Genomic DNA, 67,993 nt, shown 5'->3' with positions numbered 1-67,993 from the left:
TACTTTTCCTGTTTCTGAACCAGTTCGACATGTAGCTACAATGTCTTTTAAACCCCTTAACCATGACTGTGATGAAATTACATTTCAAGAAAAAGATATCAAGAGATTCTAGACAAAGCCCTGCAAGACACCTGTGGCCCCATCCACACGTAGCCGGGTATCTGCTAAAACGAATATATTTTTCTACGTTTGGACCTGTCATCCACATGAAAACGCATAAAAACGCATCGTAAACGAATGTTTTTAAAAACTCCGGGCAAAGTGAAGATTTTTGAAAACTCCGTTTATGCAGCTGCGTGTAGACGGAGATAACCGGAGTTTTGCGTTTTTGAACGTCACAATATGCGCCAAAACAACAACAAATCTGCTTTAAAGTCTAAAGTGCGACCTTTGTTTACTGAAGAAGCATTGATGCCTTGAGAACTGTGGTGGTTATTATTGTGCAGGCGCTGTTTACTGCCTTGATTTTACACGCCCAAGTCGTACTCCTAGAGGAATGGCGTGACAATTTCCACGTCCCGGTCCTCACTCCTGTCGCTGTCGGAATTATTACGTCCTCATATCGAGGGGCAGTCCACTGTCATGCGATCACCTGTCAGTGTGCTCAAAAAAGCTGCGTGCACACTTTATTATTTAGCTGACGAGGGCAGATTGCGCAAAACAGCAAATGCATTTGGGTTGTCAAGACAGGTGAAAACGCAGATGTTCGGTTATGTGTGGAAGGTGTTTTTTTCAAAAACGAGGTAATGAACGTGGATACAAATTATTTTATAAACGGAGGGGGGGAAATATTCGGTTTTAAAAATACCCGGCTACGTGTGTACATAGCCTGTGTGTCAAAAAAAGGCAAAGTGCCAAGTGGCAAAACAACAGACTTGAACCTTGAGATCAGAAGAGTTCTTGTGTGTTTTTATGTGAGTAGATCACATAACACAATGAAAACAAGGCATTTTCCCTTTGGCTGCATGGTGTAACTCAAACTTTATTTCTAAGATATTTCACCAAATGTAGACATTTTTAAATCCAGGTTAAAAACATTTCTTTTCTCATGTGTCTATGCATGAAATCTGCACGATATCTTTTAATTTATCTGGACTGTTGCTTGTTTTTAAAATCATTTAAATTATTTTATTTGTTTCTCTTTATATTCGTTTATGTATTTGTAATGCTTCTTTCACTCCCTGCTGCAATGCTTTTATTTTATGTAAAGCACTTTGAATTATTTTGTACATGAAATGTGCTATACAAATAAATTTGATTTGATTTGATTTGATAAGATAAGTATTATTTACGTTGAGCTGCTTTCTTTTTTTGTTCTATTTCCTGGTTCAATTCTTCCAGTTGTTTTCTTCTTTTTGCATGTGTCTTCCTGCCATTGCCCAATGTGTGTGCAAATATTTTACCTTGTTTTTCTTAGTTGTGTTATATGTTTTGCATTTTTTACAGTGCAGTGCTTCAGAAAAGAAGCTTTACACATTGCCTGTATCTTTTTACACCGCAATATTCTACTAGAAAACATGCATCCTGGCATTCACATGGATGTTACATTACACTCGATACCTGTCGAAACATTTTTACTGATCAGTCACACCCCGTAACAGCACACTCTTACAGTAACAGCCCATCCTAGCATTGCGACATTAAGTCCCACAAACTTCTTAGGAAGAGCTCAAAAAAGTGCAGCACAGAGTCTGTGTTCACCTTTTTATTGGCAACTATCTGGAACAACTTGACTCTTGGTTTATAATAAAAAAACTTTAAGTCACTCCCACCTCTTATCATTGTCATTTGACTGAGGAGAAATAAACACCCGAACTTCATCCCTCTGGTCTCTTGTAACATTGACTGTGTAGTTCTTAGGAATGCACCAACTGATCGGCTACTTTTTTTTAGTCAGTAAACACATCATCCGTGCATTGACAGCTTTTTTGGGCAAACTTTTAAAGTGGATATTGCATGATCGTTTCCATTAATCCCATTAATCTCTAGATTAACTTTGCACACTTCATAACTCCAAATAGTTTGCTCGAATTCCTGGAGGTTTGCCAAAGGTGACAGGGAAGGGGATGACGATGACGCATGAACGGGCGCTGCTACAGTTGCCGGCTAGGAAGGTATAACAACACGTAAAGAAGAAAACGCTTTGAGAAACATGCAAGGTTTTCCAGCATGACAACACACGAGATCCAGTCGTACGTGTTTGAGCCAGAACCGGACCTCGATTATCAAAGTGTGCAGCATGAGGAACCATCACAACAAAGATTACAGAACTTCATCTCTGTAGGAAGAGAATGCTCAGTACATGCATTTGTGCATTTGCTTCTGTAAGTAACTGTGTTTCTTAGCAGTTGCAACAAAGTGATAAGTTCAGTCTTCTTGTGTATGCATCTATTAACACAAAGTAACGTTCGCCTCCTTAGCTGCCTTTTCACAGTGTTGGCATGATGGTTTTTACTGAAATCTGTTCATATTTCAACTCAACGCAGACATTTGAAATAGTTTCACTCCTCATTTGCGGTTCGGACTTGTGCCCATAAAGTGATGGAGCAGTCTCAACTCTTTGCTTCGTCATCTCTGCAAAGCCAAAGTTGTATTGGGTCTTGTTGGAATTGCAATTGGTGCATCTCTATAGTTCTTCCTGCTGCTCGAAAACTAGGGCGAAGTTATGTGATCATTGCTGTTTTTGTATCAGTAACATTATGGAGAAAAAAAAAGAGCAAATCATCATTGCGTCATAATCATTAGTCATATTTTTCCCTGTAAACAGCATTCAGACGTTGCCCCTCCTCACCAGTTACAGTGAAAGTGTGAGAATGCAGCTGGGTTCTAGTGAACTGAAAAGGCAGAGGTGGATATCAAAACAGTGACTCAAGAAGTTGATTAAAATCTGTTTCTCAATCAAACATTCCTTGTCTGGACTTGTAGGAGTGTGATAAGAGCAGTGAAAAGACAATAAAGGGGTGTCACGGTGTGTGGGTGAGTAGGATCCAAAGCCAACAGGAAACTCCTCGTTGTGGAAAAGGAATGCGTTTTATTAACAATAATCCAAGGAACGGGAGCAAACATACACAAAACTGAAGTACTGGGAGACATACAAGAATCCGACAGGGAACAAAGGACAGAACTGAACTTAAATACACATGAGGGTAATCAAGGGAACTCAAAATATCTGGGGCAAATTAACAAGGGAAAACCAAAAACACAGGAGAGAACAAGGTGACCAAAAACACGAATCCTGACAAGGGGAACTTAAATGGTATAAGTGTAATGTTCAATGGATTACTGTATTGCAGTTGTGATGTTTCATGTACATTACCCCATTTTGTGTGTAATTTCACCTTTGCCTTTGGTGCGTTCATTTAAGAATCATATCAATTAAATTTAGATGAGAAGTATATAATATACCAAATATGTGTTTTCTGAGGCACTTTATTAGGTACACTTCTTCAAGTACTTGTTAATGTTAATAGCTAATCAGCCAATAATATGGCAGCAACTCAATGCATTTAGGCATCTAGGTGTGGTGGAGATGACTTGCTGAAGTTTAAACCGAGCATCAGAATGGGAAAGAAAGGGGATTTAAAGAACTTTGAATGTGGCATAGTTGTTGGTGCCAGATGGACTGGTCTGAGTATTTAAGAAACAGCTGATCTACTGGAACGTTCACACACAGCCATCTCTAAGGTTTACAGAGAATGGCCCCGAAAGGAGAAAATATCGAAAGGAGAAAATATAAAACGGTGTTGTAATGGTGTGAGGGATGTTTTCTTGGCACACTTTAGGCCCCTTAGTACAAATTGAACATCTTTTAAATGCCACAACCTGCCTGAGTATTGTTGCTGACCATGTCCATCCCTTTATGACCACAGTGTACCCATCTTCTGATGGCTACTTCCAGCAGGATAATGCACCATGTCACAAAGCTCATATCATATCAAACTGGTTTCTTGAACATGACAATGAGTTCACTGTACTCCAATGGCCTCCACAGTCACTAGATCTAGAGCACCTTTGGGATGCAATGGAACGGGAGATTTGCTTTATGGATGTGCAGCCGACAAATGTGCCAGCGACTGCGTGATGCCATCAGGTCAATATGGACCAAAATCTCTGAGGAATGTTTCCAACACCATGTTGAATCTATGCCATGAAGAATTAAGGCAGTTCTGAAGACAACACGTGGTCCATCCCGGTGCTAGCATGGTGTACCTAATAAAGTGTCCGGTGAGTGTATTTTCTTTAATCTTCTATTTTCACACCGCTACCTCACCAGAGGTCCGTTTCACAAAGCAGGTTTAGTGAAAACTCTGAGTTTATTAACCCTGAAATGAGGGAAACTGAGTTGTCCGTTTCACAAAGGGAGGTAACTCAACCCCGAGAAAGAGGGGTAACTCTAGCCTGTTTCACAAAGAGAGGTAACTTAACCTCTCGGTCAGTTACCGTAGTAACAGACTCTCTGAACCTAACCTGGTCGGGACCAGGTTTTATTCAAGAAACCTCGAGTTTCTCTCTGTCTCCGCCCTCATTCAGCCACACACGCCATTTGATTTCCTCATTCATTCAGTCAGCAGAGCGAGTTCTTCTACTTCTAGAAGTCCATTAGGCACAGTAGGAGACGACTTTTTTCACGAACATGGCATGTCCTTTTGACAACGATCCCGTGGATGAAGGTGCAGCATTATTGCGCATAGAATTAAATATTCATCTGGGGATGGTTATCAGACCGCGCATAGATGTTTTAGCATTTCCAGACAATTATCTTTTTGAGCGGCACCATCAGAATTTTGTTGGGACAAAAGAAAAAAAGACATAAAAGACAATTAAATATTTGTATGAATAGGCTTAAAAAAGATATCTATAGGCCTATTATATTTTATAAAGGCACTTGTGTCTCGGGGATGGACTCCCTCCAGGGATTCCCTCAGCCACTGCCCTCCCGTTAGAGGTGGCGGTGCTGGGCACCACCCGTTTTATGGGCATCTGCCTTCTTTCTGTTGGCTGAGTAGAAGTCTGTGTTAGTTTAAATAGGCTTAATTATTTAACTGCACATGATATAGATGAGAATATGTGTGAAAACAGCATTATGTTGGGGATAAAACAACTGCACAGTGAAATGGCCACTTAATATTTATTTTACAGTTTAAAACATGTTAAAAATGAGGTACCCGTACCTCCATGCTGAGGTCTCACCTGTTTGAACAATGGGCCTCATGCAAGAACATTTTCGTATTTTTATTCTAAATTTCTCTTACTTTTTTCGTAAGAAGGTCTCGTACGAACACGCCACGTCAGATTCAACAAGCGCTCTTAACTTCGGAAAAAGTGTGTAAACGACCTGCGTAAATGATGAATCCCACTCGTATGTATCTAAGTTCACGTGCACGAGGATAGTAGATTTGCATACTCCACGCCCAAAATTATACTATAAGGCTGTGCTTCCTCTCTCCTGTGTCAGGCAGTGTTGAGTGTTGTTGAGTCATGAGAATGGCATCAAGGCACAAAAATAACTATTTTACAGGCTCTGAGATCGAAGTTCTGCTTTCAGAGATCCAAAAAGGAAAATCTGTCATTTTTAGCAGTGTCAGCAGTGGAATTACGGGACCTGCTAAAGCAAAGAAATGGGAATCAATTACGAGTGCTGTTAATACCATGTCACCGAAATAAAAAAGAAATGGTTTGATATGAAAAAGGCTTAAAAAAAACTTCTCGCCATGGGCAGGCGCTCGATGACTGCAACTAAAGCCGTGCAATCAGTTGTTGCCTCATCATGATGGCTCTTTGATGGGGTGGTCCATGAGGGGGGTCTTCTGGCACCACACCTTCTGGTCTGCCTGGGCTGGTTCAGGTGGAGACCCTCGTTCATGGCAATATTGCGCCATGAACGAGGTATCGAGACACACCCACCTGGCCTTCAGCTCAGTGCGCTCCACGACAGCACGAGTGCTTTGATGCGTATATGTGTCTCGTGCTCCAATTATGATTGGCAGTCCAGCCACGGGATGAAAGTCCCTCTTAATTTGTACTTGTTGGACAGCGGCGTATGGGAATTTGATGTACCATGGGTGATAAACTGATGAGAGTTTTGATGACCAAGGGGAGCGCACGACTCACAGAGGACTGGGACACCCCCGATCTGTCTCCAATCTCGCTCTGAAAGGTTCCCGTGGCCAAAAATCAAAGGGTCGTGAGGACCTGGACGTGTGATGGAATTGGGTTTGATCGGTGTGTTTTTCTCTGGAGTTGTGGCTCTAGCAAGCTGCATATGTGTAGCAGCACAGTCCTTGGGAATCTTAATCGCGATGTCAGCCATTCGTCTGTCTCCACACGGTCTCTTCCAAAAGCCTGACGCACTAAGGCATCCAAAAGTAGCAAGACAGCCGCTGGTTACGCTTCCCATTGACCTTGTTATATACAGATTCAAATGAACCTTCAATTAGTGCAGAATTTAAGTCAAACAGAATAATGTCAGCATAATTATGGGGTATAATGTATATATTTATTTATGTTTTCTTCAAAGTAATTAAATATACAATCCATTAGTCAAGCAAACTTGATTTGAATAACAGCGGACTATTTTACGAAACTCCTACGACAGGTCTGGATCACTCGTAAATTCTGTTCGTACCTGAAAGAAAACGTAAAATACGAAAAGATTGGTGAATGCGCAAATTCTCTTAAATCACTCGTACGGACGATTTAAAGGTGGGGTATGAGATGTTTTCTGGAGCATTTTTTATCATATTGTCTGAAAACCTCCTCACGACCCCATTGCACCCACTAAAATAGAATGTTTGGAAAAGAAAAATAATCTTTTAGTCCATTGTAGAGGGTGTAGCAAGAGGAAATGTCTGACCAATAGAAGTAATAATGAGTTACTTCTATTGGATTCTGACATGCCAATCAACTGTCAGCCCCCCTCACCCCTCCCCCCTGCACGTTCACAGACTCGTGACTCGTTCATGTGTTTTGAAGGCGTGGTTTCGAGGGGTGGGCTGAAGGGAGAGGCAAGGTTGTGTATTTTCAAAAATATAGCTTGCAGGAACCGTTTTTCCAAGATCTCATACCCCACCTTTAAGAACAAATCTGTGCGTACGAACGGTTCTTGCATGATATGAGGGGCCGTTTAGGACTTAACTAGTGAGACACTCTCACACATACTAATGAAACACTCTTACACTCACTATTGAAACACTCGCACATACATACATACTCTGTAAACCTTGCACGCTCATATATAAAACATTATACACACTCGTCTGAAACACTTACACATACATATGAGAAACACACACGCATACATAAATACTTCCGTGTCATATACACATACATATGAAATGCTTGCATGCATACAAGTGAAACATTTATACGTATCTATCTGAAACACTCATGCATTCACATATGAAAATGTTATATATACATATATTGTTGAACACTTATACCTTCATAAGTGAATCTCTTGCATATGATTACAAAGATATAAAAAGTTTAGATGTGCAAGTGTTTCACATATATTTGTATAAGTGTTTCAAATGTGTATGTATACGTTTTTCAATTATAAGTGCGTATGCTCTTACATGAGGATGTGCAAGCGTTTCAAATGTATTCATACAAGTAATTTCAGTTGTGACCGTGAGAGCGTTTCAATAGTGTTTGTAAGAGCGTTTCAGTAGTATGTATGAATGAAATCTCACTAGCATACGTAAGGTATCTCACTTTCACCGGAAGGCGGAAGTAAAGAGTGCAGAATTTGAACAGCGACAAACTTAGCGCCAGTTCGGTAAAGTTGGAAAGATATTGGCAGATTTGGACTTCCGGGATCAATAACTCAGAAATGAGACGTTGTTAAAACACAAAACACGCATATTTTCAACCGTAGTAAGACAGACAAGGAGCTACAACCTAACTTTCATTCTTCTGCCCTCAGCTAAGAGCTTTAGCCTATGCAGCAAGCTAAACGGCTTCAGTAACCACTCGTGGAGCATTTCTTAGTTTACTGATCCATTTTACTTGTAAAACTGTGACAAAAGAAACACAATAAACAACGTTCAGTTTCAGTGCAAAAACATACATTCACACTTATTTCTGTGTGTACAATAACCAACCTGAGGTCTTAACATTAGCAATACATCGCACTTTGAATAGCAAACACAATGGTAAATGCTAACATTAGCTTTACTGAGTGAAGAGCGTACCGCCTTCAGTAACACAAACGCAACATGAAAGAGCTAGTAAACATTCCTAATTAAGCATATTTGACTTAACTTACAGATTATGCCTTTGACAAGCGCAAAAGGTGAGGAAAACGGCAGACTCGACCGAGGAGCGACGTGTTTTGGGGACTGCTGCACTTTCTGGCTCCCACTTAGCGCACTTCTTGCTTCCAACATACGCCACCAGAGGGCAGTGTAGGATTAACAATAAACTCAAAATCACTAGATTCTCTTAAAGGCACAATAACCAGATTAACTGTAGACTGGAATAGCTTGAATCTGTCACAAAATAAACCTCAAATGCATAATAAACAAATAAAACAAAACTGAGAGACAGAATATTCATCAAAACGAGCTATCCTCGGAGCTACAGCAATAACATTAGTGTTTATGTGCAGCCGGCTGTGAGAGCAGCGATCAGGGACCGTCTACAAAGTGCAACCGAAGAGAGACATTACAAAAAATAATCAATAAATATTCAATAACTTCACTAGGATACAGTGTAGTGTCACCAAACTCACTACACACTTCACTGGTCTCCTACAGATTACACTACAACTCTTGGTTTGAAAGAAATCTTTTGTTTGATTATTTTTTGTAATGTCTCTCTTCGGTTGCACTTTGTAGACGGTCCCTGATCGCTGCTCTCACAGCCGGCTGCACATAAACACTAATGTTATTGCTGTAGCTCCGAGGATGGCTCGTTTTGATGAAAGTTAGGTTGTAGCTCCTTGTCTGTCTTACTACGGTTGAAAATATGCGTGTTTTGTGTTTTAACAACGTCTCACTTCTGAGTTATTGATCCCGGAAGTCCAAATCTGCCAATATCTTTCCAACTTTACCGAACTGGCGCTAAGTTTGTCGCTGTTCAAATTCTGCACTCTTTACTTCCGCCTTCCGGTGAAAGTGAGATACCTTACGTATGCTAGTGAGATTTCATTCATACATACTACTGAAATGCTCTTACAAACACTATTGAAACGCTCTCACGGTCACAACTGAAATTACTTGTATGAATACATTTGAAACGCTTGCATATCCTCATGTAAGAGCATACGCACTTATAATTGAAAAACGTATACATACACATTTGAAACATTTATACAAATATAAGTGAAACACTTGCACATGTATCTAAACTTTTTATATCTTTGTAATCGTATGCAAGAGATTCACTTATGAAGGCATAAGTGTTCAACAATATATGTATATATAACATTTTCATATGTGAATGCACGAGTGTTTCAGATAGATACGTATAAATGTTTCACTTGTATGCATGCAAGCATTTCATATGTATGTGTATATGACACGGAAGTATATGTATGTGTGAGTGTTTCAATAGTAAGTGTGAGAGTGTTTCAATTGTGAATGTAAGAGTGTTTCATTAGTATGTGTGAGAGTGTCTCAGTAGTTAAGTCCTAAACGGCCCCTCATAGCATGAGGCCCAATGTTTTTATATTTCATCTTAAAGCAATACAATGTAACTTCTCAAAAAGCCCATAATGGAGCTCCCCCTACAGGCTTGGAGGTAATGTACGGTTACACTGTCGTAAATACAACACCCTTTCGCTTTCATGTTTCACGTTTGTTGACGAACTGGCGAGGAGTCAGAAGGTGCAAGCTATGTCGACCGAGAAGGTAAGAGTAATCAAATGTACCTGGGAGCGTGAGAGGGGTCTATTTGTTTTTGCTGTCGGTGTGCCAGAAAGCAAGTCGAAGTACTTCCGCTCAGCTCCCGGGCCAGTCCAGCAAAGTTACATAGCGCAGTTTTTCCAACTCAGACCCTCGAAGGGGAATAGGAGACAGGCCAATCGTAATAGTAAAACTCATTCTAGCCGCACAATTTTTTTCAAGCTGTTATTTTAAGGTAGAAATGTTACATAGTATTGCTTTAAACTGGTGCCAAGTGTGCTTCTCCCCTGCAGGATTGCACCTAGATGAAATAAATTAATGGGTTACCATTCAAGCAGTTTTCCCCTGTAATATTATTGTGATTGCAAAGGACTACATTTAAACTTCCGCTTTTGCTGCTGCAGCGGTGTTGCACTTCTTTCTAAAAATGTGTTGAAACTCGCTGTATGAGCGCATTATGATTTCTAATTCGAGGTTGGTAAAAAACGTAGCCCCTCCTCTTCCCCGTTGCCATGGTGACTCGTCGAATCGGGGCTCCATTGATGCTGGCTTTTTAAAGTTGTGGCGCACGTGCTAAACTCAAGGTGAAACTACTCAGAGTTGACTAAACTCACTCAAATCAGCATTTCTGGAACTGAAAACTAAGCGTTTCCATCTCAGAGTAGATCATCTCAGAGTTCAGGAATAGACTGAGATGTTTGTTGAACCTGCTTTGTGAAACGGACCCCAGATCAACCACAGACAAACAAACCACACATGTTTTTTCAGAACTATTTATTCTGTAATAACCGATACGCAATTATTTTATCCAGTTAGATGAGCTCAGGCATTCAACAAAGACCCTTTACAAATAGTAGTCTAGCAGATTTAACTGGCAGAAAAGAAACATCACGAATGGTATGAAATATCCCAGTTCCCACATGAACTGTGCTTAAGTGTTAAAGTAACATTGGAGAATTGGGCTTTTTTTAAATTTTTTTTTTTACTTAATTTGTCGCCACAAAAACGGCATTAAAAGCCCACAAAATGTCAAGTGACAGGTGTGGCACTGTGCAGCAAACCGAAGATGCAAATTGTTTAATGTCAACCCATCGGCACTTGAGGGCAGTTTCAGGCATGGAAACGTGCATAACAGGTTGGTGTACTTTGAAATGAATCCGACATCTAGTTTTAAGGTTTACGAACTTCTCTAGTGTTGCTTTAATAACGTGCTGTAAGTTCCACCAAATACCCTTATTGTAGCCATGTAAAAAAAAACAACAACAACAACCCCAAAACAAATAAAGAAAAGCAAGCAAACTCATCCGGCCTCCATAAAAGCTTTTCAAAATCACTGGAGCATGTCAGAACAAAATGCAGCTGATTCTACATAATCCGCATTCCATGAATAGATGAAAGAAGTGTACAATACCTGGAATAGAACATGTGAGATGTTCATAATGTATGAGTACAAAATCTAGCTATTGTGGTGTAACATGTCTTCTAAAATCCAGTTGAATCAGTTCTTAAATGCAATCAGAAGCTAGAGAGGAAGAATCACTTTAGTTACATTCCAGCTATACCCTTTAAAACGGCATGTTTTTTGCTCTAATTGTCTGGTTGCAGACCCCCGCCAGGGTCTTGAACTTTGGCCCCAGATCATTCAGAAACTCCAAATCATCCCCCAGGTTGCTGACTGACAGCTTATCCAGTGAGAGGCATCTGCTGCTGATTTCCTCATTGGCATAGACGCAGGGTTGGTACACTGGGCCGTCTGCAATGTTTCTTTCAGTCATGGTATGTATCTGCGGGATGTACAAAACAAAAACATTGTCCCTTGTTAGAGATTCAGGAAACATGGTGATCCTGGTAATCAGCTGTGTGGGATGTGTGAGAAACATCTCTTACCATTTTCCACTGATTTGCAGCGCGTTGATCAGACCACGCGGAGCCTTTGTTAAATGATGAGTGGCCCTGCTGACGGAGAGGTATGTGAGCTCGTATCGCCTTAATGTCATATAAATGCGTGAGTCTCCTAATTCCAGCTGAACAAGCTGGCTCTTTGAGTTTTTCTGTTTAATCTTTTAGTTAAAAGTTAAGAAGAGCACTGCTTACGTGGTAGGTCTGCCTCTTGTTCGTAGCCCACGTCGAATGCTGAATGAAGAAAACAAAACCGGTGACGGTCACTGAATTTGTAGAATTTTCTCTTGCTTCAGTCACAGTGTGGCAGATATTTTACGATATGTAAATAGTTTCTGACTTAAATTTCATATCAACAACTAAATATCTCAAACACCATTCACTGTTCAAATGTTACACAAACTTCAGATTATGCCATATGTTTGTCATAATGTGTAGCATAAAAATAGAATAAAGAATGGGTTATTATACAAATATACATGTTTAAATTCCTGTAGATACTGTGTTTAATTTCCTAGGTGCAGTAACCCCTCGAGCTTGATCATTTGAACAGCAAAAGGAGTTTTTAGTGATTAGCTTTGAACTTGAGGTAATGATTCCAAAGGAAAGAGGGAAGAAAGTCAATTTAATGATGTCACAAAACGTTTCTCAAGTTTACTGCAAAAAAAAGAAAAGATCTCAGTCATATTTTTAGTTTTTCCTTAATTTATGTATTAATAGGTTTTCTTTGGCGTGTGGTGGCAGAAACCAGGAAACAGCCACTATGAGGAGTTCACACTAATGTTACAGCGTGCCCTCACAGTTTAGACATGAGAGGCTCATGCTTCTTTGACAGCAGCATACAAGAAGAAGGATAATGCTGTTAAGTCTGCGGTGTTGACGTGCACCAACTGGTTCCTGGAGCCAGTTGTCAACATTTCAAGAGTCTGAGAAAAAGAGCAAACATCAGTGTGTTTGCTGGTGTTGGGCGTTAGAGATCAAGTGAATTAGTTGCTCTGGAGTATGTGAGTATTACCACTTATAAAATGTAAATAAAAAAAGTTAAACGCCACGAGAGGGGACTGTTTTTGGGTGACGAGTTTATTCAGACTCTGCAATAAAGACAGTGGAAAACCATTCTGCTTGCAAAAGTAAAACTTTCCGGCACAGCACAAGTAAAACCTGTTTTGGCTGCCCCAGGTGTTTATTTTGCTCGAAACTGAGCAACAACCTGGTACTCCGTGTCCTACTGCGAATGCCTGAAACTAAAGGTGATCGTTCAGTTCTTATTTGTGTTTCCCCTGCCTGGAGGTGAGGCATGTTCAGTTCAGAAGTATCAAAACCGGACTAGTTCATATTCTAATTTCACCATTTTGAATTCTGCAAAAAATTAACTGTCCCCCTCAAGACTCTGCTAAGCCCCTGTTTCTTTTCTTTTTTTTTTAAAGTATTTTTTGGGGCTTTTGTGCCTTTTAATGGACAGGACAGTTAAGAGAGACAGGAAGCAGGGGGCAGAGAGAGGGGGAACAACATGCAGCAAAGGGCCGTCCAATGTGAGACTCGAACCGGGGCCAGCTGCAGTGAGCACTGTAGCCTCTGTACATGGGGCGCCTGCTCAACCCACTACGCCACAGACCACCTGAAGCACCCGTTTCTTTCAGTTTAAATAGAAGGGGTCGAGGAAAAGGCCCACTCCCCCCAGACCCTAGTTCCTGAAAGAACTCCTGCAGTTGAAATGCGGCTTCATAGTAGCAGAAAGGGAGAGAAAGAGCTCTCTGATTCCAAGTAACAACACGGTCATAAGTAAACCCCAAAAGAGGCAGAAACAACACAGTCATAATCACTCACCTGAGTGCCCGCTGAATGCCCCTCATAGTTCATGCGAAACTCTCTTTGACCGTGCAAACTCAGTGGGAGCGTGTTATAGTTTATCTGTAGGCAGTATAAACAAGTAAAGCCAAGTTAGAGTGTAAGCGCTCAGTGTTTACAGAAGGACCTCAGCCATATCTGCATTCACCTTTCTACACTGAAACCTTAAACTGTTTGTAAAATTATGACTTCAGAATATGCCCATGTAAAACTTTTATTTGATTATTTATCGATCTATTTTGATCCATTATCGCATTGCAGTGTACACCATATTAATATACATGATTCCTTTTTTTCCCCTCAGTTATACAAAATGGAATATTTGAAAACCTGTTATTTACCTCGTTGTGTCCTGTGTTCTGAATCACATTGTAGGTTGTTACTGGGGCGTGCTCATAAGTCTAATTGAGAAGAGAAAATCAACAACACATAGCGGCATTTTAACAAGTTTGATAAAAGGAATGAATACATGAGAATTACTTCTGGAGGTGTAGATTCTTGAATCGCACCCATTAATCATTTGCTTATAGATTTATTAAAGGTGTAGCCAAAGACAAATAATGCAGCTGGATCAAAGCTGTCATTTTGTACTCGATTAACATGCATTTTCTAAATGACAAAACATTTCTGTATTCAAAGTTTTCGCTGTGGAACTCTGGTGCTCTCATCAGACATGCTATGTTAATGTCCTCAGTTTTAGATGGGAAATACCTGTTATCAACACATCTTCTGCAGAAAGAGGAACAAAAGTCTAAGACTTGCAAGGAGTACCTGCGTAAAGTAGCCCTGCTTTAGACCATCTGTAACAGTTATGTCGCTTGTTGGTGTAAAGACAGAGGGCCCAGCCTGGCAATAAAACCAAGAGAAAGAAAAAGATTCTTGAGTCTGCTGGAATTGTAAAGCATACCGTAACTATGCCACTTTTCCAAATTGGCACAGGCACACCACAACCAACACACCTTGCATGAAGCGCCCCCTCCTTCTTGGTTGTATTTGATAAGGGTCTGGTGGCCCTCATCTTTCTCCATGTATTCAAACGGCTTCTCTCCACACTTGATTGCAAAAACGAGAAGCAGGACTACAAAAACATCAACATATTAGAGTGATCAGAGTTTACATGTTGTATATTTTCAGTGAGAGCATCTGCAATTGCGATATTGACCCAAATTATATCCCATAAATTTAAAGATGTATGAGGATTACTAGTGTTAATGGGTTTAAGATGCATGACAACGTTCAGAATCTTTCTGAGAAAAACAGATTTCCAGATGGGTGAATGGATGAGAGAATGGAAGGATGGATGGTTGAAAAAGAGGGAGTAAGGAGTGATTCAATGACTGTGGAGTCAATAACTGAGCCTAATGTTTTCAGAAGCTGGAAGGTCTGGACTGCAGACAGGCCTGCAGGGATTTCCACGACAGAAACATGCCTGTTTTTAATGCAGTACTGCCCGCCTGGAATACTCAGAGGAAAGGCTGTGAGAATAAGGTTCAGAAACTGTATGATTTTTCAGAAGATTATTCTGAAATGGCTTTAAAATCTGAAGGCGCAATGTTGAACCTCACTCACTGAATTGCTCAGACTCTCACTGTCAAAGGTGCGCTTTTTACATCCAGTCATGTTACTGACCTTTTGCCAATTAACTCCGGCTGTTTTTATCTTTTCTGTCCTGCTCCAACTTTTTGAGACGTGTTGCTGCCATCGTATTCAAGATGAGTTTTGTAAATCACTGCAGTCTCTTTTTTATTTACATTTTATAGAACAACAGTTTTGAAATAGGAATAGGAATTTACGCGACGTCTTAAATGAGCCACTCAGAGATCCATCTGTGCCCTCATCCACTTTTCCTAACACTCCCCATTAAACCGGTAAGCTCACACTGTTGTGATGTGGTCCATGGTAGTAAATGAAGTAGTTGTGGTATTACAGAAAGGACTTTTTTTTACTTTAATTATATAGTCTCAATCATCTGAGGGATAACACAGAAAAACACAGAAAAAATTAGTGTGCAAAATGTTCATTTGTTACCAGTAACTAACTTTATGTAATTTTAGAAATGAAATTAGAATGGAATTTTTTCATTAGACTAAGACTCACATTTTCTGAGAACCTTTAATCGTGCTGTTTGATTTACTTGTGTTTCAATGATGTAAAAATTCTTATACTCACTCAAAAATGAAAGCAATCCAGCAATAATCAGTCCAATGCCTGCAGTGCCGATTTCAGATGAAAGTGGCAATTTGTCACGACATTCATCTTTTTCTCCACAGTCACACACCACCACTTCCAGGGTCTCACGTCCCAGCGCATTCTGTTTGTCCTGCATCACCAGCGGCACCGAGTAGTTACCGTAGAGAAGCGACCTCAGGCTAACAAGGCTGACTTGCTCACCTGGTGTAAGGTGTAAAGAGAAGTTTGCAATGTTTTTATTTTTCTTTTGTTTTCTTTTAGTCGTGAAGACTTCTACATTCATGGTACTAACCATAAGCAGGGTCCAGTTTCCAGAGCTGCTTCAGTGTTTCATCATCCTCCAGAGAGAATGTGAAGGGCCCACTGTAAGGATCGGCATCAAGGTCCTCAACAGACACCGTAACTTTGTTAACCCTGTTTCCACACATAATGATGCTGTTGTTGACCAGCTTAGGGGTGTGGTCATTGATATCTTGGACGTGGATATTGATGATGCATGTACTTGTGGCAGGAGGTTCCCCTTGGAAACCACAACAAAGGAAAATTGATACGATTCAGTTATTTTTCTTAACCAGTTTGGTTGTTGTTACAATGCACAGCAGAGCTCTCTTATACCATCATCTATGGCAGCAATGACAACTTGGTAAACGCCGTTAGCATCAACAAAAGGGGACTCTCTGTCCATCTTCTTAGTTGTTGTGATTTGTCCGGTTTTTTCATCAACGGACACCCAGTCAGCTAGATCCTCCACCAGCTCAAACCTGTTCACAGTCGGAGAAGTCAGAGTATTAATACCTGAAGATTGTGTAAAAACGAAAAAAAACAACCTTCTAAGTAAATGCTATTTATCTCATCTATTTCTATTCTGTTCAATATGTGGATGTCACAAAGCAGTTCAAACCTCCACCAAGGTTGAAAAATTCCTCTCCAACTTTCACAATATGAACTGCTAGATTTTGCCCCCCAGTCTGTAAGTTGAGTAAGGCCCCATTTATCTTAAAGTTTCAGTGACTTTTTGTGTCATTCTCTTTGCAAATGGAGAAAGAAACCCGCTGAGCTTACTACCTTCTTGGTGCAGATGGTAAGCTCAGCAGGCACAAAGTAGTATCCAGAGACCGTACCTGATGTTCTCGGAGTCAACATCATGAACGTCTGGGGTGAACAGTATATGTCCTGGCTCAGTTTCTTCCCTCACGTGCACATCAACAATGTTTTTTTTAAACACTGGTGGGTCATTGGTATCAATCATTTTTATTGTAATATTGACCGAGTCTGGAGGTGGAAGTGCACTTTCATCGGTCAATATTTTTCCATTTTTACAAACACTTAATTGTCCAGTGTTCTTTACTCCGATCTGCAGTTGAACCAACGTTGTTTTTTCATAGTTTTCCTCCTGAAGAAAACACACAGGTCGAGGTCAGTATAAGTTTAACTGCTGTTACAATGCTTACAATAAACGTTTGGACTTGCAGTTTAGCCCACACTGAATGAATGACTTAGAAAAGCAATTACCTTGACAACACTTAGAACACCCTCATTTGTTTTTGGGTCAGTTACGATCTTGAAGAGTCCTTCCTTATTCCCACCGATGAAGAAGTACTGGGCTCTCCAGTTACCATCGTCAGACTTTGTGTCTTTGTCTTCCACCGCAACTCTCAAAAGATTTTCATGGGTTGCCATTTCCAAAGCCTCAGCCTCGTACTAAAGAGGCAGAGACGTTACAATTTTGACATCATACATGACTTTACAAAAACAAATTGTCGCTGTTCAGCAGAAACCTTGCATGTCCAAATAAAGTAACCCTTTTAGGAAATTTGAAAAAAAAATCCCTTTACAATGAATAAATGACTGCAAAGTTTGGTCCGTTTCTACAGTCTATCATTATATCAGTAACATGGAACCATAATCAATCTAAAATTGAGTTGTGGTTGTCTAGCTGATGTGGATATTAGATGTGGTGGTCCTTGTATAGCATCGCTTTATCATCAACTTGCAAGTTACAATGTTTATTGTAGCTATGTGAGCATTCAGTTTTACTTTTCGTTAAATAAAGTTGGTGACGATATTGCATTCTAAAAGATAAAATATAAAAAGTGCTTATTATATAGATAGATATGTACAATCACCCCAGCAATTACAGCTGTAACAGGTGATGCACCATCCATCATTCCCTCACTTTTGATCAGTTTCCCAGTCCCTGCTGATGAAAGCCATTAGGTGCTGGGTTTGCATTTTCCTTAATGGCCAGAGTTCAATTTTAGCCTCATGAGACCAGAGGACCTTCCTCCATATGTTTGGGGAGTCTCACGTGCCTTTTGGCCGGTCAGTCTTCCACAAAGCCCAGCTCTGTGAAGTGTACAGTTTTTAGTCCTATGGGCAGACACACCGGTCTTCGCTGGGGAGCTTTCCAGCTCCTTCAGTGTTACACTTTGGACTCTTTCTCTTTTTTGATTAATGGCTCGCTTGGTCTGTGAGCCTGGTGCACAGCCCTCTTTAGGCAGTTTTTTGTGTGGCCATATTCTTTCCTTTCTGTGATAATGGAAATTATCCTCTGTGGAATTTCCAAAGTTCTGAATAATTTACTTTTTTAATAACCTAAACGTATTTTGTACTTATCCACGACCTGATTTGTCCCTGATTTGGAGTGCTCCTTGCTCTTCATGGTTTCACTTGCTTTGTCGTACCTCTTAATTAGTGGTGTTGCAGATACTGGGGCTATTCAGAACTGGTGTACGTCTACTGAGATCATGTGACACCTACATTGCAAAGACCTTTCTTAAACTAATTCTGTGACTTCTGAAGGTAATTGGTAGCACCAGATCTTGTTTAGAGGCTCTATAGCAAAGGGTGTGTATTCAAATGCACGTATCTCTTTTTTTATGCATTCTTTAATATAAGTTTTGCAAATGTAACACTATTAAGAAAAATAGCAGTAAAGAAGTTCAAAGATGGAGGCCAGTGGTGATAAGAGGGGTTGACAGTTTGAAAAGCAGCAGGATTAAATCAAAAGCTTTTTTAAAATACTTTTCGTTGGATTGCTATCTGCGGACCTACACGCAGATGTAATTGATGACTCGTGAATTGAATTATGAAAAAAAGATCAAATATGGATATATGAAGGTTTCCATCTGACAGCGACAAAACTGAATTATAATATTAATAGGAATCCTTGCCTGCCTCTCCTTGAACATTGGTTGATGACTGTTTGTGTCAAGAATATTGAGAGTGACAACAGTAGTGGAGGAAAGGGCTGGTGTTCCATGATCCTTTGCTTCAATGGTAACTTTATACTGCTTTACTTTCTGCAACATATAGAAGACGACAGTTGAGGTATAAAATCATCATGCATGGTTACAAGTCTGGATGTATATGAACTGTCAATTTATTTAGTTTTGATAGGTCACTGAGTCTTACATCGTAGTCAAAACATCCGTTGAATTTGAGTCGGGTCATTCTGTTGTCAAACTGATGTGCTTCAATCTTAGGCTCCTTGGGATCCTGTGAGATCACGGTGACGGTGATTGCAGAATTATTTGTACGTTCTTTATCTTTGTCTGTGACTTCCACACTCACTGGAAGGTACCCTTTGAGAATTGAGCAAACGAGGGAGAGTAAATGTGAAAATGGAAGAAAACTGTCGATAAGCAGGATGATAGATTAAGTTCAGATGTAGAAGAGTAAAAAATAAAATAAAAAAATGACCTCCTATTGACTTGGGGGAAAACATTTTGGGATTAAGAAAAATATGGTAAAATTTTTGGAGGACTTTGGAGAAGACTGCATTCAGAGGTTTCCAAAGGGAGAGGTGGGCCTGCCCAGGGTTCTGAACACTTTCAGGGGAGGCTCAGTGAATGGAAGTGAAGAAATGATAGCACAAAAAGGCTAAATCTGTAAGATTTGGTCAAAGATGAAGTTCATAATTACATCAGTTTTGGAGGAATTTCAATGGTTTTTCCAAAGACCGACTAAATAGCCACACAGTTCTGCAAAATTACCACTTTGAAAGATGAAATGAGGACAAAGAATCTCTAAACAATCACAAAAATACATAAGGAAAAACCAACTAAATACTCAAATCATCTACAAAGACGTGAATAAGCTAGTTTTACCTCTGCAGGCTCCTTGCTCGGAATTTACAGAGCTGTTTGCTAGTTAGTTTTCTAACTTTTCTAACTTCTCCAGTTTTCTTTCCAATTGTTCATAATTACAGGACTGAGATCATGCCTGCCTCCTTTTTTTCCCTGTTCCATTGTTTCCTATGCTAAAGGAGATGATACAGGAATGACTAAAGCTCCTTTCCTTTGCATTTAGATCATACAAAAAAAAACTCTTATCATGGCTGCTGCTTTCATCCCTTCATTTGGGTTATCCCATTCAGCAAAAACGTTTCAGCCAGATCCCAGGTTTGATTATTTGCATCTTGGTTTAACCCTCAAGTCCGCATGTCAATATTGTTGATTTTTTTTAGATTTTCTTTGATATTTCCAACCAATATCAAATTACAACAGGTGGATAATGTTCTTACTTTGAACTGTTTCCAAATTGTATACTCACCCTCTGTAGTATTTTCCGTCACACTGGCTGTTTCAGGTGGTTCGACAAACTCAGGTGCATTGTCATTTATATCCGCTATGTCCACATCAAATGCTAATTCCCTATCCATTTTGGTGTTTGTTAATTTGTCCCAGACATCAAACTTGATCTGTGGATTAAAGGACTCATATTAAGTATTTTTCAGTGCTTACATAGCACGTCATGAATCTTCAGAAGGATAGATCATCCAAAATCAGCTCACATGGTAGCTTGACTTCTTCTCTCTGTCAATGGGCTTGTGTGCATAGACTTTTCCAGTGTTTGCATCAATGGAGAACAATCCATCATCGACTCCTTCTCCACTTATTGAGAAGGCATATATTTTCCCAGGTGTCTTGTCATTAAACATCTAAGAAAAACGCATGCAGGTGACTTGTCATCTTTTTCATATTTAACCTTAATTGTTAGCTCCTACACTGACTGTTTATTTAATTTAATTAGATCAAATTCTTTACCTGAGAAATCTGGTGCGGATAGTCCACCTTCAGTTCCTCTTCTAGATCAATTGTAGACAGGACCCATCTTCTTTTGGAACGCACCAAGAGATCCTGATAAAACCAAAGTGTGGACCAAAAACACAGTTGTTAAACTTTCAGTTTTAAGGAAAATGTTGCAGCAGGAGTTTGCTTCCAGAGATTATACATTTACCCGTTTGTAGCGACTGTTGTGCCTGCCATCACAACACTCTCCCAAAGCTGCTACTGTAACCTACATGTTCAGGGAAAACAGGTCAGTAAAAAGGATTGAAATTATCCTCAAGAATTTTTTGATTGCTTTTAAACCAGCAGGTCATGCTTTAATCTCTGCTGATTTACACAGATTTGCAATAGTCAAAAATATAATATAAAGTCAATTTTTTTATAGTCTTTATGTAGTTTGTCTTTTTCCCACTGTGTCATAAATTGCCTATTACTTACTTGACAGAAATAAACATTTTCTCTACATCTGAGCCGTAATTTTTTTACATTTGAACCTCGATTTACATTAAGGGGATGACTTTTACACTATTTTTACTTCAATGCCTTTTTTACTCAGTGAGATGGAAAATCAAGTATATCATTATTCTTCCATTCCTTTATATTTTTAAGGTACTTAATCTCGCATTCTTGGAATATTACATACACTATATTGCCAAAAGTATTCACTCACCCAGCTAATTAGATTCAGGTGTTCCAATCACTTCAATGACCACAGTTCTATGAATTTAAGCACCTAGGCATGCAGTTTGCTTCTGCAAACATTTGTGAAAGAATGGGTCGCTCTCAGGAGCTCAGTGAATTCCAGCGTGGTACCGCGATAGGATGCCACCAATGCAACAAGTCCAGTCGTGAAATTTCCTCGCTGCTAAATATTCCTAATACCCCTATAGTGGTAATATAACAAAGGGGAAGCGATTGGGAAAGACAGCAACTCAGCCATGAAGTGATAGGACACGTAAAGAGACAGATGCTGAGGCGTATAGTGCGCAGATGATGAATGAGGTTTAGTTGGAAAAAGATTTAGAGTACAGAACTAAGATTGCCTCTGGCTTTTTCCTGCTAATTGTCTGCACCACAATATTTAGCACTCCGTATAGAGCTTTCGTATTAGGTGTTCTCTTGAGAAAATAATTCCTCAGTTGGTGATACCTAAAAGAGTTCACATTGTTTTGATACAATATGATACGATATATTTTGTAGCCATCTCCACTATGGCTCGCTACTTAATTCTTGTGACAACAGGCTGCTGGAAGTTTAGAATTTTCATCTCAGATCATACATATGATTTTCAGATCTTTTTTGCTGTTCTTTGATTAAAGACTGCAATCAATTGTCTAAATATTGAAAAATAATTAATAATGAAACTAAAGCACCAATGTAGTTTTAAAGATGAAATAAATTTCTTTTCCCCTTCAAAATCTGAAAATAAAAAATATGTGATAGACACTTTAAAGCACAGGACACTTGTCTGAAATCAAAATTATCACATAGCAGATGCCTTCTGTCGTTTGCCATTTCCATATTGTCTGTTAGTACTGATGTGCCTTTCACTACGTCATAACATTTTATTGAAGGTTTAATTTATTGTACATTTTTACATTGGTGCATATCTGAGCTGGTAATGGATGTAGTAACAGAGCTGAACAGACGCATGCACTAGACACTGACATTGTTGTTCCGACTTTGATTCTGCAGCACTGAGATGGTACTTGAGAGCACACACTGTGGTGGTGCTACGTGCTTCCATTTGACTTGTGTGCTGGCCCACACAAACTTAAACTTTAACTTTGCTGCTGTCTGTTTACATGACTAAGATCTTTTATGACCACCTGGTATCCAGAATTTAACAAAAACGTTTGTAATCAAGATCTATTTATCTGCTTATGTTTTAGCACAACTGCAACCAATTTCCCAAGAGCTAATTGAAAGATCTGCACACATAAGAACCTTTTAACACAGGCAATAAATTGCTGAACAAACTTCAGCAATGTAAGAGATTATTAAACTATAGAGAGAATATTTGGAGCCACAAAGGGACTCTTGTAGTGAAAAATTCAAATTCTAAAGTTGCAGCCAAGTTCATAACAGGAAGACATAGACATTATAGCCAGCTCTAATCCAATAACTACAGAAAACGGGTAAACAACTGGTTTTGCATCTGTGTTCTTCCAGACTTTTTAATCCTAAAATAAACAGGCACATGCTTATTGACATTCTGTGCTGATATTTTTGATCTAACACATCATTTTCTAAACAGGGAGATTTGCATATTTATTGCTGCACAAATTACCCTAGCTTGAACAGTAAATATAAAAAAAATTATATGACACAGTAATAATGACCATAATACTAATGTGATTCCTACCAACAGAAGAAGGGAAATGCTCCTCGTCATGGTTCACAGTGCTTGCAGTCCACTGTTGAATTGCTCCCAAAGTGCCACAAACAGCTTGTGTAAGAGCTCATAGAGGACAAACCCACTCTGCCTGCAGGCAGCAGATTGGCTGGCTTTGAAGAAAACAGAGCGCATTTTGTCAGGTGGCAGTCTACATGCATTCAGATACACTAAATCTAATACTTGTACATATATTTTGTGTCTAAGACAAAGATGATATTTTTTCAACAATGTTACGTTGTAAGTGCTGTTCTGCATATTTTCTTCTTTAGATCATTTTTGTAAAAATGAAGTTTTACTCTGCGGGTGTGGTTGCCCTCCAGAAGCATTAAAATACAAAAAAGAATATAAAGAGAAACAAATAAAATCATTTAAATTAATTTAAAAACAAGCAACAGTCAAGATAAGTTAAAAGATACCGTGCAGATTTCATGCATTGACACATGAGAAAAGAAATGTTTTTAACCTGGATTTAAAAATGTCTACATTTGGTGAAAGTTTAATCTCCACTGGCAGTTTGTTCCACTGGTTTGCAGCATAACAGCTAAATGCTGCTTCTCCATGTTTAGTCTGGACTCTGGACTGGACCAGCTGACCTGAGTCCTTGGATCTAAGATATATCTATATAATAGTACCGAACCTGACAGCGGGACAGGGAAAGAGGGAGAGCAAAGAAAAAGAAAGAGAAACGACACACCCTCTCCCTCAAATAGGAAACCATCCATTGATCCATCCATTTTCTATACTCGTTTAATCTAACTGTCGGGTCGCGGGGGGGCTGGAGCCTATCCCAGCGGTCAGTGGGCGAGAGGCAGGGTACACCCTGGACAGGTCGCTAGTCCATCACAAAGCCACACAGAGACAAACAAACCACACACACGCTCACACTCACTCCTAGGGACAATTTTAGAGACACCAATCAACCTAACATGCATGTTTTTGTACAGTGGGAGGAAGCCGGAGTACCCGGAGAGAACCCACGCATACACGGGGAGAACATGCAAATAGGAAACCATAAAAGTTAAACGTTAATCCCTCATTGTTCCACAGCGGTTTTGTTTCAAAGCACAAAAAGCAACTAGATATTTTAGAAATGTATGTACAGGTGTAGCACACTTCCTGGTTTAAATGCTCGACAGGTTGCTGTGTTAAAAAAAACTCAGAGGAAGGAGAGACGTTTCACAGTTCAGCTGATGTACTAGCCTAATTTTTTTCCCTACTTTAGACCTCAGTGGATATTTGAAAGTCTTAATCTGTTAACCGCTAGAAAAATGCCCAAGAGCTTTTAAGTTTTGGGGTGCTGTTTGTCGGCATGCACCTAAAACTGGTTTTCACCCTTGACATATATCCTGAGAAGCTATTCTATCAAAAAATGAAAAATTTGAATATTCCAATTTTGAAAGAAGTGCCATCCAGGAGGAAAAAAATACAACTCAACTTTAAGAGTTGCATGTTAAACTAAAATGAGCAACCACACTGACTGGATATCTGATTTATACAATTAAAGGATTTTTTAAAGTGCCTTTAATGCATCGTAACCTACAGATTTTCTTCTTTATGCTTAATTTTACTGTTGCTGGGTTTTTTTGTCTGCATGTTTGTCCCTCTGATTTTCTCACCATTTATTTAATTTGGCATCTGATATGTCAAATGCCAATGCCTGCAAATCAGTTTGTTCCTTGCAGGCTTTTGCAAGTCAGAGCACAACTGAATGTGCCCAGGGCGACTGATGAGGAAGCCAACGGACTCTTGCTTTGACTGTAGATTTAAAATTCCTGTCAGTTGGGAGTGGTTGATTAAAAAAAAACCTGTAACAAAGAGACTGAAACAAAATGTGGTTAATCAGTACAAAAGACACTTTAAAGTACGATGATTGAAGAGGGAGAGGAGACTATGAACTGAAAATGTGCCATTTAATTAGGAATTTTTCACATGGAAAAAGGTTAGGCTTAGTTTTCATCACTGTACTTACTTCCATATCTGAATCATTCTTTCTCGATTCCACCACTTTTTTCCAGACAAGAGACAAACAAGCTGTTTGTCGAGTTATACGATGGCAGTACTTTAGCACAATTGTACAGAACTAATCAATCTTGAACCTAGGAGCAAGTTTCAAAACCACTTAAGCAATAGCATCAATATGAAAGCTAGTTATGAGTGCTAATTATGCACGGCAGAACGTTGCAACAGCCGCTCTCCATAATCGACAACGCTGCACAGCCTCTACACAATCTATTAAGAAAAGTGTGCTCGGTCAGAGGCTTCTTCAGCCTCTGAAGAAGCCTCTGACCTAAACTTGAAGGTTTAGGGGTGCAGCTATTCATATAAAATCCTACGACTTTAACATATTCACCTTCAAAGAAAGCTGCCAGCATATCTTAGCCACAGCATATATAAATGTCCAAATGCTAGTTTTAAAAAGTGTTTGCGTTTCAGAAAAAAGGTACGGAAAGGCTCATTACACAAGGGATCAAATTACGCAATGTCAGACATATCATGTTCATTTCACACCAATGCTTTACCAGATCATGAAAGAGACAAAGAATTTTCCAGTTTGTAGAAATAATTTTGCTGTTTAATAACCGATTTGCCAATGACTCACTTGCACTAGTGCCGGAGCTCTTCCACTAGAGTGGTAAAAAATGGTATTCTTGCAGAGATTCTTATTATAGAGGAAATGCCATAAATGCAATGATATATACCCAGTTTACACATGGAGCTCTGTGAAGTTACAAATGATACTGACCCCAGAAAACTATCAAGGCTAGAAATAATGGCAAGTATTCTTATCTTAGCTAAGTAAAAATGGAACCATGACGTAAACCTTTCCCAGAGCATGTCATGCTGTGCGTGACAGCAAAAAAATGATTAAAAAAATGAACCTACATCATACATAAAACAGTGTGCAAGTATGTGATACCTGGTTTCAAATATGTGAGATGCTCTTGTCCATAATGAGCGCAGTGTAGGAGTACAAAATCCAGCTATCATCACTTTAGAAAAACCCTGTTAAATCAGTCCTTAGCAATCAATCTCTTTCTTGAAAGAAAGAGTGACTTAGTTGTTGTGAAAGTTACATTCCAGTAGTGCCCTTTAAAACTGAATGTCTTTTGCTTGAACTGTCCGGTGGCAGATATCTCCGAATATTTTGAACTTTGGCCCCAGATCGTCCAGAAACTGGAAATCATCCCCCAGGTTGCTGACTGACAGCTTTTCCAGTGACGTGCCTATACTGCCTTCTCCCTCAAAGGCATAAATGAAGGGTTGGTGCACAGGCCAGAACGTGTCATGAATGTCAAGTGTCTGTGGGATTTAGAGAAAAACAATTGTCATACTGATGTGCACCCTGAAAAAAAATGTACAACCTGGATGTACCGTGTTGTATTCCTACCATTCGACTAAATATGTCAATGCTTATGGCAGAGGCAGAAAAACTCAGAGACCCCAGTGATTTTCTTTCCTCATTTATGTTATGCACGTGACCCATGACTGAAATTTGATTCTATGTTCAATCTCAATCACTACCATGCAACTGTGATCCGTCCGCTTTATGTTCCTGTGCAGTCAGTGCACTTTACTCAGTTTGTAAATAAACTCTCTTACCCTTACCTTTCGATCGATTTGATCTTTAAGCTGTTGATGTAAGTTGGCCTGCCGACAGAGAGCGGAATGCAAGTATTAGAAAGAAAAACAACAATGTGCCTTGTAAGAGATTCAGGAAACATGCCTGGTGATCAGCTGCGTGGGACGTGTGATAAACCTCTCTTACCCTTTCCATCAGACCTGCAGTGCGTTGGTCAGACCATACAGCGCCTTGGTTAAATGATGAGTTGACCTACCGACAGAGAGCGGAATGCAAGGATTAGAAAGAAAAAAAACCCAATGTGCCTTGTAAGAGATTCAGGAAACATGCCTGGTGATCAGCTGCGTGGGACGTGTGATAAAACTCTCTTACCCTTTCCATCAGACCTGCAGTGTGTTGGTCAGACCATACAGCGCCTTGATTAAATGATGAGTTGCCCTGCCGGCAGAGAGCGGAATGCAAGGATTAGAAAGAAAAAAAACCCAATGTGCCTTGTAAGAGATTCAGGAAACATGCCTGGTGATCAGCTGCGTGGGACGTGTGATAAACCTCTCTTACCCTTTCCATCAGACCTGCAGTGCGTTGGTCAGACCATACAGCGCCTTGGTTAAATGATGAGTTGCCCTGCCGACAAGAGAGATTTGTGAGCTTATATCACTTTAATGTTATATAAATACATTCATGTCACCTAATACTTGCTGAAGAAGCTGTTTCTCTGAGTTTATATTTAACCTCTTTTTATAAAAAATTATTAAGCCACTGAAGAGCACCGCTTACGTAGTAGTTCTGCTTCTGGTCCATTGTCCGTGACATATGCTGAATGAAGAAAACAAAAACAGTTAGAGTCATTGTGATGTGATGAAATTAGAATTCAAATTATAGAACACTGTAATGGGGAAAAAGAAAGTCTTCCCTCTTTCAATTCTAAGGAATAGTTTCATTCTCTGACACACTGAGGCGGCAAATTCATTTATACAATACATTTTCCTCATACAGTGTAAACAATTACAGGAAAGGAATTTCTGTACTTGTAAAAGTTAATGGTTGAGCTGATGAGTAAAACGGCTTTTGAAAAAGTGCGCTGAATGATATCCAAATGGGTTGAATAACACAAACAAACTAGAAAAAGCTTGCAGACACCCATGCTTTTTCTGAAATTAAAGGTCTGCGCGCCCTCTTGTGGATTTAAGCTGGCGGTGGGCAAAGTACCAACTCTTAATGCCAAATTGGAAAACAGTCAATAGAAAATGTCAAATGACTTAGAAACAGTATTAAAGCTGTAATCACTCACTGTGGAATGCCCCCCGTTGCCTCTGCGAAGGTCTCTTGGATGACGCAAACTCAGGGAGGATATGTTAGATTTCACCTGTCGGGGGATATAAAGAGCAGTAAGGCCAAATCTGTTTCTGTTGTGAGTAGACAAAATAAATAATGCTTTTCTTAGTCAGATCTGGTGACTTGTTGTTGATGAAATCATGACTTCAGGACACATTAACATGAAGCATAATTCATTGATGATGGTATTAAGATAGCATTTAACCTGTTTTTCCTTGATACACTCATATAAACAGGAGAGAACATTGGAGGACGTGATACTCACCATGGTACGTCCTGTGTTGGACTCTTCCATACCACTGGTAAAATCTGGGGCATCCTGAAATGCCTAGACGAGCAGAGCAAATGAACAAAAAACATAACAGTCATTCATTATCCTGTGCTAGACAAGTTATTTTCTTTCATGAAGGTGTGTAGACAACCTGCTCTGCTGTGACATAGCATAACTATGTCGAGGTAGCCTCAGGATAGCTGGATTAAAGCGACTCTAAATGAACCAAACCTTTATGTACAGTTTCGTCGCCTTCTTTTAGTCATGAGCATGCCATGTTCTCACGTCACATGACACAACCCTGCCATGAGAACTTCTTCTACAGAAAGAGGAATGTGAGTTTTGAGATTCTTGCAACAAGTACCTGCTTGACATAGTCCTGCCTAAAGTCTCCTATCAAAGATCTGTGATTCATTAGTGTCATGAGAGTCGGGTCATTCTAAAGAAAGAAGAGAAAGAAAAATATTTTTTACGTTAAGGTGGAGTAATAAAGCAATCAATAGAGTAATCATCGCCGGCTCACTTTTTGGAATCTGCACAGCTACATTACAACCAGCCCACCTGGCATTCGGCTGCCCCTCCTTCTTCATGGTAAGCCTTAAGTGTCTGGTTGCCTTCGTCGTCCAAGATTTGAAATGGCTTCTCTCTGCACGTACACGCAAAAAGCAGGGCTGCGGATACATGTCATATGTTTAATATTAGTAGTATTGACCTTGACTGCTTTCGGTCACTGTAAAAGTTAAAAACTGTGTATTAGTGCGATGTGCTGAGGACCGAAACTGCCATAATCACGAATGAATACAAAAATACATATAAATGGTAAATAAAGAAACAATAAATTATAACAGTATTAACACAAGAAATATCAATTAATTTCATGTTCTATACATTGATTAATGCAGTCTAGGTTGTTTTTTTTTGTTTGTTGACTAAGGTTTTTGATTTATTCACTGAAAATTTGAATATGAATTTATGAATATGTACTTATTACTTTGAATTTGAATTCTTAGTGCATATTAACACGTACAAGGAAGCGAGAGCACATCACTCCGATTTTAGCCTCCTTGCGCTGGCTTCCTATTTATTTCAGGATCAATTTTAAAGTTCTTTTATTTGTTTGTAAGTCCCTTTAATGGCCTTGCTGCAGCCTATTTTTCTAATCTGCTGCCCCCCTACACTCCTCGTCTCGTTCCCGCAGGTCGGCTGACCAGATGCTGCTAGCGATTCCAAAAATCACAAAGGAAAACGAGAGGTGATCAAGCTTTTTCCGTCTTGGCCCCAAAGCTGTGGAACGAGCTTCCTTTGCACATAAGGCGAGCTCCTTCAGTTGATGTTTTTAAATCTCGCTTGAAAACACACTTTTATTCTTTGGCCTTTAACCCGGTGTGAGACGGACATTTATTTGACTGTTTAGTCAGTTTTTTTGCACTATGTGCTGTCTGTTTTTAGAAGATTTTAATTTCTCTCTGTTTTTAGTGTTTCTATCTGTGGGGTCTTATGATGTGCACCACTTTGGTCAACCGGGTTTGTTTGTTTTTAAAGTGCTATATAAATAAATATGGTATTTTTAGACTAAATTTAGTGCAGAGATTTGTGTTAATTTAAGGGGGAAAGATGTTTGTTTTTTTCAAAGATGTAAACGATGTCAACGAACAAATCATTTCAGACCTCTCGGATAAACTAGTTTTATCATTATCATCATGTGGTTTGCAGCAAGTAGTAAGTTTATTAGGTGCTTTTTTTTTTTCATTCACTAAAGTCCTTTTTTTTTTTCATTTTTACCTCCTTCACCGGTGGACTGTGATTATCTGATCACAGTCAGATGTGTGCATGGGTTCTGGTCAATACAATATACAACAAGCCGGTGGGCTGAAATGCCATCTGGTGGAATAATACATAAACTAATATAAATGCAAAACTTTCCTATTCCTGTGACTGATTTTTTTTTTTTAAATCTTTAGAAATAAAATCATTAGGATGGAATTATTTGATCTGATTGAGTGTCATACTTTATCAGAGCTTGTGATGGATGACTCATGCTGTTTGATTGACTTGTTTCCAAATGAAAGATTCTCACCAATTCTTATACTCACTCAAAAATAAAAGCAGTCCGGCAAAAATCAGTCCAATGCCTGCTCCTCCGACGGCAGATGAAAGTGGCAATTTGCCGCGACAAACATCTTTTTCTCCACAGTCACACACCACCACTTCCAGGGTCTCACGTCCCAGCGCATTCTGTTTGTCCTGCATCACCAGCGGCACCGAGTAGTTACCGTAGGGAAGCGACCTCAGGCTAACAAGGCTGACTTGCTCACCTGGTGTAAGGTGTAAAGAGAAGTTTGCAATGTGTTTTTTTTTTTTCTTTTGTTTTCTTTTAGTCGTGAAGACTTCTACATTCATGGTACTAACCATAAGCAGGGTCCAGTTTCCAGAGCTGCTTCAGTGTTTCATCATCCTCCAGAGAGAATGTGAAGGGCCCACTGTAAGGATCGGCATCAAGGTCCTCAACAGACACCGTAACTTTGTTAACCCTGTTTCCACACATAATGATGCTGTTGTTGACCAGCTTAGGGGTGTGGTCATTGATATCTTGGAGATGGATACTGATGATGCATGTACTTGTGGCAGGAGGTTCCCCTTGGAAACCACAACAAAGGAAAATTGATACGATTCAGTTATTTTTCTTAACCAGTTTGGTTGTTGTTACAATGCACAGCAGAGCTCTCTTATACCATCATCTATGGCAGCAATGACAACTTGGTAAACGCCGTTAGCATCAACAAAAGGGGACTCTCTGTCCATCTTCTTAGTTGTTGTGATTTGTCCGGTTTTTTCATCAACGGACACCCAGTCAGCTAGATCCTCCACCAGCTCAAACCTGTTCACAGTCGGAGAAACCAGCATACACATGTCAGAACTTACACATATAAAGTCTGACTGATCAAAGAAAATTGTGTTGTTTTGCAAGGTAAATGGCTCAAGCACACTCCAAAAAATTTTGAATTAAGTTTGTTTTCAGGCTAAATTAATTAACTAAATCGAATTCATTTCTATACTATCAATTATCAGATTACAAATAACACATTCATTTATAGTCTCAAAGTCTGTTTATTTTTACTTCTCTCAAGTACTGAAGTGGAGAGAAAATTTGTTTGATTAGTTTGATTTGTAATTTCACTTTGGTGAGGCTTTGAAACAGCGCAGCACGCAGCTCACATGGGCAGACAGAGACAGGAGACAAAACAGTAAACCTAAACAAAGAGGGATGGTGTAGAGGATGATGTGGTCTTGGACTTTGGCTGTGAGTCTCTGTCCATGTTGTCAACTGAGAGTTCACGCCGTTACCTCTCAGCGCTACATGTGGTGCCATCAGCTCGGTCTTTGCCGAGCTCCAAACGCAACATTTTGTAATACTTTGATTTCTTTAACTTGTTTGTTGGTTTTCCAACAATAGCTTACACTGCAACTGCATAAATTAATTTGGAATTTAATAAAGTATTATTCAAACTCAAAAATTTTCAAAGGCATGACATGAAACGCCAGTACGGCTTATGCAGAAACCATACCTTAAGTTCTCAGAGTCAACATCGTGAACCTTTGGAGTGAACAGCACCTTTCCTGGTTCTGCTTCTTCCCTGTGGTACACAGTGGCTGATTGTTTCTCAAACTCTGGTGGGTCATTGGTGTCAATCATTTTTATTGTGATATTGACTGAGTCTGGATGTGTATCCTGACTTAATTTCCCATTTTTGCAAACGTATAAGGACGCATTGTTCTTTACGCCGATCTGCAGCTGGACCAAGGTTGTTACGTCATAATTCTTCTCCTGAGGAAAAAAAAACAAAAGCAGAGATCAGTGCAAGTACAACTGCTGTTATATTGTTTATAATATGATATTGAACTTGTAGTTTAGCCCACATTGAATTAATAAGTAGGAATATTGATTACCTTGATGACGCTTAGAACACCCTCATTTGTTTTTGGGTCAGTACAAAGTTCGAATAGTTTTTCCTCATTCCCGCTGATGAAGAAGTAGTCGGCTTCCCAGCCTGCAGTGTTAGGAGCGTCTTTGTCTTCTACCACAACTCTCAAAACATCTTTCTGGATGGTCATTTCCAAAGCCTCGGCTTGGTACTAGAAGGGCAAAAAGTTACCAGTTTGACATCCTCGATAACTATGCAATGGGAATTAAATTAGAATAAAATGAATAGGAATCCTTGCCTGCCTCTCCTTGAACATTGGTGGATGACTGTTTGAGTCAAGAATATTGAGAGTGACAACAGTGGTGGAGGAAAGGGCTGGTGTTCCATGATCCTTTGCTTCAATGGTAACTTTATGCTGCTTTACTTTCTGCAACATGTAGAAGACGACAGTTGAGATATAAATTCATCATGCATGGTCATGGGTGTGCATGTGCATGAACTGTGTAGTGATTAAAAGAAGTCACTGGGTCTTACATCATAGTCAAAACATCCTTTCAATGAGAGTTGGATTTTTCTGTTATTAAGCTGAATTGCTTCAATCTTGGGCTCTTCAGGATCCTGTGAGATCACACTGATGGTGACTTTAGAACTATCTCTATTTTCGTCATCGATGTCTCTGACCTCCAGGATCACTGGAAGGTACCCTTTGAGAAGTTGAGTAAACCAGGGAGAATATATTTAAAATGAACGGAATATATGACTGTTTGCAGCATGATGAAAAATTAAGTCCTTGGGCAAAATGCATCAACCATGTACAGTTGTACAAAGTTGTACAAAATAATCTACACAGAGTTTTATGCATCTGGCACAAAGTTTTAATATTTTCATGTTTGTTTAACCATTGAGACTTCATGCGGTTTCTATGATAGCACCTCAATATCTATGTCATTATTGTATGGTTTAATTTCTTTGATATTTGATACCAAGTGACAGCAGGTGGATAATGTGTCTACATTGAACTACTTCTAAATTGAATACTCACCCTCAGGCCAATTTTCCTGCACTTTGACTGTTTCTGGAGCTCCTATGAACTGAGGTGGATTGTCATTTACATCTTTTATTTCCACATCAAAAGCTAGTTCACTGTCAATTTTTTGTCCGGTCTCTTTGTCCCAGACATCAAACTTCACCTGTGGAATAAAGAATACAGGTTATAAATAATGTCAGTGGTTATACATCATGCCATTCATTTTTTTTAGGGGTATGGATAATCCCTGATAGAGCTGATAGATATCAACTCACATGGTACATTGACTTCTTCTCTCTGTCGACTGGTCTGTGTGCAAAGACAGCTCCAGATGTTTCATTTATGGTGAACAATCCATCGTCTACTCCTTCTCCACTTATTTGGAATGCATATCGTTTCCCTAGTGTCTTGTCATTAAACAACTAGAAGAAACACATGCAAGTGACACGTTTGTTTTTTAGCACATTTAACCTTAATTGTTAGCTCCCATTGTGACCGGTTATTTGATTTAATTAGATGATCATTAAGTAATTAGATTAGATAATGTCTTTACCGTGGAGATTTGGTGTGGATAGTCCACCTTCAGTTCCTCTTGTAGTTCAATTGTAGACAGGACCCATCTTCTTTTGGAACGCACCAAGAGATCCTGATTAAACCAAAGTGTGGACCAAAACCAAATCAGTTAAACGTTCTGTTTTAAGGAAAATGTTGCAGCAGGATTCTGCTCACGGAAATTATACATTTACCCGTTTGTAGCGACTGTTGAGCCTGCCATCCCGACACTCACCCAAAGCTGCTACTGTAACCTACATGTTCAGGGAAAACAGGTCAGTAAAAAGGATTGAATTCATCCTCAATAATTTTTTGATTGCTTTTAAACCAGCAGGTCACACTTTAATCTCTGCTGATTTACACAGATTTGCAATAGTCAAAAATATACAAGTCAATTTTTTTATAGTCTTTATATAGTTTGTCTTTTTCTATGGTGTCATAAATTGCCCATTTCTTCTATTTGACAGAAAGAAACATTTTCTCTACATCTGAGCAGTCATTTTTTACATTTAAACCTTGATTTACATTAAGGGGATGACTTTTACACTATTTTCACTTCATTGCCTTTTTTACTCAGCAAGATCGAAAATCAAAGACATCAGTATTCTTCCATTCCTTTATATCCTCACACTGAGACAAAGCTGCAACTGTAACTTACATGTACAAGGAAAACAGTTCAGTAAAAAGCTAAACCAGCCATGCATGTTCAGATTGTTTTGTGGAAAGATTTTCCTCATTTGTGAGATTGTTTTAAATTGAATGTTGTTCTTCTTTTTCATTGTTGGCAGGAGGCCTTGAGGTCGTGGTTTACTCCCACAGTGTTTGTAATCGATCAACAGCTTTTGATGTCTTTTCTTTTTAGAAGGTTGACAGTTGCCGGGCCCTTCTGGTGCCAGCGTCTCCCTCTCGTGTGCTGTGTTGTCTTGCATCTCCTTTTTTGGGTGGCAGTTTTGTGTGCGCGTGAGTTTGATGCACGTGTGATTTGGGGGATTCCTAAATTAGCCCTAAAATCAGTCAGTTGTGCAGCTTAGATTTTTGTTCAAACTTTATAAACAACCACTATATTTTAAGCCGACCAGTTGGTGACTTGGTCTTTTGATTCACAAGCCATCCCTTTTGAAACACGATCTGTGCAGCCCAAAGATCAACCCATGGTAAGTCAGTCCATGGCAGACTTTGAAAGAGCGTCCCCTCATTTGCATAATATGGCAGCAATGCATACGGAAATGCAAAACCGGAGACAGGCAAGTGTCTAAAGAAAACCTCTAAAGAAATGGGCCTGGGGAAATAAATAGGGGGAGAAAATGCACTGGGAAAATGACAGATGCATCTACAAAATAAAATTAATTAAAAAAATAAATGTATGATGAAGTCAAAATTAAATTAAATGAATTCCAATTAAAATAGCGGTAAGATAACAACTGTTGATAGACATGTGTCTATTAGAAGCTAAAAGACTGATAGCACTATTCTGGAAGAGAACAACAAGACCAGGTATCAAACAATGGGCCAGGCACATGCTGAAGACTTTACCTATGGAAGGGATAACATATCTCCAAAAAGGGAAAAAGGAACTATTTGAGAAAGTTTGGAGACCCTTCCTGAATTTTGTTGAGACTGTGGACTTGTCTCAAGATGAAGTCGCCAGCTAAAGACAAGAATAATGTTAGACCATGATGTTAAACAAGGCAGCCTCACCATTGGACTATTATCTTTGTATACTTAAGGACTGTAAGCAGATGTGCATCTAAGAGGGCGTTTGTTTGTCTTGTTGACTGTGTGGGTTATGTTAAATGGCAGATATATCTGTAAAAATATATAATAAAAATATTGTTGGAAAAAAAAAAATAGCGGTAAGACATTGCACCACTTCCGGTTACCTTGTTTGTGTTCTTTGGAATTTCTTCTTATTTTTAAACGTGTACTTGTTCTATTCTAACACTCACTCCTACAGATTTTTGGCATTTATTTTCACTTTTCCAGCGGTGTGTCTGGTTCTCTAGCTTAGCATGGCTACCAGTTATCTCCATCCATCTCCCGCCTTCGCTTGCTCCGTGTGCCAGATGTTTAGTTACTCCTTTTTTTTCCTAGCTCGGTGACGGTCAAGAAGAGAAGGTATCGTCCTAAAGTCAAGCCCGTGGTTCACCATCAATCTGCCTACGTTTCAAACAGATTTTCCCCACTCGGCGACAAACCCACTGAGGACAAAACTCTGGAAATTGGCAGCTCTATAGTCAGAAACATGACATTGGAGACACCGGCAACCGTAGTCAAATGTGTTCCAGGGGCCAGAGCGCGCGACGTAGAATCCTATTTAAAACCGCTGGCTAAAGACAAATGTAAATACGGTAAAATACTTATTCACGTCGGCGGTAATGGCACCCGGTTACGCCAATCGGAGGTCACTAAAATTAATATAGCATCCGTGTGTAATTTTGCCAAAACAATATCGGACTCTGTAGTTTTCTCTGGACCCAAATCTGACCAGTGATGACATGTTTAGCCGCATGTCCTCCAATCACTGATTGTCTAGATGGTGTCCAGCAAACAACGTGGGCTACAGAGATAATTGGCAATCCTTCTGGGGAAAGCCTGGTCTTATTAGGAGAGACGGCATCCATCCCACCTTGGAAGGAGCGGCTCTCATTTCTAGAGACATGGACGAATTTATTAGTCATCCAAAAACACGACAACCCAGGGTTGAGACCAGGAGTTGTAGTCTTACACACTTCTCTGCGGCTTCCCACCTGCTGTTATCAATATTACTTTCATCTCTTTTGAATCTCTGATTAACAGTTTTTCTCACCTCTTCTAAGGTTGTGTACTGTCCACCTGACCCTTATACTGAATTTCTGTCTGAATTCTCAGACTTTTCTTTACCCCAGTTGAGTACAAATAAAGTCATTGCGTTGGGTGACTTTAATAATCATGTAGATGTTGAAAATGACAGCGTTAATATTAACTTCAATTCTATATTAGATTCAACTGGATTTTCTCAACTCACTGTCTTTATCATACCCTTTATTCTGCGCTGACATATGCCGTTGAGAGTGAACAGTGTCTTACCTGACCACTTCTGACCATTTTTCAATTTACATTACTTGACTATCCACCTCCTGAGAAGAAATGTACATATCGAAGGTGTCTTATCAGAGAACGCTGTAACCAAATTTAAAGAATTAATTCCGTCATCATTTCCTTCACTGACATGTGCAACAACTGAGGACGGCTACCTAAACTTTACTCCAGCAAAACTTGGCTCTTGTTGACAGCACTACAATTTTAATGCGTACAACACTGGTCAATGTTGCCCCTCTGAAAAGGAAGGTAATGTGCTTTAAAGCATGCAAAAAGCTGGAGAGATAATGGCATTCCTCTAAGTTAGAAGAGATAATAAGAATAATCCCAGGTTTCTTTTCAGCACTGTAGCCAGACTGACGAAGAGTCCGAGCTCTGTTGGGCCATTTATTCCTTTAACTCTCAGCAGTGTTGATTTCATGAGCTTCTTTACCAATAAAATTGTTTCTATTTGAGATAATATTAATCATAAAGTAATCTATTTGATTTGATTAAGATTACAATGAAATCGACTCTAATTGGCTTGAATTGGACTGTATCATTTCAGTGCCTTGAGGTGACATTTGTTGTGATTTGGCGCTATACTCAAAATTATGTAAATAGACTTATCTATTTAGCCGTTTACCTATTTTGTATTTATTTTGGATTATGACAGTTTCAGTCCTCCATAATGTACAATTAATTAAGACAGCATGTATCGTAATGTTAAAGAGGAATAAAGCACTGGGAGAATGATACATATTCACATATTTCTGAGATCTTGTTAAAATCAGACGTACCATCAAAATGTTGCATGACAGGATATATAAAAACTCTGTTAGCCTACAGCACAACATTGCAATTTCATCAGGCTTCAAAATTATACCTCGGCCACATAGTAATTTTCCTTTATGTATACAGGCAGGCATCTACGTGATGATGTACGTTTAATTCTCCACCCACATACTTGCTGTATGAGAAAGGTGAAGTACAACATGTTGCTGCATGAGGGGAGAAACAGTGGAAGATGGCATTAGTCTGCAGACTGTCATACAAGGGACGGCAGGATGGAGACGCATCCGATACAGTGCCTAAAGACTCAAAAAATGTGGGCCACCATCAATATATAGAAGATAAATGACAGTGAGAAAGTGAACATAAAAAGCAGCATACATGTTCATTTCCAGGGTACCTACATGTGGAACAGATACTTTCAAGGATGGTAAATTATTATTTTTAGTAATTAATTGATTAATTGATCTATTTAATTATTATTTATTTGTGCAGTCTTCTTAAATCTACTATAGCCTGAACTAAAAAGTTAATTAATAAAAAACTTACATCAAGTCAATTTAAAGCAATACAATGTAACTTCTCAAAAAGCCCATTATGGAGCTCCCCCTACAGGCTTGGAGGTAATGTACGGTTACACTGTCGTAAATACAACACCCTTTCGCTTTCACGTTTCATGTTTGTTGACGAACCGGCGAGGAGTCAGAAGGTGCAAGCTATGTCGACCGAGAAGGTAAGAGTAATCAAATGTACCTGGGAGCGTGAGAGGGGTCTATTTGTTTTTGTGGTAGGTGTGCCAGAAAGCAAGTCGAAGTACTTCCGCTCAGCTCCCGGGCCGCTCCCGGGCCGGTCCAGCAAAGTTACATAGCGCAGTTTTTCCAACTCAGACCCCCGAAGGGCATAGGAGACAGGCCAATCGTAATATTAAAACTCATTCTAGCCGCACAAGTTTTTTTCAAGCTGTTATTTTAAGGTAGAAATGTTACATAGTATTGCTTTAAATAAAGTTGAAGATAATACAGTTATTATTGAGATTCAATGCTTTTATTATAGCTAACAGGAGATATATGAAAGGACATGAGAGGAGAAAGAAATCGGGAGCAGGGCTATAGAGTCCGACCAATTTGGTCGCACATGCGACCTATTTTCTCAATGGTGTGTATGGCGTGATCTTTGTGCCACCAGGTTGAGCGCGCAGTGACACTGATTTGAGGGCACAGATCTATCTGAAGGAACAATAATTTTAAGCGTGTGCGTATGAATCTCACACACACTCGCTCATAGGTGATCGGACACGCGCTCAACTCTGACAAACTGCTGCTCGCTCGAACGGCTCACTCTGCTCGCGCTCGGCTCTATCTCTCTGCTCGCTCGCGGCTCTGTCTCTGCGCTCGCAACTCTAAGTTGTATGTAAATTAGGCACGCCACCAGCCAATCACTGCAGAGTCTGCAGTGCAGACTCAATTGAACTTCTACCATCACCCTAAAGGAATTAAACTAGATGTTATATTTTTTTTGTCAAACCAGTAACCATTACAGATTAAACCAATAACACAATTGATCAGTTTAAAGTTTAAAAGTTTAAAAAACCCCACTGTGGGTCAGCTGCTACAGTTCATAACTTACTAGGTAAAAACAACCACTTCAATACTTCAAACATTTAATTTCCTAAGCTGGTGTAGTTTTATTTTTCTACCGTTTTAGATTTTGATCAAATCAAAATCAAATCAAATTTATTTGTAGCACATTTCATGTACAAAACAATTCAAAGTGCTTTACATAAAATAAAAGCATTGCAGCAGGGAGTGGAAAAAGCATTAAAAATACATAAAAGAATATAAAGAGAAACAAATAAAAAAGTTGATGTTAGGTTTCTTTCTCTAAAATATTTGTGACCTATCCCTGACACCCTACAACAGTAATCAGTAACTAGTAGCTAGCACCCAACTACACCAGTTCTAACATGATTATTACAATTCGTCCTCTTTATTTTTTTATTATTTATCACACAAATACCAGTCTGTGAAAACTACCAGTCTGTGATTGGCTGGTAGCATGGCTCATTTACATACAACTTAGAGTTGCGAGCGCAGAGACAGAGCCGCGAGCGAGCAGAGAGATAGAGTCGAGCGCGAGCAGAGTGAGCCGTTCAAGCGAGCAGTTTGTCAGAGTTGAGCGCGTGTCCGAGCACATATGAGCGAGCGTATGTGAGATCCATACGCACACACTTAAAATTATTGTTCCTTCAGATAGATCTGTGCCCTCAAATCAGTGTCACTGCGCGCTCAACCTGGTGGCACAAAGATCACGCCATAGTCAGATAGACAGTGGATGTAGCCGCGGGTGATAAGATGAAAAGAATGATTGACAACTTTTTGGTTAAGTTAAGGCCTGATTCGTCCGAAAATAACCACAACTAGGGTTGCCAACTCCCTGAAAAATAAATAAGGGACACCTCATTAGAAGGGCCAGCCGAAACCGATTGCCTTCACCCTTCCTAGCCTGGTGAATTTTTTAGCCCCTTTTTTTTGTGAGTGAAACAATTTTTTAACTATTTGACTCGAACCTAATTTGAATTAGATGCATATTTTTGAGTGACATGAACACCTGGAAAACTAATTATTATCCAGCAATTCACTTAAAATAACAAAATTAACTGAATAAAATAAGTATCTTTCTTAAAGGAGAAGTTCGTTTTTTTTTTTACCTGGATCTGTGTCTTTATTTCACCAATACTTTAAGACGAATGAATGAAAAAAGGTTTTTCCCCGTTTGAGTAAAAGTACTATTGCACTGTTAGCTCATAGTTGCTGTGTTGTTGTTATTTTGTAGCAGAGTGGTGCAAAAAGTCTACATGTCAGTTCATCATTAAGTGGTTTCAGAGTTACATGGTTCTGTAAAAGCATTCAGAAAACAATAGCCCACAGCAATGTACTGATATTAGAAAATGTAGTTTGTACTTTTAAAAGTAAGTTCTTCAGTACTTTAACTTGAGTAAAATTTTGAGCGACTTTTACTTGTAGTTGAGTAAGATTTGACCATGAGTATCAATACTTTTGGAGTTGAGTACTTTGTCTCCCACTGCTTAAAGTGGTGTCGGAGTCTGCGTAACTGCCATGTATGCTGCTTTGTTGTCTTCCGCTATCTTCTCAGTACCTCCTCGACCAATGTGCTGACAGCGTATTCTCGTGTATGAATATGCTGTCAGCTCATTGGTCACAGAGCAGGACAGGGCCTGGGAAAAAGTTTACCGTACATTTTTATATAAAGCCCCCTGCCCTGTTATTAATTTCCATTGGCATGATACTGCCCATTTTTAGATTCTCACAGTAATACGGGACAAAGTGCGTCCCTTTTCAGCTCAATACGGGACAGGTGCTTTTGTTTCTAAATACGGGACGATTCCGTTTTTCAAGGGACGGTTGGCAACCCTATGCTCTGACACGGAGCCATCAACCTCCCACGTTATGTCAAGCCCAGGTCCGGAGCTAGCATCAGATAATGAGCCACACACGATCGACTCCGAGCCCGAACCAACTGAAATTAAAAGGGGTAAAGTGTATACATTTACAAGAGAGTGGCTTGACCAGTTTACCATGGCTAAAATACAGTAAAGCCGATAATATAATGCACTGCATTTACTGTAAAGTGTGGCAATAGTGCAACCATGACTGGTTCTAATACATTTCGAACTGAAACGCTGAAAAAGCACAACGCACGCATCTATGAAACACATTACCTGCTCAGTGTCCCCTCTCCCCGCTGCCTTTCAGTAGCAGGCAGCAGCAAACACATCATCGGACGAGGCCGAGATGATAATCAAGTTTAACGTTGCCTACCATATTGCAAAAGTTCCCTTCACTAAGTTCAAGTCCGAAATAATTCTTCAGAAGAAAAATGGCTTGAACATAAACCCGACGTACAGCAATGATGTCGCGTGCGCGCAATTTATAGGAGTCATCGCAGATACATTGAAAAAAAAGACGTCTGTGCTAATTGCGAACAGTGAGTACATGGCATTCCTGATCGTTCAGGAATGCGTCAGTGTGTACGGCCGTATCTTGAGGAGAGGAAGACCGGTGAATATACTGATATATATATATATATATATATATATATATATATATATATATATATATATATATATATATATATATATATATATATATATTTAAACCAACTACAGGAGTTGGCCATCCGAGGGGCATGTGACTGCAATGGAGGATAGTCCATAAAACATTATGCCATGAGATGTTCAGTCTGAAGCCCTTAAAACACTTGCAATTTTAATTTAGATTTTCTTTTTATTTCATTTATCTTGAGATGTTTTAAGTTTAAATTTCAGGCCAGTGAAGCACTTTAAGCACCAACACTTTTTCAGTAAGTTAAGTTCAGTAAGTTTGTAGAATTGTGCTTCAAATAAAGAACTTTATTTTGACCAGATTGCTAGTTAATAGACATATATAGACAGCGATTTTAAAATAAATAAATAAAGTGAACCTGTAATACTGCGGTGTTAAATGCAATGCGTTTGAAAATTTGGGGAGCGACATTTAATATTTAATTGCCAAAGTATGGAGGCAATTATGTTTTTGGTCATCCATCTTTATACACATTCTATGTCTCTCCATCACAGTTCGTTTGTTGCTACATGAAAGAACATACTAGGATGGTGCTACCTTGCCTGTAGTTGGCCAATGTCATGTAGCAATGGTACAATCTTACACAACCTCAAGTGAAAAGGATGTGAATCACTGAAATATGTGGAGCTGCTGACATTTCAAAGGTCTAAAACCAAGTAAACAGAAATATATCTGGCCCCCAATCTGTTTGATGTTTACCTGAGAGCAGGTATCTAGGAGTCTATGCATTAACAAATACATTTATAATTTAGATTTTTTTTTATCATTATTTTTTATCATAATATAAACTAATCTCCAAGCTGGGATTGGCTCCAAAATGGATGGACAGAAGGATAAACATATCACCCGAAGTTAAAAAAAAAATCAGCAATATAAGAGCTGATTAATCTACAGAGAAAATACTTAAATAACACCACAAATGGAATTGAGTTTTGACAATGACCAGTGCTGGAGACAACATCAAAAATGTATCTCTCAGTACAACTGTTCTGCATTGTGGTGCAAAGCACAACCTGCGATTACATGATATAATGCATAAAACTGGTTTTGCGACTGCTTCCGTTCAAAGTTCAGAGTACATGTTGACATGATAAACTCTTATTTCCTTATCACTAGCAATACAAGTCTTTGTATTTTTCAAGTGTTTCCAAGTTAAATGTCCCAAGTGTGTTGATATTAAATGTATTACTAGTTATAATAATATTATATATGTATATTCACATCATAGGAAATTTTGTGCTTACCAAGAGTAGCAGGGAAATGCTCCTCATTGTTGTCCACACTGCTTGCTATCCACTGTGGAAATGCTTTGAACGAGCCAGACATAGCCTGAGTAAGCCTCAGAGAGGACAAGCCCACATTGCCTGCAGGCAGGAGATTGGCTGAAAAAACAAAGGGCTGTTTGATTCCAGTGGCCTACCTTAAATGCATTATGTATATATCCAGTTTTTATCCAAGACAGCGCCAGCCGATGTTGTGCTTTATAAATGGTTTCCTGTGCACTTGCTTTTACAAATATTCATCTATTTATTTAGTGTCAGAATGAACTTTTACTGTGCACATACACGGGGCTTATATCAGGTGTACAACCTCCTGGTCTGTAGCTCAAGTTACCGTGTGTTGTTTAGGTCTGACCTACATAACATGTACAGAGCTCAAATTTACGGGTTACGTCGTTTTAGACAAAGCTATAGAATCAACTATTCCTCTTTACCAGATTCCTGGTAATGTATATGCTATAGGCAGCAGTCATGTGCACTTGGTACATTCTGTTCTTTTTCACGTACCCGTACACTTCCACTGCCAGCAGTGTTGACACCACTTGGACTTACAGTTGCTCAATTAAAATAGTGTCAAAGGATTAAACTGTACATACCAAAGCTATGAAGTTATCATCTACTAATGTCAATGATAAAAGGTAGGTTCGTAGGTAGGTAAGGTTGGTAAAAGTTAGTGAAAGAGCACACTTTAATGATTATATTGAAAATAGATGTGGATTATGTTGGAGCGGCACAAAAGATGGTTTGAAGAGGACTGAACCAGGGGAAATGTGCATGATTTAATGTAGTATTACGTATTACACTATATATTGTAAATATAATCAGGACGATGTTTAGCCTGCCTTTTGCCGAGATTGAGACATTTTCCCATGCTGAGGAGTTAGAAATCCTTTGTGTGTTTAAGGTGAGAGTGGTAGGTAAGGTAAAATGTAAGCAAAGTAAAAGAAAAATACAGTCGTTAAAAGGGGATTGTTAAGGACAGAGGTCAGTCACGAGCAGGGTTATCATATTTAATATGTTATATGAATGCTAAAGGTTTTTAAAATGGGACAAATGCAGTGTGTGGCAAGCAAACCAATTGAGAATGAAAATAAGATAAATATCCAGGCCTCTTCTAAGGAAGAGACCATTTTGTTTGTTTTTGTTTTATGTCAGTCTCATCGTGTTACACTTTAACTTATCGTTTGCAGCGGAGCAGCTGTTGTCTTCTTGTTTCTAAAAAAGTCAAATCTTGATTAGGCAGAGCAATCAAAGAGTGCTGCAAATTCCTGTAACTTTTTTTTCTTGTGTTTTAAGCACTTTATATCTGTATAAGGTTGCATTCCAACCAGGTAGACTGAGAGGAGTAGGCTACAGGTCCACAGGCTGTTAGATCGACAATACACATTCCATAGAAAGTTCACATGGCTTTGCAGTTACTCAATGAGGCAAGAAAGCCAGCAGGGTAAAATGCACATAAAAGTATTATTCACACAGCTGTCACATCTGTACTCTTGTGAAATCCCATCAACATCATCTCATGTTTGGCTAACCTGTCTTGTCAGTACTATGGTATGTGTATAAGGGCTTATAGGAGTGGTTGCAGAAACTCAGTATTCAGCGATAGTATATATAGTTACTTATATCCTCATTTGTATTCAGACAACAGCACTTCCCACATCATATAGTGATATACATTTATGCATGAACAGACTGCTGTGTATGATTCACAAAACCAGTGATACTGTAATGAAGTTTTAATCTAGTGCTCTGGGGTAGGGAAAAAAAAAGGCAGACTTGTGTGATTTAGCCAGAGGGGGTTAAACGTGTTAAATTAGTTCTCACGAAGTGATGATATGAACAGCAATAACAATGTACCTGTTTATCAGCTAAAGAGGATTTTTTTTTAATGTCAAGTTAGAAATCGGATGACGGTCCAAGTATGTGCGCCGGACTGGAATCCTGTTAGTGACTTGAATATATCTGACACTGTGATGCTGTGGAGTGTATGAAGAAAGAAATTCTCTACATTCATAAATTACCTGCATGATGATTTTGTCAGATGATGCTGCTGTTATACAGTCCCCTCCAAAAGTATTGGAACAGCAAGGAAAATTCCCTTGTTTTTGTTGTTCACTGAAGACATTTGGGTTTAAGATCAAAAGATGAGTATGAGACAAGAGTTCAGAATGTCAGCTTTTATTTCCTGGTATTTACATCTAGATGTGTTAAACAACTCAGGACATACCACCCTTTGTGCGAACCCACACATTTTTCAAGTGAGCAAAACTATTGGAACATGTGACTGACAGGTGTTTCTTGTTGACCAGGTGTTGCCTTTAAGGTTGATTGTTCAAACAATAAATAGTTCTGCATGACTAGTCTACTTTTGGCCTGGGTTTAAACCTATAAAGACTGAATTTCTTGTTAAAGAGGATAAACCAATATGAAGACCAGAGAGCTGTCTATGGGAGAAAAGCAAGCCAATTTGAAGCTGAGAAAAGAAGGAAAATCAATCAGAGCCATTGGACAAACAGTGGGCATAGCAAGCACAACAATTTGGAATGTCCTGAAAAAGAAAGAAACTACTGGTGTACTGAGCAACAAACGTCGAACAGGTCGGCCAAGGAAAACAACAGTAGTTGATGACAGAAATATTGTGAGAGCTGTAAAGAAAAACCCCAAAACATCAGTAAGTGACATCACCAACAACCTCCACAGTGCAGGGGTGAAGGTATCACAATCCACTGTTCGAAGAAGACTCCGAGAGCAGAAATATAGAGGACTTACCACAAGATGCAAACCACTCCTCAGCAGTAAGAATCGGAAGGCCAGATTGAAATTTGCAAAGAAGTACAGAGATGAGCTAGCCTGGCTGACGCGTCCACATCTCGATGAGATGGTGGTCTGGGAACTAGGTGTGCATTTTCTCGTATTTGAGGCGTGGTTTACGAATGCCTAGAGCCGTTTATTGGGCGCTACGAATTTCTATCAAATGGCGTCTGGTTCTTCCCATGCTGCTTTGCGCGTGATTCATAGCCAATTGTATCACTTATACCAGATGCTCTGTATGTAGAGCGACAGAAATTCGACGAGTAAGAAGGCAATGAAATCTTTCAACGCCAAACGTTGCTCTTTTTTTAAAAGTAAACTTGTGTTCTAAGCTACTTAAAACACTTTCTAAGGCTGCATCAAACCGTTGTGTCCGCTGCCATGTTGGATTAACACTACAAGCTTCGGTGTAGCGCATAGACGTCGTCATCGTATTGCTGCCCCCCCCCCTTCTGTGATTGGTTCCCTAACTCAGGCAAAAATAAGGGCGGTGGTTTCCAGGCTGCCTTTGCAGTGTGAATGAAATCGCGCGCAAAGCAGCATGGGAATTCCCAGGCTAGAGATGAGCCGCAAAAGTTCTGGAACACAATCTTATGGACTGATGAGACCAAGATTAATCTACCAAAGTGATGGAAAGGCCAAAGTGTGGCGAAAGAAAGGAACTGCTTATGATCCGAAGCATACAAGCTCATCTGTGAAGCATGGTGGAGGTAATGTCATGGCTTGGGCATGCATGGCCGCTTCTGGAACAGGCTCATTAATATTTATTGATGATGTAACTGATGATGGTAGCAGCAGAATGAATTCCAAAGTGTACAGAAACATTTTGTCTGCCAATTTACGGAGAAATGTATCCAAACTAATCGGGAGGAATTTTATCATGCAGTAGGACAATGACCCAAAGCACACTGCCAATAAAACAAAGGACTTCATCAGGGGGAAAAAGTGGAAGGTTTTAGACTGGCCAAGTCAATCACCTGACCTTAACCCGATAGAGCATGCATTTCACCTCTTGAAGAGGAGACTGAAGGGGGAAACCCCCCGAAACAAACAAGAACTGAAAGAAGCTGCGGTAAAAGCCTGGAATAGCATCACAAATGAAGAATGCAACAGTTTGGTGATGTCGATGGGTCGCAGGCTTGAGGCAGTTATTGCAATCAAGGCTTATGCCACCAAATATTAAAGGTTATTTACTTTAAGATTATTTGTTCCTTTACTTTTGCTCACCTAAAAATGCTGTGGTGTAATACAAATGGTGATATATCCTGAGTTGTTTAACGCATCTAGATGTAAATACCAGGAAATAAAAGCTGACATTCTGAACTCTTGTCTCATACTCATCTTTTGATCTTAAACCCAAATGTCTTCAGTGAACAACAAAAACAAGGGAATTTGCCTTGCTGTTCCAATACTTTTGGAGGGGACTGTAGATTAGAATTTTATTACAGCAGAGCGACAGCCTGAAAATGCTTAAAACTGCCACGTGTTGCCACGCAGTCTAAATCAACTCATTTTCAATCACCGTTTATGTCGCATTTAGCCATCTGACACTATGTTAAAACTATAGGTCTATTTGAGTCTTGTTGAACGTAACTATGCAGAGGGCTGATTCACAACCACATCATCTGGGTGTGTTAGCCCAGCTTTGAGAAACTCAATGCATGCTTGCAGTTTGCATGCAAGGTAGGTTTTTTTTTCTATTATCACGTAAAAGTAGCCTGGGAATTCCCATGCTGCTTTGCGCTCGATTTCATTCTCACTGCAAAGTCAGCCTGGAAACCACCGCCCTTATTTTTGCTAGAGTTTGGGAACCAATCACAGAACAGGGGGGGGGGCAGCAAGACGATGACGACGTCTATGCGCTACACCGAAGCTTGTAGAGCGTTAATCCAACATGACAGCGGACACAACGTTACCGTTCAATGCAGCCTTAGAAAGTGTTTCGGAGTAGATTCACCCTAGGGTCATTTGAACCGTGACATCCAGCCAAGTAGCCCACCCGAAGTTTTTCCGATATTGGCTGAACATCAGCTGAGTTACCGAGTTATCCCGAATAGCTTAGTACAAGCGCTAACGGACCCTGGCAGTATCTCCAAAATTACCACACTAAAATCACATGTCATGACACCAAACTTCTACAGTTGTACAAATATGGTCTGTACTCACAAAACGATGCATTTGGAAGTTTGTACATAGTCCAGGAGTTTATTATTATCATCAACACAAGCCTGATAGCTTTTCTGCTGCTAAAGCTTCGTTGACGTCACTTCTGGGAGCTGGGAGCTTCAAAGTAAGATGAGGGTTGATCTACTACTGTAGACAACAAAGCAAGGCTGCTCAATTTCTCCATTATTAAAATAAATTCACAACTCTACAACATAAAAATTCATGTAGAATATAGCATATAGGCCTACTTTGTTGTCAGTTTAAGTAGCTTAGAGCGCAAGTTTACTTTTATTTTCCATTTTTTTCTTCTTCCTCGTCGAATTTCTGTTGTCATCTGGTATAAGTGATACAATTGGCTATGAATCGCGCGCAAAGCAGCATGGGAAGAACCTGACGTCATTTGATAGACATTCGTAGCGCCCAATAAATGGCTCTAGGCATTCGTAAACCACGCCTCAAATACGAGAAAATGCACACCTAGTTCCCAGACCACCATCTCATCGAGATTGTGGACGCGTCAGCCAGGCTAACGTAAAAGTGCTTTCTGTCTCCATATTTTTTAAACTTCTTTCTTTAATGTCCAAATGTCCCAAATATCTACCACCCAAATGTCCCAAATATCTAAGTAATGGCTTTTTTTGGCCACTCTTCCATAAAGCCCAGCTCTATGGAGTGTATGGCTTACTATGGTCCTATGGACCAATATGCCAGTCTCTGCTGTCGAGCTCTGCAACTCCTTCAGGGTTTCCTTTGGTCTCTGTGCTGCCTCTCTGATTAATGCCTGAGTTTTGGTGGGCGGTCCTCTCTTGGCAGCTTTGTCGCGATACCATGTTCTTTCCATTTGAGGATGATGGAATTGATGGTGCCCCGGGGATCATTAAAGATTTTGATATTTATTTATAACCCAACCCTTACTTGTGCTTCTCAACATCTTTGTCCCTGACTTGTTTGGACTTCATGGTGTGATGCCTCTTGCTTTGTGGTGTTGCAGCCTCTGGGGCCTTTCAGAAAAGGTGTGTTTATACTGACAGATCACATGACATCTATATTGCACACAGTTGGACTCCATTTCACTTAATTATGTGACTTTTGAAGGTAATCGGTTGCACCAGAACATTTTAGAGGCTTCATAGCATACATATGCACATGCCAATTTTCAGTTTGTTTTTTTTAATTCTTTTTTTAATATATATTTTTCTCATTTCATTTCACCAACGTAGACTATTTTGTGTAGATCCACCACATAAATAATATTTAAAAACATTTAAATTACAGGTTGGAATGTAACAAAATAGGTAAAAAGCCAGGGGGGGATACTTTTGCAAGGCACTGTACAGTGGTAGCCATTGTGGATGATGAGGTGTTGTAAGGTTGAGTATGCTGAGTATGAATTGATTTGGTGATATTTAGCTCATAATTGTCCATAAAACAGCCCTGTACCTAAGGGTTGTATTGTGTTGTGATATTATTGTGTAAATTAGATACTGTAGGGCATAAGGCCTAATATTATTTTTTATGCAAAACAGCTGGCTGTCTCTTGACTAGGCACAATCATTCAGGTGAGGCTCACGAGAATGGCAAAGAAATTAACTCAATCATAAAACAATAAGCCCATAGGGCACAGAAAAGAAAAAAAATCACCCACTGAAAGAAAAATAAATCTTGCTTGAGTTGGTTGCCAAGTACCAAACTTTTGGTGTCACTCCCTTGTATGTCAAATCCATTCACTTTATTCAAATTCACATCTTATCAACAAGAAGATATCTCAAGGGTGTAATGCATTAAAAACAACATTTTTCACAACTTTAATAAAAGACTCAGCAAGAGATAGTTTGAGTGTCATTAGTTGCCAAGATGTACACAAGCAAGTACTGAATCACAGCACTCTTTGTATCATTTAATTTGTTCTATACTTCTTATTCCCTTAACTAATTGGAATTAAATGTTTTTGCTATGCCTGACAGAAACTACGTTTTAATACTCAGCAGTGTCATGGTTCTGACTGCTTACACATTGTACATGTAACAATTCTACTTTCAGAAAACTGGATGAGGTCTTATCCTGGTTTTGAGAATTTCAACAGTAACCAGGATGTTGGGACATAGAAACATCTTACTCGAGTTTCTGTTCATTCTCTGTTTGTGGCTGAGCTTGTCACACCGCGGTGAGGTCAAGTGGGTTTTTTGTCTCGTCTCCATGTCATGTCTCGTCATTTCCCGTTTTATTTTGAAAGATTAACTCCCCTCTCGTTTCAGGTCACTTGCCCTTCCTCTCGTGTTCCAGTCTGATTGTCGCATGAATGATTCCACCTGTTCCCTGTTAACCCTGTGTGTATAAGAGTCAGCGTCTCCCCTTGTCTTGTGCCAGTGTGTTGTATCTGTTGTCCCCAACGTGCTTCACTCTCGCCTTTGTAAGCCATAGTCCATGTACCAAGCCATAGTTTTGACCAATACCTCGCTAAGCGAGTTTTTGTTTTTGAATAACTTTTGTAAGATAATCTTGACAAAGCATAATTTAAGTTTGATAGCGTTTTTGCTTTTTCCTCCTAGTGGAGTGATCTTTTGTTTTGAATAAGGTTTCATACTCTAGTGCCTCCTATTTTTACAGGAGAGGTTTTTTGTTTTCCCCTGCAGCAGGAGTGATTTTTAGTTTAAAGATCAAAGTTTGATAGTCTTTGTTTTTTCCTCCTTAGTAGAGTGATTATTTTGATAAATTTTCATAGATATACTTCTCTCATTTTGGGAAAACACTGGTCAGGTGGATCTGTGTGTGGAAGCAGACTATTTCAATTCTGGCCTGATTGATGTGACCTGGGTGTTCCTCAGGGTTCAGTCCTGGCACTAATTCTGTTGCATGGAAGTAATTTTGAAATCGCTTCTTTCAACACAATTAAACACATTCTTATATGACTTAGAGGCAGACACTTTCAAATCTACATATTTTGGCTTTTTTTTATTTATTTTACTCTTATGCTTGTGTCAAATGTCTGTATGCGTAGGCTGTTGTAGTTGTGCTGTCTGATGTCTTGATCATGAAAGTCGTGAAAAAAATGTTTTATCTCATGAAACTTTTCCTGGTTACATAAAAGTTCAAATGATATACATTCATATTCAATAAGCATATTTTTGGGACAACAATTGGTCAATTTCAAACTTAAGCCCTGTATATGTGCCATCTGCCCCCAAATTCCAGTAATGGTCAAGCTGTGGAACAAACTTCAAATTACACTGTGTACTTCCCACCAGTCAGTGAACGGCTGCACACAGTCACTTCATGAATTGCCCTGTAATTTAGTTTTACACAGCAGCTGTACAAGGATTGAACTATGAGCTGTGTGACGGCTTTATTTAACTGTGAGCTGCACTAACAGAAACATCCTCTTTGCAAAAGATTAAAATAACCTGAATCATATTTAGTCTGGGCTTCAGGGATCATTTCATTTTTAGTTTGTGTAATCTGATTTTGTGATTAACTGACCTTTTGTCCCAGATTTTGAAAAGCTTATTCCCTCTTTCTGAAAAAAATGTTCTACCTAGTGTTTTCAGGTAAACGGCCCTGAGGCTCTTTGTATTTAAGTATTTAACTGTTGAAATGGGAGGAGGTGGAACTTCTCCTTCTTAAAATGTAATTGTTAACAGACTTCAGACAAAACTGAAGTCGTTATCTTTGGACCTGAGCGCTTTAGGGAGAAATTGTCTAGCTATATAGTTACTCTAGTTGGTATTTCTTGGTATGGTATTAGTTACTTGGATGGTATTTCCAGTGAGGAACCTTGGAGTTATTTTTGACCAAAATTTATCATCTGACTCACATATAAAACAGGTTTCTAGAACTGCCTTCTTTCACCTTCGTAATATTGTTAAAATCAGGAACATCTTGTCTCGGGCTGATGCAGAAAAACTGGTCCATGCATTTGTTACTTCAAGATTGGACTTCTGTAATTCTTTATTATTGGGCTGTCCCACATATTCTCCGAAAAGCCTTCAGCTGATCCGAAATGCTGCAGCCAGAGTTCTGATGAGAACTAACAGGAGAGATAATATTTCTCCAGTTTTAGCTTCTCTTCATTGGCTCCCTGTTAAATTCAGAATAGAATTTAAGATTATTCTCCTCATATATAATGGACCCTGAGTCTGGAAATAAAGTTGAAAATATATAAAGCTCTTCATGACCGAGCTCCATCATATCTTCAAGATCTCATAATAAGATATTTTCCTAACAGAGCACTTCGCTCCCAAACTGAAGCTTTACTTGAGGTTCCCAGAGTTTCTAAAAGTAATGCCCCTCTCTTGTGGAATAAGCTGCCAGTAAATGTAAGGGAAGCAGACACCCTTTCCACTTTTAAGACCAGGCTTAAAACTTTCCTTTTTGATAAAGCTTATAGTTAGGGATGGCTCAGGTGATCCTGAAACATCCCATAGTTAAGCTGTTAAAGGCCTAGACTGCTGGGGGGCCTCATCTGTCACACCTTTCCTCACTTTACTCTTTTTCCCCCGTTTAATTTCTCAAATGATATTATGTACTGGGCACATTATTGTGGTCATTAACTCGTGTTTCCCTGTCTCAACAGGTATCTTTTAAATGGTGTTACAAATAGCCACTTAATATTTACTTTACAGTGTAAAACATGATCAAAATGAGGTACCTCCATGCCGAGATATCACCTGTTTGAACAATGTTTTTATATTTCATCTTAAACTGCCAAGAGCGCTTCTCCCCCGCGAGATTGCACCTAAATGAAATAAATGAATGGGCTACCATTCAAGCAGTTTCCCTGTAATATTATTGTGATTGCAAAGGACTACATTTAAACTTACACTTTTGCTGCTGCAACGGTGTTGCACTTATTTCTAAAAACGTATTGAAACTCGCCGTATGAGCGCATTAAGATTTCCAATTCGAGGTTGGTGAAGAACGTAGCCCCTCCTCTTCCCCGTTGCCAAGGTGACTCGTCGAATCGGGGCTCCATTGATGCTGGCTTTTTAAAGTTGTGGTGCACGCGCTAAACTCAAGGTGAACCTACTCAGAGTTGATTAACCTCACTCAAATCAGCGTTTGTGGAACCGAAAACTCAGGGTTTTCTATCTCAGAGTAGATCAACTCAGAGATCAGGAATAGACTCAGAGTTGGTTGAACCTGCTTTGTGAAACGGACCCCAGGTGTATGAAATGTGCAACACTGTACACATAAACTTGAGTTGATTTTATTGGTGAAATCTAGTCATATTATCAAGACTAAAGAGAATGATGTACCAAATGTCAGTTGTGTAACAACACAGGGGCCTCTATACTTATTCAAATGGGATATTTCAATGTTTTCTTTATTCATCATTCTAAATAGCTGCTTGAGGATTGATGAGAAAACATATTTAATCATTTCTCAAATCATATTTGGAATAGTGAAATGTGGAAAACCGGTAAGGGTTTGAAAACTTTCCATCTGCAATTATATTTTGGAAGTTAGAAACAAATTAATTGATTCAAGGGGTAAAACACCAATGCAGTAACCTCTCTTTTCTCAAAAACTCTGGAGAACTTAGCAACAGACTGACCTATGTGAAACCGTCTTTGGTCATAATGGGCTAAAGTACTGTAACTGCTTTAAAGTACTTTGGAAGTCAACAGTCAAAAGGTATAATTTTCAGTAGGAAATCATTTATTTTTCAATGTATATTTAAAATGTTCAATTCAATTCAGTTTTCTTTATATCGCGCCAAATCACAACAAATGTCATCTAAAAGCACTTCAACGTAAAAGGGGAAAAAGATTCACATCATTGTTGACAGTGTAAACAGGTTGTTTTGAAAAGAAACTTTAGGATCAACCTAGGCAACAGCTGTTACGATATACAGCCTCTTACTCACTCATAACTCCATACAATCAGGCGCACATACTTAACACTGCATGAACACACGAAGCTCTGTAAGCAGAGTCATCCTCTCTTTGTTGATCATGTTTGTGATAATAAATATCTGGCTCTACACTTTTGTTTCATTTGAAGGGCAGGAGCACATTGTATGAAGGTGTTGCCTGCATAGTTCAGAAGAAGGAACATATTAAGTAAATATTAACCCGAACATAATGGCATGCGTTGACAAAAACAGTTCCATTCATAATGCTGAATATAGTTTCCACATGCACGCAACAGGTACCTAAAAAAGCATTTTTGCAGTCACAAGACACCATGTTCCTCATTACTCTTTTGAAACAAGGTTACAGTGTTTGTGTTTGTTTGATGATCATGGCTTTGATTCTTACTCTTCAAATGGCAGTTATGTGTTTTCAAGAAAAAATGGGTTTGCCCTCGAGCTGTGGAATAGCAAGAACTCACTGAATTACTGCCAGAGCGAGCTTGTACAGACAAGTGGAATGACTCGTGACAATACCAAGTTACTATGCAAATGCGTATTCCACAGAACTCACAGGAAAAAAAAAAAAAAAAGATTGGCAATGTGTCTTAAAGAGAAAGCCGCAGTAGCCAGAGACACAGCAAATCACATCTGGGTTAACCATGCTGGGGTTTTCAGCCCATTAAAGACAAACCCATAACAACAAAAAAAATGCACAAAAAACTATTTTTTCTGTTGATGAACTGGAAGACATCTTTCCTCTTCATCTTCTTCCTCTGTTTCTTCAACCCTTCTTTGGGGAACAGAGGTCAGTAGCAGAGTGTCGGCATGCACCTCTTCATCATCCGACTGGATCACAGGTGTGTCGGCTCCACCCGCGCTGGTGTCACTGGAACCGGACGATGTTGAAGAAATGCGGGACTGTGAGCCACGGTAAACTTCGCTTTGCCGTTGCAGAGGTGCACGCTCCCTATAGACGACCTCTGCATTTTCATCCTCCTCATCCTCATCATCGTCCTCGCCCTCTGTAATTGGAAACTGTTAGAACATGTCCTATTTTGATGAGTGCAGTGCATTAAAAATGTTTTGCATCCATTCGAAAGCAAAAACCATTCCTTTGATGAGGTCATGCACAGTTAGCTTTTGCTTCTTGTAATGCCGAAAGGCGAAATTATCCCTGATATTGCAGAATTTTAAGATCAATTATCACAGTTATGCAGACGATACACAACTTTATGTGTCTCTCTCTGTCACCGGACGACTGCAGCCCAGCAGACGTACTGTGTCAGTGTCTGGAGGAAGTAAACACCTGGATGAGAGAGAATTTTCTACAATTAAATGAAGACAAAACTGAGACTGACTTTCAGCAGCCACATCAAAGCTGTCACCAAGGCAGCTTTTTACCATCTCAGAAACATCAACAGAATTAAAGGTTTCCTCTCCCAAAAAGACCAGGAGAAACTCATCCATGCATTCATCTCCAGTAGACTCCATTACTGTAATGCTCTTTTAACTGGACTTCCCTAAAAGAGCATTAAACATCTGCAGCTCATCCAGAACGCTGCTGCTAGAGTTTTAACCCGGACTAAGAGATCTGAACACATCACACCAGTTTTGAAATCTTTACACTGGCTTCCAGTCAGTCACAGAATAGATTGTAAAAGCCTGCTGATGGTTTACAAATCCCAGAATGGTTTAGGCCCAAAATACATCTGTGATATGTTCAGAGAATGTAAACCCAGCAGAGCTCTTAGATCCAAGGACTCAGGTCAGCTGGTTCAGTCCAGAGTCCAGACTAAACATGGAGAAGCAGCATTTAGCTGTTATGCTGCAAACAAGTGGAACAAACTGCCAGTGGAGATTAAACTTTCACCAAATGGAGACATTTTTAAATCCAGGTTAAAAACATTTCTTTTCTCATGTGTCTATGCATGAAATATCTTTTAACTTATCTAGACTGTTGCCTGATTCTAAATTCATTTAAATGATTTTATTTGTTTCTCTTTATATTATTTTATGTATTTTTAATGCTTCTTGCACTCCCTGCTGCAATACTTTTATTTTATGTAAAGGACTTTGAACTGTTTGTACACAAAATTTGCTATACAAATAAATTTGATTTGATTTGATTTGAATTCATCCTCCTTAGCTGTCCATGCACGCATAGATTTTTCGCCTTAAATGACTTGTATCTGTAGCTCTTCTTTAGTCCCTTCTCTTAATGAAAAGTTCCAGTTGTAGCTATATGGTGAGTTCATGGTGTTCTTTTGTTGATGTGCTGTGCTGCTTTGTGCCCGACATACCACGGTGGATTATGGACAAAAATTGCAAAACTTTTACAGTACGTTATGTGTCTTTTTGTAAAAATGTTTTTGTAATGAGAAGAAACCCCATACCTTTTAACCTTATATCTTTCCCCACTGCACATACATGAATAATACAGGGAAAATGTCGTCAAACTCGGTGAGCAAGTAGTAATTGCTTCAACACTGTCGCCAAATTCCTCATGGCGCCCGAATCAACGTTCTGTCTCTTGCTGCCACGTGTTGTGGCATACATCTCATTTGATAATCTCTCTCCTTAGTGTATGCAGTTAGTATATCCATTGCTATGAGTAATTTGTAGCTCTCTTCTGAAATACAGACCTTTCAACAAGGAGATACCATGATTTTAAGTTTTTACTGAATCACTGGTTTGCAGTTGAAGGCGAGAAGAATTTTCTCTTTTTAGGAAACAAAGTTTGTTATCTTATTCTCCTAAAAGTCAGAGGAATGCGTTGTGTTGCATGACGTGAACCCTGTGGTATGATGTTGTCTGCCATTAGCAGGAAAAAGCAGATGCTGAGGCTATACGATTGATAGAGAAACCGTGTTTTACTTTTTGTTTAGAAACCATTCAAATGGAACATGTCTGATGGTTTAAAGGACATTTTGCACCCAGTGTGTAATTCCCTGATTTATGAATCTCCCCATATTCATGTAAGGTATTCAAGATCTTTAAAAGAATGAGCACTTTCACTGGGCCACAGATAGAGGAGCCTGTTTAAGTCATGCATTTTCTTTATGAATCTTGATCAACCCCACAGGATGAGCTGAACTTCATACGCTGTCAGAGTCCTTTTAACTTGTGACCGGTTTTTACCTACCAGTAACTACAAACTGAATATGATTCACTGATTTTGAGCAATGCCATAGTCTCAATAAAAAAAAAAAGAGTGCACACACCAATGCAAGTAGGTGTTCATAAGTCGTTTTTTAAATTCGTTTTAACCCTCTTTGTTTGGACTGCATTTTTACAAGTGATGGGGAAAAAAGTCATGAGATGATTTATCTTGTTCCCAAAATCATACACAAAAAGGAATAACTGAAAAGAAAAGCCCAAATCTGCCATTTAAGTGTTTTAGACTTCATATAATTATGGAAGGTTTCTTGTCTTCAACAGTGCACCTGGTAGTGGAGATGCGAGCGCTCCCTCATCTGCTCCCGAGCCTGAGTTTAGGAACACGTCAAGGGCTTCCTGATCCGATATGTCCATCAGATCCATACTCTCCAGAGCATCCACATTCACCTCCATAGATGAGATACTACCCATGGGGGCTGCAGCAAACAGCATATGAAACATAAAGCTAGTAGAAAACATTTGATAACCACTTTGTATCTTATTCTTGAAAAAAACCCAGCTTAAGTACAGTTGAACAATGGTCACTCACGTTTCCTGCAGTCAATCTGCAAGTGTGCTGAGGGGAGGTAGTTGTCCACATCATGCTGGTAGACCTCTTCAAAAAAGCGCTGCCTCTCCTTTAGCTTCAGGTGTTGAGCAGCATCATTGTCGAGCAGCCTCTGGGAGTTGTCTGTTTCAGCTACGCATCAAGACAAAAAAAAACACCTAAAAGATTCACTTAATGTCTTCTTGAAAACAATTTTTTTTTTCTGTACCATGCATTCGGGGATTGATATCTTAGGGTGGAGATAGAATTATTCTATACCATCCTGAAATGCAGAACTTTCATTGTTAAGTGAAGCGAGGGGTAAAGTCCAGATTACAATACAAATAAACTTTGATTCATGTTGCACAAGGGTTGTGCCAGTCAACTAAGACACAATCAACGCGCAACAATGTTTAAAAGAAGCGTATGCTTTAACATTTAAATGATGATTAACAGATTAAATGAGGCTAGTTTGTGTTCAGTCAATCCCCACAGTTGGTTGGAAAGTATAACTCCAAACAGCAGATGTTTAAAATAACTCAGCTCAAACAGAAGAAGATAATCGGTATGTTCAAGCCAATGTTCTCAATGTTCAATGAAGACATTATTTTAGGAACCGGTTCAGACAGTGAGTTGACAGTTTAAATTTTAGTTTCTATGCCAGCAGCAGGGTACACCCTTGACAGGTTGGCGGACACATCAAGCAGATCACGTGGCCACACCGAGACAAACAACCATCTACATAATTAAACACAACACCAATTAAACTGGCATGTTTTTGACAGCAGGAAGAAGCCAGGATAGTTGCAGAGAGGCGACGATTCTAACCACCAGCAGAAACGACAACACAAAACGATAATCAAATTAACTGTCAACTGACTAATATCGAGGTGTAAATACCAATTAGTTTAAAACACAGACATTAAGCAATAACATTAAATTAATTTATCTTAGTAGGTAAGCTAGGACAAAGCTGTGTCTCTAACAAATTCTCATGCATCTTTAGTCATGCGAAAAAGAAAGAATAAAGCCTCTATTAATCCAAAGGTTTTATACATCAGGACACGTAATAAAATCCACTTGAAAGTCTTGAACTAAGGTAAATACAACCTCAGATGAACAACATCACATGAAATATTTCACTTTCATTATTCATGAAACCAAGATTAAGGCAATACTGAAGCAGTGTGTGAAAAACTACACTTTAGGATTCAATGGGCCTCATTCAAGAACATTTTTTTTCTAAATTTCTCTCACTTTTTTCGTAAAAAGGTCTCTTACAAACATGCCACATCAGATTCAACAAACGCTCTTAAAGGGGAAGGTGTGTTCTACTTGGCTTTTCACACCGGACAGTCCGCGGCCGCGGTAGTTCCGCTCCAGCCCTGTCTTCATTCCCCATTCATTTCAACGGGACACCGCCGGCCGCTGCCGTCCAAATTCCGCTCGAGTTCTATTTTCCAAAAGCAGCGCGGGACGGAGGCGTCTCCCGCGCCGCTACCGCCCGACTACCGCCGCGTCGGTGTGCAAGGACAGATCTGTTTCCATGTATTTTCGCCTCCGCCGGTGAAAATCGCTTCCGTTCCGCCACGCTTTGGCGCCCTGGTCTGAAATGGCCCTAACAGTTTGGTGAAAATCGGCGTCCTTCGGAAGATATTTCAATTACTCGAGATCCGCGTATATCCATATAACGGGAGAGAAGAGGGCATAGATAATATAGTCTATAAATAAGGAATTATCTGTCTTTATTTCACCAATACTTTAAGCCAAAAGAATGAATAGGTTGGCCACCCTCGCGTCGCTAACTGCTTGTTAGGTGTTTGAATGTTAACTCGGTTCTAAACGATGTTTTATTTTTGTAGCGTGGGTTTATGAATTTCCTCCTGCTCGTCGGCCTATATAGTCTCCCTCCTCTCCTCCTGCTGCTTTGGAACGTGAGTATAACACTTCAACTTCCCATCACGCCGTTAGAACTAGTACAATGGCCCAGTTACATCACATTATGCTCTGTATTTGTAGGCGCCTGGGTGTAGCTGCTGATTCCAAGTTCTCTCGGGATTGTTGCTGTTTTGTCCCACCCGGGCAATTGCTTCGACTTCACGCGACGCTGTGCCCCGTCATCACCCGTTATCACTCTGAAGCTGTTAAGCGGCCCATTGTGGGGCTAGTTCTAGCCTCAACCGCGCTGGTGGTGCTCGACTGTGGCCAAGGTCAAAGTGTGAATGTGTGTGTGTGAATGTTAACTATTAGTCTGTGCGAGTGAGTGTCCTGGTATATCGTGGTGAGAGCACGATTCATTTGTTTATTTTGTCTATTTCTTTGTGGGATGCTCTTTCCTTGTTTTGACATTTTCTTTTGATTGAGTTGAGTATTTCAATTTGTATTATTTTCCTTTTGTTTGTAACTTCCCTGTGGGTGTGTAGACCTCACACATCAGTGTCCCTGGCCTGCTGTTGTTACTTCTGTCCACCAGTGTGACTCTCGCCTATAGCAACTTCGCATGGCCTGTGGCGGTTGCATTTATTTTGCATTGATCCCGCAAATTGTCTCTTTGTTGATTTTGTTGGTCTTTATTTGTTGGTAAAGTGGCAGGCCCTTTATTCCCCTCATTTCCCCTTGTTCTTTTGTTAACAGGTGCAGGTAATCCGGGAGGGAGGTCCTCTTTCCCCCTGGTGGTGGTTCCGGTCACGTTGTGTGCAGTGAATTGCAGTGCAGTGTTACCTTTGTGTGAGTGTTCCAGCAGTGAGTGCCATAATTCACCTTCACTTACTGTGTGCATGAGCACGCATGTTTGTGTGTACTTACCCAAGGCCTGTACAGGGGGCTTAGTATAGCTTCCCCCCCTCCCGGGTGCACCTGCCCTGTGTCGAGAACCCTTTACTTGTCTACAGATTTGTGTGTGTGGGTGTGAGCGAGCGTGAGTGTGCGTGCAAGTGGTTGGGAAACATTTTAAGTGTCTGCTTTAATATTTATATGCGAAGATTGTTAATAAAAAGTAATTTTGTTACGGAATCCACGTTTCCTGTTTAATGCAGTAGAACTTGTGTGGGGGTCAAATATGAGGTTCTTGTACAGTCCCTGGTCTGTAGTTCCCAATATTCTCCCAGGGTGGCGTAGTCTGGTTCGAAGCAAGAAAAGCTTTGAAATTTGAAGTTTAAAACTTTTCCTGTCCTTACCACTCCGTTACATGCGCATGACCCATCACTACCATTGACTCGTTTATAGTATAGGCCATTAGAGTTTCTGTGCGACGAAGTTGATCATTTCTCAGTGTGAGAAATGGCATGTGTGGCGTGTGAGCGTGCAAACTTGTTGAAATGCGTGTGTTTCACGCTCATTGCGTGAGACTTGAGAGCCCAGCAGAACTAATACCAGTATGGCAATTGTAGATAGCCTTGGGCTCATACCAGTCACCTTTGAAAAAAATTAACCACAGAAGCCTAATTACACTCCTACATATTTTTCATTTTTCATTAAGTTGCTCATGTCAAAGGGTGTGTGCTGAGTATTTAGGCCTACTACTCCAACAAACACTTTAATCGGCAGGTATTGGTCTTTTACAAAGAGTAGGAAAACTATAGTAACTAATAAAAGATTCAAATAAATGAAGATATGACCTGCTGATGATCCTGACGGTTCTCTTCCACCTCCAGCTCGTCTACAACTTCTGCACACGTGCTTGCAGCTGAAAGCTATTCCAGACCTCACCAGGCAACAAGAAATTCTGTTTTCTGATTGGCTGAGAAATTCTATTTTGTGATTTGCCGATGGGTTGCTAAATCAAGACAGCTATACCAGAGCTATAGTTCTGAGCTGTACTAGCGCACAGTAACCTGCCATTGACTTGTTTATAGTATAGGCCATTAGAATTTCTGTGCGACAAAGTTGATCATTTCTCAGCGTTAGAAATGGCATGTGTGGCGTGTGAACTTGTTGAAATGCGTGTGTTTCACGCTCATTGCGTGTGACTTGAGAGCCCTGTGATTAACAGATTAAATGAGGCTAGTTTGTGTTCAGTCAATCCCCACAGTTGGTTGGAAAGTATAACTCCAAACAGCAGATGTTTAAAATAACTCAGCTGAAACAGAAGAAGATAATCAGTATCTTATGTTCAAGCCAATGTTCAAAGACATTATTTTAGGAACAGTTCAGACAGTGAGTTGACAGTTTAAATTTTAGTTTCTATGCCAGCAGCAGGGTACACCCTTGACGGGTTGGCGGACACATCAAGCAGATCACGTGGCCACACTGAGACAAACAACCATCTACATAATTAAACACAACACCAATTAAACTGGCATGTTTTTGACAGCAGGAAGAAGCCAGGATAGTTGCAGAGAGGCGACGATTCTAACCACCAGCAGAAACGACAACACAAAACGATAATCAAATTAACTGTCAACTGACTAATATCGAGGTGTAAATACCAATTAGTTTAAAACACAGACATTAAGCAATAACATTAAATTAATTTATCTTAGTAGGTAAGCTAGGACAAAGCTGTGTCTCTAACAAATTCTCATGCATCTTTAGTCATGCGAAAAAGAAAGAATAAAGCCTCTATTAATCCAAAGGTTTTATACATCAGGACACGTAATAAAATCAACTTGAAAGTCTTGAACTGAGGTAAATACAACCTCAGATGAACAACATCACATGAAATATTTCACTTTCAATATTCATGAAACCAAGATTAAGGCAATACGGAAGCAGTGTGTGAAAAACTACACTTTAGGATTCAATGGGCCTCATTCAAGAACATTTTTTTTTCTAAATTTCTCTCACTTTTTTCGTAAAAAGGTCTCTTACAAACATGCCACATCAGATTCAACAAACGCTCTTAAAGGGGAAGTTCGTTTTTTTTAAACCTGGACCTTATTTCTGGCATAAAATACGTTCATCTACTCACCGATAACAGTTTGGTGAAAATCGGCGTCCTTCGGAAGCTATTTAAATTACTCGAGATCCGCGTATATCCATATAACGGGAGAGAACAGGGCATAGATAATACAGTCTATAAATAAGGAATTATCTGTCTTTATTTCACCAATACTTTAAGCCAAATGAATGAATGAACGCGTACTATTGCACTGTTAACTCATAGCTCCATGTTTGTCTATGGCTTGAGAGTCCCTCTTAATTTGTACTTGTTCGATAGCGGTATATGGGAATTTGATGTACCATGGGTGATAAACTGATGAGAGCTTTGATGACCAAGGGGAGATGTGGCTCTAGCAAGCTGCATATTTGCAGCAGCACAGTCCTTGGCGATCTAAATCGCGTTGTTAGCCATTCGTCTGTCTCCGCAAGGATATCTACACGTCTCGGAACACGCGCTCTCTTCCAAGAGCCTGATGCGCTAAGTCTTTCAAAAGTAGCAAGTCAGCCGCTGGTTACACTTCCCATTGACCTTGTTATATACAGAGTTAAATTAACCTTATCTCAACAACAGTTAACTTAACAGTAACCAATTACTGCATAATTTAAGTCAAACAAAATACAGTGGAAACCGCTTATAGTGGTCACGGATATAGTAATCAACCGCTTATATAGATCAAAAGGCTTGGGACGGAATCATTTCTAAATGCTGTTTAAATAATTCGTTTATAGTAATTAAGAAATCCGCTTATAATGTTCATTTTTGGCCATTTTATGAATGTAAACATGTGCAAAAATAATTTGAAAACTACGTGTAGCTATTTTATTTTTTACTTCCTTGATTCCTTTCTGGACGTCTGCTTCTGCCCTATGCTTCTGCCTCGCTAGCTAACGTAACGAGTTGACACCGGGCAGCAAGCGCGCGAATCATGGCTGGAAAAAGGAAGTCATGGAGGAGCATGTGTCCGAGGATGGGTGCTGGAGAGTATCGCAAGCCAAAGCTGTCATATCCACACGTCGAGAGCACACGCTATATCTTAAAGATCGCGTTCTGTTTTTTTATATCACGCGTGGTATAAGGACACCCGTAAAAAGCGCCCCTTTTCTATCGCATAGATGTTAAAAGCAGTGGCTTAAGACAAGAAGCTAAAAACTTGGGGAAGAAAAACACCCTATAGTCACGAGGTGAGCATCTAGAGGACGCGTGGTGTATTTCGGCACGCGTGCTCAAGCATTATACAGCGCGTCCCGTAAGGGGCGCTTTTTACGGGTGTCCTTATACCACGCGTGATATAAGAAAACAGAACGCGATCGTTAAGATATATAGCGCGTGCTCTCGACGTGTGGATATGGCAGCTTTGGCTTGCGATAGATTTCTCCTACTTGTCGAGAATTGCTACTTTGTGGTTTTGCGCATGCGCCGAGCCGATTTTCTAAGTTTCGTTTTCACGCCAAGTAGCACAAATCGACAGAACACCGGTACGGAGGAGCATAGACCCGAGCAGGGTTGCTGAAAGGCGGATTGAATTCAAACTTTATTTTTCAGACATGTAAGAAAAAAAAAATGCACCGGCGGCACAGCAGAGAATAAGTTACGTACTGTATTTGAGTTAGCCTACAGTATTTCTGCGCACTGCGCAGTAATGTAATTAAACTTGCATGATAATAAAATTCAGTAAATGCTGAAGCTATCCGTTTCATTTCATTTTTCTCATTGAAAAACGATACAAATGGCATTTAGATGATATTTTGCATAAAAAAATAAGTGAAATACCTGTACTGTAATACAAATTCGGTTTTAGTAATCAACCGCTTATAGTGTTCAAATTGGCTCTGGACCAACGTGATCACTATACGGTTTCCACTGTAATGTCAGCATAATTATGGGGTATAATGTATATATTTATTTATGATTGCTTGAAAGTAATTAAATATACAATCCATTAGTCAAGCAAACTTGATTCAAATAACAGCGGACTATTTTACGAAACTCCTACGACAGGTCTGGATCCCTCGTAAATTCTGTTCGTACCTGAAAGAAAACTTTCAAAAAAATTGGCGAATGCGCAAATTCTCTTAAAACGCTCGACTTAAGAACAAATCTGTTCGTACGAATGGTCGTTGTGTGAGGCCCAGTACATCTTAAAACCACCTCTAGAATCTATAATTTGATTTATTTGTTTTCTGTTTGACATTTTCAGACGGTAGACATTCATTTATACACAAATCTCTCAAGGTCCCACCAAAGGCTTTCAATCAGATCGAGGTCTGGACTTTGACTGAGTCACTTTTTTATTTTGTAGTCTGTTTTAAAAAAAAAAAAAAACATTTATCTGTTACATGACATAGTTTCAGTCAAGTTTTAGCTGTCAGAGAGACTGTCTCACATTTAATTCTCAAATACTTTGGTATACAGAGGAGTTTGGGGTCAACTCATTGACTACAAGTAGTACAGTTGTTTATTTTTTTCCAAACATGGTGCTGTGAATTATGACCACACATCTCCTCTTCTGTCTCATTTATCCAAAGGACATTTTTCCACAAAGTTTTGTCATTTCTGCCGTTGCAGCTTTTTAAACCTAAGCCACGCTTTCATGTTCTGTGCTGTGCTGTGACGTCTGGTGGCTGTTGTAAATGGTTTCCTTTTGTGAATAATCTTTGAATAGAATAACTTCAAACTTGTTAGGAAATGGCCTTATAACACCTGCCAGAGAGATGGGCAGTTGCTTCTCTAAGATCAGTGCTTCTCCTCCATGGCACTGTGTTAACACACACCTAAATGCTCCAGACCAGCAAACTGCCAAAAGTACTGCATTCATAAAGGTGCTCACACTTTTGGATTATTAATTAATCAAATGCGTTTGATTAATGGCACCTGACTGCTATTTGCTCTCTTCATTCCAGTAGAATCAATGAGAGAGGACTTTGTTCTCCACTCACTGCTTTTGCATTTTGCTTGGTTCTGATACATAATGACACAGTGAAATATGTCACCTTGTTGCTGTTCATCTGAGGTGATATTTACCAAATTCATTTTACCTTCTGCTCCAATATTCCCGCAATTCTTGGCCTTCATGTAGCTTTTCTTCAGACAAACGGATGCAATATTGATTTTAGTCTGACCTCTAGTGTTCATAATCAGACTCGCGCTCAGGTCATCAAAAATCAGTGTAAAGTCGAACTGACATTTCAGTGTAGGTTTTACACTACTGTTGTTATGTCATCAAGATTTTTCCATATTTGTTTCAGTGTTTGAAATTGCAAATATAAAATGGAAAAAAAGAGCATCTCTGCTTACAGTATATGTACCTCACGCATTGACTTTTGCCAAGCCGACAGGCTGTGGTTGTGTAATTGTAGCACATCCTCTTCAGCACACAGTGACTCTCTCCCCAGGGCTCCTCGCACTGACACTTTGACTCATGTCACCCGTGTTTTTCGGTGGTGTGCGTATGTGCACGTGTGTTTTAATCTCCATGTTCACTGAATGACTGAATGTGTTTATGTAGTCATAGGTTTAAGTGTATGCCTATTTTGTCATCTGTAACAAGCAACCATGAGTAACCTTTTTACATGATGCCAGAAGAAGATGGATCTAGCATGTACAGCAAAACATTTACTTTCTTACATTTCATATTGGTAGTTTTCCGCACCGTTGTTCCTGAGTTTGAAAACATACAGTGCGGCACATTTGTGTCACTCAGCCTCCCTCTTCAGATGGCCCCATCTCTGGAGAAACAACTTGTCAGTCTGTCAGTCACTCTTCCACTCCCCTCAGGGTGTGTGTGTCCACTGTCACCAACTAACAACAACCCTTTATTCTATCTTTCAAGCTGACAGTCTCTGATATTTCAGCAATTGATGGGAAAAGGAACACAGTTGTTTGCATACAGTATATGGTGTTGTTAAATATAAACCAGTTCCCAGACAAGACTGCAATCAGTGCAAATGTCACTAACATTCCTAGCTAAAGGAAATTAATATGCTAACATACTGGCGTTGTACTGAATTGCTGTGGTTGGTGTCAGTAGGTCGAATGGATCACTTTTTTTTGCAACCCCACTGAGTATTAGAAGTCTGGAGACAAACATCTAATCAGCTTGGACTTAGAGTATTTTCTGGCATAGCCTTTTTTTTTTTAACTCTCTACGTGACTCGATGAATATATTACATTTTAATTAGATAAATAAATCTTTCAAATTTGATATGGACTAAGGTAATAACCCCAACTGCTGTAACTATAATTTCCACCACCTGACAGCAGAGTGGCTGCCTCAAGATGAAATTTAAAATGGATCCATTGCTAAGCTGTCTGTTATTTGTGAACACAGCCTCATTCCTGGAATTAAATGCCTATTTTATGCTTGAAAAGTTATAGAAAATGAAAATCCAAAGTTCACAACTTCCAACTCTGCCCTTTTTTTTAACTTCCCTGTATTGAAAAAAAACATCACATACATCAAATACGATATTAAGCTAGTCAAAACTAAGTAATTAGTTGAAGGACATGCTCTTAAAGAAGTTTCCTCTGCTACATTACACCCTGTGAGTATCCAAGATCATTCAAGAGTTGTCATTGTGGCAGTGGCGAAATAAAGCTTGAGATAAATGACCAAAGGCTGTTACTGCAAAGAGGCTTGATGATGATTAAACTGCACAGCTTATATAAACCTCAGTTTTGCCTGTTGGCCTTATAAAGGTTTCTCTCTCTGTATGACTCTTTCTTGCCATCTTTGTCATTGTCTATTTATCTGAAAATCATATTGCATTACTCAAGCTGAGATGACCACTGGACATGCCCAACCCATACACAAGCGCAGCTCCATGTCCTCGTCTGACTGCCTCTGCGTGGGCGAAAGACATGTATGTAGAAGACTGACTCATCTAGATAACCTCTGAGTTTCTTGCTTCCCTGTAGTGGAAGACTTGTAGGAGGCCTCCATGCTAATGGGCTAAGCTTACAATACTACCAGGCTCAGTAAAGCTTAATTTATACCTCTTTTAATTGCGCTTGCGTTAATGGCTCGAGACGTTTATGCTTCATTTTGCTTTGTCGGCGCTTGCGTGTGCTGCGTGGCGATTCACCGCCAGGACAGTAGGTGGAGCAGCGGGTTTTTTCAATGACGACCTTAGAGAAGCCTACTACGATGAAAGGAAATTCACCGCCAGGACAGACAGGACTTGCTCTTCGGCAAGTCTCTCTTCGAGTGGATTCATGCTTCTTCTTCTTCTTCTTCTTCTTCTTCGCTTTCTACCTTGGCGTTTGAAAACAGCGGTCTTTTATTAGGGGATGAAACCGGAAGATGAACACGCCGCCGGATGTGATGTAGATAGTGGCTTGCGCCACTGTGCTTGCGCTCGCATCTTGCGTCG

General features: G+C 39.6%; 3 protein-coding genes and 1 pseudogene across 3 annotated transcripts in view; 1 reads left to right on the top strand and 3 right to left on the bottom strand.

Annotated features, from left to right (window-relative positions):
• Positions 1-10,602: 10,602 nt before the first annotated feature.
• On the bottom strand, positions 10,603-23,312 carry cdh26.1 (cadherin 26, tandem duplicate 1). Its single transcript, XM_075474887.1, has 19 exons — positions 23,220-23,312; positions 21,024-21,083; positions 20,831-20,923; positions 20,578-20,724; positions 20,337-20,484; positions 19,197-19,366; positions 18,956-19,084; positions 17,295-17,483; positions 16,904-17,175; positions 16,398-16,543; positions 16,075-16,302; positions 15,762-15,983; positions 14,552-14,670; positions 14,364-14,438; positions 13,934-13,993; positions 13,572-13,655; positions 11,940-11,978; positions 11,733-11,798; positions 10,603-11,629 (listed from the first exon to the last, which is right to left on the bottom strand). Exons 1-19 carry the CDS (start codon positions 23,247-23,249, stop codon positions 11,411-11,413), a joined length of 2,496 nt encoding a protein of 831 aa, XP_075331002.1. The 5' UTR covers positions 23,250-23,312; the 3' UTR covers positions 10,603-11,410.
• Positions 23,313-25,794: 2,482 nt separating this feature from the next.
• On the bottom strand, positions 25,795-43,227 carry LOC142389788 (cadherin-like protein 26). Its single transcript, XM_075474886.1, has 22 exons — positions 43,176-43,227; positions 34,135-34,194; positions 33,942-34,034; positions 33,664-33,810; positions 33,404-33,551; positions 32,896-33,065; positions 32,660-32,788; positions 32,387-32,572; positions 32,005-32,264; positions 31,171-31,316; positions 30,848-31,075; positions 30,532-30,753; positions 29,000-29,109; positions 28,803-28,877; positions 28,433-28,495; positions 28,124-28,198; positions 27,610-27,648; positions 27,391-27,456; positions 27,205-27,270; positions 27,019-27,084; positions 26,859-26,900; positions 25,795-26,552 (listed from the first exon to the last, which is right to left on the bottom strand). Exons 1-22 carry the CDS (start codon positions 43,200-43,202, stop codon positions 26,343-26,345), a joined length of 2,628 nt encoding a protein of 875 aa, XP_075331001.1. The 5' UTR covers positions 43,203-43,227; the 3' UTR covers positions 25,795-26,342.
• Positions 35,614-36,776, top strand: LOC142390077 (uncharacterized; annotated as a pseudogene).
• A 10,699-nt stretch (positions 43,228-53,926) lies between the features above and the next one.
• Positions 53,927-67,993, bottom strand: part of LOC142390328 (dysbindin-like) — a 17,851-nt gene continuing 3,784 nt past the window's right edge. The window contains exons 2-4 of the mRNA XM_075475730.1: positions 57,746-57,895; positions 57,483-57,632; positions 53,927-55,061 (exon numbers count right to left, since the gene is read on the bottom strand). Of these exons, the coding sequence (XP_075331845.1) occupies positions 54,760-55,061; positions 57,483-57,632; positions 57,746-57,895 (602 nt within the window). The 3' untranslated portion in view covers positions 53,927-54,759. The remainder of the gene's footprint in view (positions 55,062-57,482; positions 57,633-57,745; positions 57,896-67,993) is intronic.

This window comes from Odontesthes bonariensis, chromosome 10 (genome assembly GCF_027942865.1).
Source record: "Odontesthes bonariensis isolate fOdoBon6 chromosome 10, fOdoBon6.hap1, whole genome shotgun sequence".
In the NCBI taxonomy this organism is placed as follows: domain Eukaryota; kingdom Metazoa; phylum Chordata; class Actinopteri; order Atheriniformes; family Atherinopsidae; genus Odontesthes; species Odontesthes bonariensis.
Note: the sequence above shows the minus strand (reverse complement) of the source record. Positions and strands in the feature narration are given on the sequence as shown.

Coding starts and splice junctions, on each gene's coding strand:
- cdh26.1 (XM_075474887.1), bottom strand. CDS start 23,249: ATGACGAGGAGCATTTCCCTTCTTCTGTTG. Junction 21,084..23,219: donor GCATTTCCCTTCTTCTGTTG/GTAGGAATCACA, acceptor CTGAACATGTAG/GTTACAGTAGCAGCTTTGGG. Junction 11,630..11,732: donor CTGCAAATCAGTGGAAAATG/GTAAGAGATGTT, acceptor TACATCCCGCAG/ATACATACCATGACTGAAAG.
- LOC142389788 (XM_075474886.1), bottom strand. CDS start 43,202: ATGAGGAGCATTTCCCTGCTACTCTTG. Junction 34,195..43,175: donor GCATTTCCCTGCTACTCTTG/GTAAGCACAAAA, acceptor CTGAACATGTAG/GTTACAGTAGCAGCTTTGGG. Junction 27,649..28,123: donor GCAACGGGGGGCATTCCACA/GTGAGTGATTAC, acceptor TTCTTCATTCAG/CATATGTCACGGACAATGGA.